The sequence below is a fragment of the Enhydra lutris genome, unplaced genomic scaffold (genome assembly GCF_002288905.1).
Source record: "Enhydra lutris kenyoni isolate GAN:26980312 unplaced genomic scaffold, ASM228890v2 scaffoldscaffold31, whole genome shotgun sequence".
Classification (NCBI taxonomy): Eukaryota; Metazoa; Chordata; class Mammalia; order Carnivora; family Mustelidae; genus Enhydra; species Enhydra lutris.
Window position 1 is genome coordinate 3,396,164 of NW_019154115.1, and position 71,457 is coordinate 3,467,620.

Below are 71,457 nucleotides of genomic sequence, written 5' to 3' on the forward strand. Positions count from 1 at the left end.
CTCCTCCCTCTGTGGTCGGGCCAGGGAAAGGCGTGCAAGGGGTGGGTTCTGCTCCTCACCCTCACCCCCCCACCCCCGTGGACAGGGCGTCCAGGGTGGGGGCGCAGGTCTGGGTTGGGCAGCTCCCTCTGTTCGGGTCTTGTGGAGTAGCAGCAGCAGCCACAACAGCAGCGGCAGGAGCACGTGATGTCCCTGTGCAGAGAGGCTGAGATAAGAAGGGGGATTGATCTTTCTGCTGCTTCAAAGAGAATTCAACCCTCCCTGTCATGGCCGTTGATCAAAGGCTCTGCAGAGAATGTTTTATGTGCCCCGCCCTGCCCCCACTCTGGGCCAGGGAGGGAGGAATCCCACTCTGCATCATGCTGAAACCTTCCTCCAAAGCCTCGCTGCAAACCAGAGAGACCCCCCCTTTCCTTCCAACTAGGGTCCCACAGCAACTCCCAGGAGCCCATGTTCAAACTCCTGGCCAGCCTTTTCTCCAGGCAGCTCAGCCCAAAGCCAGGTCTGTGGGAACTGATAACTCTCCTCATTGCACAGATGAGAAATCGACGCACCGAGAGGTTAAGTAACTTGTCCACAGCAACGAGCCAGTGTCTTGGGAAACCCCCATTCTTATGGCATTATGTCCTCAGAAAATTCCCCATCTGATGGCTAAAGTAGGTTTCTCCCTCTGGAGCTGCCCATTCACCCAGCACGTGTAGATCCCAGAAAGACTGAAAATATTCTCTGTGAGATAGGGAGGCTGGGCCTTGCTTCTAAAATGTCTCATTTCAGACATCTGGAAAAATCCAAATTCTTTCATTTCACTTTGCCTCTTTGGTGGGACAGAATGCAGATTTTTTCCTGCCCCCCCTGCCCCCCCCCCGCCACACTACCCAACTCCATTTATTTGTAACGAAGGTGTTCTGCCTTATGTATGAAACTCCTTAAATGTTGATTTATTAAATACAGCACAAATTCTAAATTCCTTAACGTGGCATTCAAGGCTCTAAGAAACTTTGAGGGGCCACATGGGCTAGTGGTTAAGAGTGTGGGCTCCTGGACCAGACTTCCCAAGCTAGCACCCCAACTCTTCCACCTCCTAGATTTTGGCCCATGGATTGTTTAGAAGTGTGTTGCTTAATTTCCAGTAATTAGAGAGTTTTCCAGATATCTTTCTGCTATTCATTTCTAGTTTAATTCCATTATAGTCAGAGAGCACATTTTGTATGTCTTCAATTTTTAATGACTTACTGAGGTTTGTTGTATGACCCAGGATATGATCTATAGGGGATGATCCACGAGCAACTTGAAAAGGAGGTACTTTCTGCTATTGTTGGCGGAGTGTTCTTTAAATGTCAATGAGTTCGAGTTGGCTGGTAGTGTTGCTCACATCTTCCAAATCTTTGCTGATTTTCTTTCTATTTTCTATCAGTTACTGAGCAATGAGTCTTAACGTCTCCAAAAAAAAAAGTATGATTAGATTTGTCTATATCTCCTTTTAGTTCTATTGTGTTTTTTTGCCTTGTGTATTTTGAAGGTCTGCTATTTGATGCATACACATTTTGATAGCTACATCTTCCAAATAAATTGATCTTTTTATCATTCTGGAGTATTCCTCTTTATCCCTAAGTTTTCTTCTTCAAGATTTTGCTTTGCCTGATTATAAGATAGCCATTTCAGCTTTTAAAAATTTATTTATTTATTTATTTATTTGACAAAGAGAGAAATCACAAGTAGACAGAGAGGCAGGCAGAGAGAGAGCCTGAAGTGGGGCTGGACCCTGAGATCATGACCTGAGCCAAAGGCAGAGGCTTAACCCACTGAGCCACCCAGGTGCCCCATTTCAAGCTTTTTTAAAAAAAAAATAATGTTCCATGATATATTTCTTTCATCCTTTTACTTTTAGCCTATCTATGTCATTATACTTAAAGTAAGTTTCTTATAGACAGCATAGAGTTAGGTCTTGCTTTTTATAAATCTAATCTGATGATCTCTGTCTTTTAATTGGTATGTTCAAACAATTTAATGTGATATGTTTGTGGAGAAGGTTGGATTTAGATGTACTGTTTTATTGCTTGGTTTTTGGCTTATCCCCTCTGTTTTTCATTCATTGGTTCCCCCTTTTCTGCCTTTTGAATTATTTGAATATTGTTTTGGTGTTCCATTTTTATTTTTCTGTTGGCTCCTTGATTATCTTTTTGTGTATGTTTTTTAAGTGGTGGTCTTAGGGATTGTGGTACACATACCTAATTCGTCATCATGACCTACTTAGAGTTAATATCTTACCACTTCGAGTGAAGTATATGACCCTTCTAGCCATGCAGGCTGCCCTCCTCCCCATACATTGCAGCTGCTGTACACAGGATGTCCGTATACACTGAAAACTCCACCAGACAATGTCACTGTATTTGCTTTCAGTAGTCATACCCATTTTATTTATTTATTTTATTTTATTTTTAAAAAGATTTTATTTATTTATGACAAAGAGAGGGAGTGAGAGAGGGAACACAAGCAGGGAGAACACCAGGCAGAGGGAGAAGCAGGGTTCCTGCTGAGCAGGGAGCCCCGTGTGGGACTCAATCCCAGGACCCTGGGATCACCATCCAAGCTGAAGGCAGATGCTTAACAACTGAGCCACCCAGGTGCCCAGTCATACCCATTTTAAAGTACTTAAGAGGGGGAACAGTCTATCATATTTACCCAACTATTCTCAGTTTTATTTCTCTTCTCTATCCCTAAAATCCCAACTTTTTTTCTGGTATTACTTCCCTTTTTCTTAAAGAATTCCTTCCAATGTTCTTTTAGAGCAAGCATGCTATCAATGAATTCCCTTAGTTTTCCTTTCTCTGGAAATATCTTTTTTGGTGGGGCAGTTGGGGAGGGGTGCTTAGAAATGGTATTTTCACTGGGTATAGAATTCTGGGTTGACAGTTCTTGCTTTTCAGTACTTTAGAGATATTGTTCCACTGTCTCCTGGTCTCCATGGTTTCTGTTGAGAAATCTGTAGTCATCTTAATTGTTGTTCCTCTGTAGGTAATGTATTACTTTCCTCTGGCTTTTATAAAAAATTTTTTCTTTATCCTTGACTTTCATTGGTTTGATTAAGATATGTTTGGGTCAGGTTTTCTTTGAATTTATCCTTTTGGGGGGGGCTTACTAAGCATCTTGAATCTATAAACTCATGTCTTTTCACCAAATTTGGAAGGTTTTCAGCCATGATTTCTCCTTCTTCTTCTTCTTCTTCTTCTTCTTCTTCTTCTTCTCCTTCTCCTTCTCCTCCTCCTCCTCCTCCTCCTCCTCCTCCTCCCCCTCCTCCTCCTTCTTCTTCTTTCCTGCATCAAACTTTTTCTCCTCTCTGCCTGGGACCCCAATGACATGAATGTTAGACTTTTTAATAATGTCCCACAAATCCCTCAAATTCTATTCATTATTTTTCCAATCCTTTTTTAACCTCTGCTGTTTAGATTAGATAATTTCTATGACTCTGTTTTCAAGTTCACTGACTCTTTCTTCTGTCATCTTCATTTTGCTATTGAGTCTACAAAGTGAGTTTTTTTTAATTTCAGTCGTTGAATTTTTATATTATAAAATTTAATTATGTAAAGTAAGTTGTAAGATTTCCCTTTGGTTCTTTTTGATAGTTTTTATTTTGTTCCTGACAGTTTCAATCTTTCTATTCATTTCACAACCATCCCTCCTTACCTCATGGACTATAGTTATAATAGCTGTTTTAAAGTCTATGCATGACAATGTCAATATCTGGTCATCTGGAGGCCAGTATCTATGTTTTCCTTTGAGAGTAGTTGAAATTTTACTGTTTTTTCATTTGTAATTTGGGGCATTTTGTAATCAACCTTGTTTGTTTCAGATCACAAGTCTTTCCCTGCCTTTTGCATTGAGTCAATTCTACACATTCACAGCTCAAGGGTGGGTGACTTCATACACAGATTTAAAGGAATCTGTTCTCCAGCTCTCCATGACTGTCTCACACTCTTGGCTCCCATCTCCGGGTCTGTGGGCTAGAACCTGGGGTTTTAGCCTTTCCATATTGTCACACATTTCCTTTGGCCACAGTGGGATAAAAAAGAGAAAAAAAAATCAACAGAACTCCCCCACATTTTCCATAGGGGTCCCTTTTCTCAGTTTCTCCAGCCAGAGAGAATGATTTGCACTCAGAATTTTAGGTCCTGCACCACCAACAGTGCAAGAATATGGCTTCATGATTGGGGTTTCCTCGTGGTGCACCCTAGAAAGGAAAAGAGAAATGATTGAGATTATTTCTCTGCCCCACTCTCTATCTTGCAGGTCCCTGTCCCCAGTCTTCTGGCCAGAAAGAGAAGGGTTCTCTTCAAGTTTTTTCTGTCAGGCTTTCTAGAGTCCAAGCTGGGAGGTATGGGAAGGAAGAAACCCAGGAATCACATAGCCATATTGGTTGATCGTTACTGTTTATTGCTTTCTCCAATCCACCTGCTTTTATTTATTTTCCAGGGTTCTTGCTTTCAGTCACTGGGAGGGAGAGGGTAAAGTATGGTTAGTCCATCTTAGCAGTAACCAGAGGCCTGTAGACAAGTAACTTTAAGGGATAATTTGACTAATTTTGTTAGCAGTATCCCAATATTTAAAATAATTTTGAAGTCAGTATATTTATAAATTTAATTTATTAAATTTACAACAGTTTTTCAAGGATGTGATGCAAAGGTTAGGCTTGTTCAATTAGACATTTAAGTTACTTAAGAAAATTAAATATATGAAATGTTCAAATGTAGTTGAAATTGTTTAAACAAACTTAATTAAATTGTAAATGGCATTGGCTGTTTAAGGGAGTTTAATGTTTCAACTTGAGTTAATCAAACTTTAATTGAAGAAAAATGAAGGACTTGTTCTTATTTTATTACATTTATAAATAGAACAATAAGATTGTTAAGTGGAACTTAACCCTTAAAAGAAAGCTCTGTTTTTAAAGGTGTATCTTTAATAAATTGAATATTAATTTTCAAAAAGTAACTAAAATGGTGTTTTTGTGTGCTCCCCATCCCCCCACATGCAAACCCAAAACGCTTTATTGACAGGGGCTCCCCTGCTCCAGAGACAGCTGTGTCAATCCCAGGCAATTCCCACTGTTGGAAAGATGTCTGTCTTTCTACCTGAAATCCCTGGGTAGTGTAGGCAATACAAACTGTTGAAGACAGACTGGTGAGTTACTTTTATTTCTCTGAGACTCAGTTTCCTTATCGCAAAATGAGAATGAAAAAATGACCTACCTCAAGGGTTTGTTTTGGAGATAAAACAAGATGATGAAGGTAAAGTGCAGGTGTACCTGCTTCTGCGTGTGAAGTACTTCCCATAGAAAGTTCCAGAAGTCATAGCAGAAGCAGTAGCAGTAATAGTAACAAATGCTGCTGCTGTTGGTGATGTTATTCTCAAAACCATTTCCCAGGGGTGCCAGGCCTGGCACAATGGGAGGCCATGAGAAAGCCAAACTGATGTGGGGGACTGGGTGTAGGACCGTCACCCCTGTCCCCCGTGCATGGCTGCTCCTTCCCTGGCCCAACCATTTCTGATGATGCAGACAGTTGTCTGGTGGTGCCGGGGGGTCACTGAAAGATGCAGAGCTTTGGCCTCAGAAAAGCCTGTGTTCAGACCCCAACACTGCCTTTCCTCCTGGGTGGTTTGAAAAAGCTGCGCAAACTCCCCAACCCTCTGTTCCTTCACCCCTCCATGTCATGGAGCTGAGGATCACTAACTCATAGGGTGGATTTAGGTCTTAAATGGGTTCCTGTTCAGTGTCCAGCATGACACCTTGCATGTGGCCGGGGTTAGCTCACATTTCCACTGTGCACATTTTACTCCAAAGTGAATTCTTTCGCTGCAGGCAACCCAGTTGTCTACACTGACCCAGGGTATCTGGTTAACTTGTCTACATTGACTCCACTGAGGAACAGGAGGTCCATCTTCTAGTCCTGGGCCTTGACACTTAGGTCAAGCCCTTCTCCTCCCTCGGACTCAGTTTTCTCATCTCTAGATTGGTTATGACAGTCTCCATTCTGCCCCCACTGGGTCTATACATCTCAGATGGCCTGTGGGTGTAGAGGGCTTAGTTCTGAGGGGTAATTTGTCCTGACAGACTCAGATCATCTATGGACAGAGCAGGATTCTTGACTTCCTCTTAGCCTGACTGGAAGTTGGATGCCTTGTGCTCTAAGGGCTGATAAGTGGCCTTCATTCCAGGCAAGCTGGAGGGTGGAAGCAGGCAGCCATTTGCAAGCTTGAACCCTGGGCCCCTTCCTTTGGAGCAGAAGTTGCTGTGGCCAGATGAGAAGGGGAACTCCTGGAGGGTATCAGTGCCACTGTGGCTCTGCTCAGACTCCCCGCAGCCACCACTGGCTTCCTTGCTGCTGCATTTCTATGCATGGGGTCTCTGCTCCTTAAATCTGGACTGGGCAGTGAGAACCTCCCCTGGAGTTTGGTTCTCCTGTCTCTGGGCATTGTGACCTGAGTTGGCCAGGCCAGTGTTCCTTGCAGCAGCATCTGGATCCTTTAAGTTCCCATGAAGCTCTCCCCTTCCTTCAGGAAACCCTCCCCAATCCTCTTCCTTCCCAGAGGGTCTAAGCCAGCTCCTGCTCATACTCTGTCCTGCCCTGGACTCTTGCTGTTCTTTGAGTGGCCCTGTCACTTAGTAATATCCCAGGTGGAGAGCTTCCGAAGGAAAGGCCCAGAACACCTCCTTCCCTAGCTCGCTGATAGCCCTGTCCTGGGCTGGCCCGGAGGACCTCTGAGACTGCTGGCTGCATGGGGACACATGACAGGGGGCAGAGGGGCAGGGGCAGAGACCAGGTCCTGGCTGTGCTCCTCAGAACACAGGTGGCAGAGAGGCTGCAAGGGAGAGGCGTGCCCCACAATGAGGCCCAAGGCACATGGGGACCAGTCTTTGGTCCCAGTGAAGCCAATATCTAATGTGTGTAGAGGACCTCCTGGATTCAGAAGGTTCTCCCATCCCTGCAGCCACTGGGCAGAATGGGCTTGATCACTTCTTGCCTGCAGAAGAGACATCCAGGCATTCAGAGGTTCCGAAAGAGGAGGTGGAATTCCCAAAGACACGGAGGTACTGAGGACAAACACCCCAACTAGAAGCTCTAGTTTCAGCTTCCAGCTTCTTAATCTCTTTCTCTTTCATGAAGGTGGGGAGTGAGATGGTGCAGGAATAGAGCAGTGAGTGAACGCCCACCCACAGCCTCTCCGTGCTTACTTCAAGCCTTCTCTGCGGGAGAGAGTGACAGACGAGAAAGGAGGCAGAGCAGACAAGCAAAGCCGGAGACTCCATCGGGTTGGCCTGTCATCTCCTGGGCTGGATGGTACCTGGAAACCCTGGGGGGCTGGGCGGATGTGAGTGCGGACTTTCTACCCTGCAGGCGCAGGCCCAACCCCAGCCACAGACTCTCTGTGAATTTTGATCTCATGTTCTTTCCTGGTGTCCCAGGGAGACCATGATCTGAGCATCTCCGGAGCTTCCCCAGCTCCAAGAAAGAGCCTAGAAGTAAGGTTGGAGCAAAGAGTGACATTGGCTGAGCCTTCCTACACTGGATCCCAGAAAGCTTTGCTCTCTGGGCATGGATTGGGCTGGCTCTCTGACTTCTGAAACCTGTCATCCTTGTTTTTGGTAAGCTGGAGTGTAAAGGTCTTCCCCTCTCTGGATAATTTTGCACTGGACCATTTTCCTCCTGTCTCTTCTCACCTGATTCTAGCTGGGGAAATACAGGCAATCAGCATTCCTTCCTACTGGCCCAGAAGAAACCTCTGGGAGAGGAGCCTGGATGAGATGTGTGTGTGTGTGTGTGTGTGTGTGTGTGTGTGTGTGTTTGGCAGAGAGAGAGAAGAGTTGAAAGAGAGAGAATTTCCTATAGACAGGCCTCGCCATCAGGCAGGCAGGGACCAGCCTTGCCCAGCAGATCTTTTAGGAGACAGGACTCCCAACATCAAGGCTTCATCAGTTCCACTGGCAGGTTCAGAAAGTGGAGGAAGCCTCAGTCAAAGGAAGCCAGGCCAGCTCATTAGCCATGACCATCCCGAGGCTCGACCAGAGTTGTCAGCAGGCAGGAAGCTCAAGGCCAGCGAGGAGTGGGAGGAACCAGGCCAGAGCAGACGGCCAGAGGCCTGGACACAGAGGTAAACATCACTGGGACGCATTGGCAGCAAGCAGGGTGCTGAGTCAGCACAATCCCTTATTATGCAGATGGGGAAACTGAGGCTCAGAGAGGGACAGGGTCCTGCCAAATGTTGCAAAGCAAGACAGGGGACTGAAAATAGGTGTTCGGATTTCAATTTAGGTTTTTGGTTGTTGTTGTTTTTTTTATTTTTTATTTTTTTTAATTTATTTTATTTATTTTTTTTTTTTAAGATTTTATTTATTTATTTGACAGAGAGATCACAAGCAGGCAGAGAGGCAGGCAGAGAGAGAGGAGGAAGCAGGCTCCCCTAGAGAGCAGAGAGCCCGATGCGGGGCTCGATCCCAGGACCCTGAGATCATGACCTGAGCCGAAGGCAGCGGCTTAACCCACTGAGCCACCCAGGCGCCCTGTTGTTGTTTTTTTTTTAAACACAAAGTATCTGGTCATGTTGTTCCAAAATCAATAGCTAGAAAATGTATTCATCTCTATGCCTTGCCCACTCCCCAGATGTTTCTGGGGGAGTGGGTCATGCTCTGAGGCTCTGAGAGATCTAGGATTGCATGGCTCTGCTCCCTCAGTGGCCAGGCAGGGCCTACTTACTGTTCAGAAGATATCTCAGTAAAGCCACAGGCAGAACACTGTGGGATACAGGGAGGGAGGGACAGACAAATGGAGGATTTTCCTTACTTTTACCTCACCTCATTCCCAGAGGTTTATGGGGGCTATGTGTCTGTGAGCCCCCAGTGGTTTCCAGGGTATGGACCTGACTTTGAAGGGTGAACAGGATCCAAAGAGGGCAAGGTGGGGACCAGCATTCCAGAAGGAGGGGGCAGGTTTTGCACAGATCTGGGACAGGTGTGAAGCCTGGCAAAGCCCCAGGGGGCTGGAATGGAGGGGCGGTGGGTGACCGCAGAGGGAAGGTGGACTCTGTTAAGACTCCTTATTTGCCTGCCAGCCCACCGAGGGCACTGTTGTGGATAAGCCTACCCCTCCAGAGGCTGATCTCTTTGGCCCTAGTCACTGTGTTGTCAAAATGATGCTGTGAACCAGCTTCTCAGAACTTGGTGACTTGAAATAATTAAACATTGAATTAAGCATTGAGTTACCATTCTATGGGTCACCAATTTGAGCTCTGCTGGGAGGTTCTTCAGGTCTCGATGTGGCTTGCTCACAGCCCTGAAGGTGGACTGGCTATGTGCTGACCTAGGTTGGCCTGGGCTGGGCGCACTAAGGTGACTTGACTTTGCTCCAAAAGTCTTTTATTCTCCTGCAGTCCAGCTGGGGCCTGTCTCATAGGGATGGTGGAGCACAAGAAGGCAGGCTCCAGTGTGAAACCCCATTTTATTTTTTAAAAGATTTTATTTTTAAGTAACCTTGACGCCCAGCGCAGGCTGGAACTTACAATCCCCAGATCAAGAGTCCAACACTCCACTAACGGAGCCAACTAGGCTCCTGGGACAGCCCATTTTAAGCCCTCTGCTTGGAACCTGTCTGCTAGCATCCCATTGGCCAAGTCATGTCATGTGACTGGGTCCAGCGCTGAGGGCCCCGCCAGGTGGGAAAGGGCAATACCAACCGTAAAGGGCGTAGACCCATGGATGGGACCCCCTGCAGTCATTTCGCCTGGGCTTGGCCGGAGCACCCGCACCCACCACCCTGGAGAGACCAGGCACATGAGCCTCCAGGACCTGGTCCAGATCCCGCCTCCTCAGAGGAGCCCTCCTGGTTGTCCTGGCCCTCAGACTAGCTCAACCGTGGGGGCTCAGGTGACTATGTGTGTGTTTGTCGATGTGTGCATGTGTGCAGAACGGGGTGTATGGCGCAAGCATCTGTTCGCGTACATCTGTGTGTGTATATGGGACTGCGTGTTGGTGTGCCTGCATGGTGCGTATAACTGAATGTGTGCACGCACGTGTGGGTGAGTGTGTGTGTGTGTGTTGCTGCCACAGCCAGATGGTGGGAGGTGGTGAGGGGCTGCCTCTTTTTCACTTGTCCCAGTTGAGCAGGGCTGGGGAGCGAGGGAGGGGAATCAGACAGGTCTCTGCGCTTCCAGGAGACGTGGTTTTCTGCGGAAGATGCTCCTCCCAGCGGTGACAAGCCAGCGTGGCAAAGACCAGGACACAAGAGCCCAGGGCACATAAAGAGAGCCCAGGGCAGCACCTGGGCCTGCCAGCCAGGAAAGGCTTTCTGAAGGAGGTGAAGCTTGAGCGGTGTCTAGAAGCTGAGCAGAGGCATGGGAACAGAGCAGGGCACTTAGGGAGGGGCGGGAGGCTGTCCCCTGCAGAGTCACTAGGGTGGCCCAGGCCTAGTGGTGAGAACAGGGGGACGTGTTTGAGGGATGGCGGTAGCTATGTGTGCTTGGGTCCCAGGGCCTTGTTGGGGAGAGTGGGGACAAGCCTGGAGAGGCGGGCAGGGGTGTGTCCCCATGGCTGGGGATGAGGGATACAGGGAAGCTGAGTAGGAGAGGAGGCTCTGGAGTGGCTAGGGCAGACCAGAAGCCGGAAGATGGCGTGTGACGGTGCAGGGAGGAGATGAGGAAGGCCTGGATCAGGCAGAGGGGGTGGAACTAGGAGAAGGGATTTCAAATCTACAGGACTTAATGACCTGTGAAATGTGGCCCACAGGGCGAAGATGTTCTAGACCCAGGGTTCAGGGGCTGCTAGAGCTGAAGGCATGGGGATCCCCTGAAGTCTAAGGGGGTGAGAGGTCTGGCCCTGGGAGACTGTCTTGTGGTTCGAAGCCAGCAAGACAGGGGTTAGGCCAGCGTGGGAGCTCAGGACGCCAGAGGTCCATGTTCTGGACTCCTGGGCTGGGCTTGGGCTGGGGATAGGCTTTGGGGCCCTGACTCTGCATAGCACCTGCCTGAGGCTACCCCTGCCGCCCCCATGGCAGGGCAGCACAGCTCTTCCCTTGAAGGCAGCCTGGCGCAGCCTGCGCAGCCCGCCTCCTTCTTCATCTGGCACATCCTGACCATGACAGGACTGCTGGCAGAGAGCAGAGGGATCTGAACGAGCCACCGAGGAAAGGAGGCATCAAAGTACTCTCCTAGAACTGAGCTCTCCCCGCAGCTCCAAAGGCTGCTTCAGACACCTCCCACCTCACGTCATAGGCTTGGGGCACCGAGTGATCATCAGGGAGGCCCCACGTTGCCTGTCCCCCACCCCCCCCCCGGGGAGCTTCCAAGATGGAGGTCTCTGTCCCACCTGTCACCTGGGAACCTTTGCTGCCCTCTCCCCTGAGCCTCTGGCTGACATCCCTTATTCCCCCCAAAAGGTGTTCTCTTGACCCCGGGCTTTCTTTCAGAACTTGTTACCAGCTGTGCCCACCCTGGGCCAGAACAAGGGCTTCTCTGCTCTGCCAAGGGTGCGGGTCCTTGTCAAGTTTGAGTCCTGTTCAGTGGGCCAGTGGCCAAGACTCCCTTTCCTGAAGAGTTGTGTCTGCCTCTCAGGCAGCTGCTAAAAGTCAGGGAGGCCCCTGGATCTGGACTTAAGCATTCCCTGGGAGAAGAACCAAGCTCTGTAGGTCTTTTCTTTCCATCTTTGATTTACAGGCAGGAGCTGGGTTTCAGAACAAGCCCTGGCTATATAATCAGGAAACTTGGATTCCTATAACTTGGCATTGGGAAACCTTGTTGAACTTCAACTCTAGAATGGGGTCCAAAGCCTCAAAAGGCTAGTCTATGAATTGAATAAGATAATGCATCTGAAAATGTTTAATAGTACCTAGCACAACACTAGGTGCCAATTAAAAAAATTTTAATTTAAAAGTGGAATAATGTACATAAGAAGTTACCATTACCCCTATTCCTAGTACACAGGGAAACCTCAGAAGGGAAGATGCTCAGGGGGAAGGGCCTCAGAGAGTTCGCCTCAGGTGGGTTCTATTAAATATCGCTCTTCCATACCCTGTACCAAAGAACACAGGCCAAGTTAAATTCGACCAGCAGGTGCCAGGGTGGGAAGACTCAGTGCCAAGGACACAGGACAGGTGGCCAGGGCTGCAGGAGCTGGAGCAGGAGATGGTGATGTGAGCAGGTGATTAGGAAGGAGGAAAGTGAGCAGGGCCCAGTAGGTGTAAGGTTTGGAAGGCTGAGAGGCTGGTTGGGTAGGCATCACCATAGCCCCAGCAGGATGCTGGCCGTGCGCCCTCCAGGGAAGCCTTTCCTCTGGTAGAAGAGGCTTTGGTCTATGAGTACTGAATCTCTTGATAGACCAAACAGTCCTACACTGCAGGACCTGGCCCAGATCTCCCTGGGCCCAGGATGGAGGAACAGCATAGCCAGGGGTCTCTTGGGCCCCTTGGGCATCTTGGAGCCCTTGCTGCCACAGACCCATCCAGGAAATTCCAGTCCTTTTACTGCTGGAATCGGGAGCCTGGGGGAAGAGGGGAAAATTCCCTAATCTCTAATGGCAGGCTGAGAATGTAGAAACCTGAGGGGAAACTGAGGACATAGAAAATGCATATGGACCCCGGGGTGGGGAGGGCAGGAGTGTGTGAATTCTCTCCTTCGGCTGCAGAAGCCACCCCTGGAGTTGCTGGGGAGGGGGAGCAGCGCTGGTCAAGATGCAGGGAGGGGTGGGGAGAACCACTGAAAAGCATACCAGACCCCGGGCTCCTGGGGGCAGGGCCCTGCACATCACTTCCTTCCCAGAGCACAGCCTGAGCCCAGCCCAGTGGCAATGAATGTTGGTCACATTGGTTGATAGGAGAGATCTAGAATGAGGTACAGTCACAGAGACAGGGTGATAGAGAAACAGAGAAGCCAAGAGATGAAAGGACATGCATACTCAGGGAGAAAACCCTAGAGATAATGGACAGAGAGAAGGGAGAGAGGGGAGAAAAATAAAACAGAGCCGAGACAGAGAAGGGGAGAGAGAAGATAGTGTCTTCACCAAATCCCAAAATAGCAGCTGCTGGTGCCGGCAGCCTGCCCTGAGATGGCCCCTTAATTGGGGCTGAATTCAGCATTCTCTGAGCCCAGCGCGGGTGTCACAGGACGGTGTGTGCTGGGCCAAGGTTGTCAGAAAAGACCCAGCTGGAGCTGGAATGTGTGCCGAGTGTGTGGCTTCCTGCCCTGGGCTCCCCATACCCCCCTCCATCTCCCACACTGCATCCCCCGCCCAGCCCATGGATGCTGCTTGGAGGGGAGCCAGCAGCTCCTTGGGAGGTCAGGGCCTCTCCTGCTCCCCTGGGGAGTGAGGAGGGGAAAGGGGCTCAGGGAGTGGGGAGACAGTGGAGGGGAGCGGATGATCATTGCATCTGAGGAAGAGAACGTGTTTGGACAGTTGGATATTTAGTGGTGTTATTTTAGGGCCGAGTTACAGTTAACGGGCTGATTTGTCTGCCCACGTCCTCTCTTCCAGATGCCAGCACCCAGTTATGTGGCCCAAGGAGCCATAATTTAAGGTACCACTTCCTCTTCAATCCATTCCCCTATTTTTTGGAAGAAGGGCAGGTCCTGTGTCTTAAGGGGAACACAGCCTCTGCTCCAGCCCATTATCAAAGGAGGTCTGGTTGGGCTCCAGTTCCCCCTAGGATAAAATAAAAACACCTGTTATTCGTCATGCCATGAGGAATTTTTGTTAGATGTCAAGAATTTTCCAATAGCATGAGAACCAAGACTAGCATACAAGGAAAGCTCAGGACCCTACCTCCCTGCTTCATCTCATGGGAGATTCAAAACTTTTTCTACAGACTAATACCTATCACATCTGTGCTTGTGATGCTCGATACTGGGTTAATTTAAAAACAGGAATTGACAATTCGTTGGAAAGGGCCCCCAGACCCAAAAGAAGACGGGATTAATATTTACATGCCAGGCATTGTGCTGAACAGTTTCCCTTATGTCATGTCACTTAATCCTCATAACAGGCCTGTGGTGTTTTTATTATCATTTCTGCTTCTAGATATGGAAACAGTATCTGGAGGAAATCAGATAATTGGCCCAAGTTACTTATCTGGTTAGTGGAAGAGCTGGGGCCCCGACCCTGATCTACTTGCTTTCAAAGCCCATTTTATTACGCCAGGTGAGCCAAGGAGATCAAGGAAGGCCTGTTTCTAGAAGCGAGGCTGAGAATTGCCATAGAGAGTGGACTGAGTACTATTCTAGGAGACTTGGGGGAAATTGATATGAGGGTAGCTCTATTCTTGACTGGCCCTCCTCCATGGAGTCAGATGGTGGGGAGAAATGTCAGCAGGAAGCCTAATCCCAAGGTGCCAAGGTTTAGTGCTATTGTAGGTTGGGTTCACCTGGAAGCAGACTGTGACATGATTAGTATACAGGAAACTTATTTAGGGAGTGGTCTCAGGACCGATGCTTGTTGGGAGAGTAGTGGGAGAATGTGGGCTGCAGGACAGCCTCAGTGAAGACTTCTGCTGATTCCACAGGACCTGGGAAGCTGGGATGATCCTTCAGAGCTTTCTTGAGTTGGGGTGAGGAAGCTGGACCATTACTCTCTGTCATTGACCAGTCACTGTGTGGTCACCACCCTGGGGAGTGGGCGTGACCTTGGACAAGGACACTTTCTTCAGTAGAGGCAATTCCCGAAGACAGCGGACAGATGAGAGCTATCAAACAACCACCTCCTAGCAGCTGGGCGAATAACCTGCACGGGCCATTTGGGTGGTACAGCGCAGCCTCCCTGACAGGGTTTCCCAGTGATAACAGTAAGAGAGGTGGCTGGGGAAGGCCAACTTAGATAGACAGAAACATCAGATAGACAGAAACATCAGACATAATATAGACCAGGGATGAGGATTACCTAGGGGCCAGGGCCTTACAGATTATGAGAGAAAGGGAATGAAGCTACACTGAGGAGTTCTGGAAAACAACCTATAGTTTGCCTCTGTCTCCTGCACCAACAACGACAGACAGAAAATGTACCCAGGAAATCAAAGTTGAGGACAGAGTCTCTCCCTGGCTAACATGTCCTCCAGAAAGACCCTGAGTACCTAATCCTGTGTGGAGCTACAGTGCATGGGAGGGAAAAAAAGAACGGAAGGACAAGTAAAGGACAAGTTGGTCCTTTCCCAAGGCATTCACATTCTGGCTGGGGGTACAGCTTCATATGTGGGAGCAGGCAGGAGTAGCACACGGTGTGCTCCCAGGCTGTCTTGGATGGTTCTGCCAGCTCTTAGGGTAAATTAATTCAGAGAAGAAAGCCAGCAAGGTGGGAAAGTCAAAGAGAGATCCTCAGAACAGAAGAGACTTAGGATGAGCCTTGAATAATGGAGAGGAGTCAAACAGGGATCTGCACTCCTGAAATGTCCTCTCGTTTCCCTGCTCTGCGACCGTGAGGGAAGGGAGTCATTACTCATCCAAGATTAGTTTATCTCCAGATTAAGAGGTGACCCAGAGTAGCACCCAGTCTTTACTCTTGCCTTTATAAACCCTGTCACTTCAGGCGCCCTGGATCTGTCCATGGTTCTGAATTTCAGAGCACTTGTCCAAGCCTCACCTTGGGAGGACCAAGTCTGCAGAATGTTTCTCCTGCAAGAAAGTGGCAAGATGAGCCTCTTTATGTAGGGTTTGTGTATGGGGGCTGCAGCCAATGCCAGGAGGTCTGTCCCTCAACACCTAGGCCCCAACTTACTTTCACTGAGTAGGGCAGGATGGGATAAGCAGATTCCATGCCCCACCCCAGCAAATTTTCTGATTGTGAACAGTGCACCGGGGCTGCCACGTGCTTAGTGTTTACGAGCAGAGCATAAGGTGGGCAGCTTAAAGGTGTGCCCTCAAGGGAGCTCACTTTTGGTGATGGGACCATTCTGTGTCTTGATCACAGTGGTGATAATACAGATTATACATGTGATAAACTTACAGAACCATACATATACACATACAAAAGTGAGTGCATGCAAAACTGGGAAAAGTTGAGGAAGCTCTGTAGTCCAGTTAATTGTATTGTGCTGATATTAAGGTCCTAGGTTTTTTTTTTTAAGATTTTATTTATTTATTTGACAGAGACACAGGGAGAGAGGGAACACAAGCAGGGGGAGTGGGAGAGGGAGAAGCAGGCTTCCCACTGAGCAGGAAGTCAATGCAGGTCTCAATCCCAGGATTCTGAGATCATGACCCAAGCTGAAGGCAGATGCTTAATGACTGAACCACCCAGGCACCCCAGGGTTCTGGTTTCAAAATCGCTATGGTTAGGGCGCCTGGGTGGCTCAGTGGGTTAAGCCGCTGCCTTCGGCTCAGGTCATGATCTCAGGGTCCTGGGATTGAGTCCCACATTGGGCTCTCTGCTCAGTGGGGAGCCTGCTTCCTCCTCTCTCTCTGCCAGCCTCTCTGCCTACTTGTGATCTCTGTCTGTCAAATAAATAAATAAAATCTTTAAAAATTTTTAAAAAATTGCTATGGTTATCCCCACATTCCCTCATACCACTGGGGGAAGCTGGGTGATGAGTACTTGGGACCTTTTTGTATTATTTTTTCAACTTCTTGGAATCCATAGTTATTTCAAAATTTTAAACTTAAAAAAAATCCATTCTATCTAGTGGCAGATCCTGCTTAAGGGCCTCATTTACATTGTGGACACATAGCCAGGCCCCTGTCCTATGTGGTTTTGTATATCATTTTTGCTTCCCCAATGATACTGAGAGTTCTCTGACAGTGGGGATTGTATCTTCTGGTTCTTCTGTCTCTTTCTCAGATCTTAAGCATAAACAACCAGTGCTCAACTATTGCTTGATGCCAGACTGATAAATATTTGCTTCCCTCAGGACCCAGGTTTTTTCAAGCCTTGAATTGGCTCCTACCTTCCTGAGTGCCCATGAGGTCCAGCTCTGTTGCAGCCTGTCTCTACAGCCATGTGAGGAAGTGGGAGAACATTGGACTTGGAACATGAGAGCCACTTCACCATGAACCACATATAGAATATCCACATCATCACAGAACTTAACATGTCTTATATCTAATCTTCACAACCACCCTGCAAAGAGGGAGCTGCACCCCATTTTGTGCATGAGAACAGACCCACAGTATTAAGGGGTAAGTAACAGAATTGCAAACCTAGTTCTGTTTTCCAGCTTTGCCACATATAAATCAGGTAAACTTGGGCCAGTTGCTTAACCGCTTTGACCTTCAATTTCCTTATCTATAAAATGGGAAGAATAATACCTTATTCACAGGAATTTTGTGAGGGGTAATGAAATAACTTATGGCATTTGCTATTCTGTGGCTCCTCAAAGGCAGGGCCAGGAATGGCTGTTTGTTGAAGTAATTGATGAATGAATTAATGATTGAAAGAATAAACAAATGCTCGCAAAGTGCCCTCTCAGTTCTAAGCACAGGGTGGAACTCTATAAATGTTAGTTCCTCTCTGCTTTCCTCTTCATTCCAACCCAGGCTTTCCTGGCATGAATTACCATCCAAACAATGCCAGGACAGTGGAGAAGCTGCCAGTCCCTTCTGGTTCCAAAGAAAGGAAATGCACCCCTTGCAATTTGAGGAGTTTGGGCATGGAAGGAGGCGTGGGAATCCTTCTGTCCCTGAATTCATTCTCAGGCCTATGGCCAGGCAAGGCCAGACGAAGACGGGTGCAAACCAGCAGCCTGGGTGGGGGCCACTCAGGGACTCTTTTCCAGGGCGTCTAAAAAGTGGAGTCTAAGGGCTGGGCCCACAGCCCCGGTGTTCTCCTGCAGAGTAACCTTGAACGAAGGTGTCAGGAGATCCAGGGAGGGCTGCAGGACACCCACCTTGGGAGAAAAGGCATAGGGCTTTACAGCCCCTGTATGCCTGTACTGAATGCAGAATCCTGGAATCCAAGCTTGTCAGGGATATGAAGAATCCTGACTGCCATTAATGCAGCTTCAGAAGGCTGATTCCTCTCCAGATAAGGGGACTGGTCCAAGTCTTGAATCCCCCCCACCCAACCCCGGGTACAGGAGACTTACTACTTCCCTGGCATGATTATTCACTACTTGCCCTGGTGGGAAGGGCAAGCTGTTCAGGCCATTCCTGTGTTTCTGGGACCCAAGTTTACCTGAGTGAAGTTGAAAGAGCAGTGGGGTGGTAACTTCATAACTGAAGGTTTCATGGCTAGTTGTTTTCACTGTGATGTCTGGGATAGAGCCTTACATTTTGGAGAGTTCAGGCCGATAGGTAAAACCCTTGGGGAGGGGTAAATCAACCACAGAATTCATACTATGGTGTAAATGATTGACAAGCTAAGTTCCTCCCTGTCTGAACAATGCCTGGCCTGCTGGTTCCAAATACGGACCTCTGAGAGGTCATTCCATGCAGTTCTTGCCTCCAGAGCTGTTTGATCAGGTGGATAGGCAGCACAGCCCTAAGGCTCTCTGTCCCCTAGGCTCCAACCTCCCACCCCATTTCTGGCCCCAGAAATCTACTTTAGGATAGGCTTTTGGGTTTAATCTATCTCTCCCTGGTTTGACAAATTACCCCCTCATTCTGGCCTAGCAGGGATGGGAAACTTGACCAGTTATGCAGGCTCCACCCCCTTTGCTTATGCCTAATTTGGGGGCTGAAAAGAATGCCTGACACTTCTAAGGCCCTTCCCATAAGTCCTCCTCTGTGGTTTAACATGTATGGATTAATAGTCTCATTTTAAAGATAAGGAAATGAAGCCTCTGCAGGTGATGGTAAAGGGACTTGTCAAAGTTCACACAGGGAGACAGTTGGCAGGACTGAGTGTAACTCCCAGGGCTCCTAATTTCTGTTCCTGCCCCTGCCCACCCTCCGCAGTCTGCTGGCAAACACCAGCTGCAGGGGTTTCCTCAGTTCTCTCTACTGCCTCCAGTTCTTCCAGCTTGGACACAGGTGTCTGTTTTCAGGAAGAAACTTTGTCCTCAGGAAGCTCAGGTTAGGGTGGGCAGACATGAGTGTGATGCAGGAAGCAAGGAAAGACCTCAGGCAGGGCTGAGGAGCTGGGAGCATGGAGACGAGGGAGAACAGAGGGAGCCCTTGGCAAGGCAGGCAGCCCACTGTGGGATCGGCACAGCAGTGAGCTGATTGGCTCCTTGCAGATGGGGCCTGTGAGAGCCAGTGAAAGTTCCATGTCAGTCTGCCCCTCTGGCAGACATTTTGCTCTTTCCATTGTACAACCCCCCACTCAACAGAGTCCTCCAGACACCCAGTGCCCCTAGTCAAGCTCGGTGCTTCTATCACCAGAGGCCAAATGCTCTCCCCAGGTCCACAAGCTGCCCCCACATCCATGTCTAAAGACAGGTCTCCAGAGAGAGCCTGGATCCCATCCTCACTTCTGCCCTCCTCCCCAGCACCACAGCCCAGACCCTGCCTGAGCACTGGAGCACATTCTTACAGCAGCAGCCTTCCAAGAACTCCCAGAGTCCCCATGGGCCTTGATAAGACATGACAAGCTAGACTACAGGAGCAGAGCTAGTTTGTGTCTGCCACACTCTAAGCTTCCTCCTAGGGTCAACATTTTTTCTAAAATATTTATGGGATGAAGGCTCAGGCTGGTCCTAAAATGAAGTCCAATCTCTGGACAGAGTCAGGGCTTAGTGACAGGAGTTAGGGGTCAGAAGGTGTCCCAAACAGTGACAGAAGTCTGGTCTCTTTGGTTTGGGAAAGCAGGGAAGGACATATGGACCTATCCACTTAACTTTACAGTGAGTACTTCTCTTTCTCCCTTGGGACCTAGTCCCCAGCCAGAGACAGTGGAGGGTAGAGGAGACAAAGATCCATCTTTAAGGGGCTCCAGGCTCAGAGTACAAGATCAACCTCTCACAGGGAACACTTCCCAAGCACATTCGTTTCTTATGGGTGCTGTAACAAATTACCACAAATTCGGTGGCTTAAAACAACACATATTTATTTTCTTATACCTTTGGAGGTCAGAAGTCTCATATGGCTAAAATGAAAGTGTTGGCAGGGCTATATTCCCTTCTGGAGGCTTTAGGGGAGAATTTGTTTCCTTGCCCTCTCCAGCTTCTAGGGGTGGCCTGCATTCCTTGGCTTATGGCCCCTCTTCCATTTCCAAAGCTAGTAATGCTGGTCATGTGTTCCTCATATATTAGTCTGATATTGACTCAGCTGACTCCCACTCCACTTTTAAGGACCATTGTGATTACATTGTGACAGCCTGGATATCCAGGATAATCTCTCTATTTTAAGATCAGCTGATTAGCAACCTTAATTCCATCTGCAAATTTAATTCCCCTTTGCAATATTAACATAATATATTCCCATGTTCCAGTGATTAAGACATGGACATCTTGGGGAGGTGGCAGGGGGCGGGGGGATAGCTGATGGGATTATTCTGCCCCGACACACCAATTTAAAGAGAGCATCTCCTGGTGGGACCTGGAGACCTGGGTTCTCATTCTGCTTGCCCACCGACTCGTGTGTGGCCTTGGGTGGGTTCCTTCCCTCTTGGGCCTCAGCACCCCTTCTATATTCAAGGAGGATGAGCTAGATGATGGCTGTACTAATTCTGTAAAGCTGGGCTCTGAAACATAGACACCTGCCAATACTTTAGTGGCTCTAAGAAAGACAGCAGGTAAAGCAATCCAAGATGTGCATCTCAGGTGTATGGAGGCTCTGCTCCATGTGGTCATTTAGGGATTGAGATTCTTTCCCTGTCCTGCCTTGGTGCTTTGCTCTTCAAAGTGTGTTTCTCAAACTAACAGGCATCAGCATCACTTTGGAGCTCTTTGAACATGCCAACTCTTGGGCGCCTGGGTGGCTCAGTCAGTTTAGCGTCCGACTCTTGATTTTGGCTCAGGTCACGGTCTCAGTGTTGGGAGATTGAGTCCCACATCCGGCTCCATACTGAGGGTGGAGCCTGCTTAGGATTCTTTCTTTGCTTCTCTCCCACTGCTTGCACACATGTGCCCTCTCTCTTAGTAAATAAATAAACATTTGATTAAAAGATGCAAACTCTTGGTTCCCATCCCCAGAGTTAGGGAATCAGAAACTCCTGCTGGTGGGTGGTGGGTGTTGGGCAGCAATCCATGATCTAATGACACCCGTAGGTGATTCTGATGCACACTGAAGATTAAGAACCACTGTTCCAGGGCATTGTACTTATCTGCTTGGGTGCAGCTGGGTCCCAGGCATGTCTGAGTTTGAGTTCATGGGAAGGGAGCATGGGGGAGCACCCCCTATGGTTCTGTGGGCTGGGCTTAAAGAAACACATACCACATCCACTATTGGTGAGAATTTGGTCCCGTGACCACACTTCATTGCAAGGGAGGGGGTGGGAAAGGTCGCCCTAGCTGAATAACCATGTGACTAACTATAATTCTAGCTCTTTGGAAGAGAAAGAGGGTGGATATTGATATATAACTAGGAATCCCATTATAATTGTTTAACTGTCTTCTATTTCATAGGAATGATAATTTCTTGCCTCTGTCCTGAATCACAAGTCTCATCTGATAAGTTGAATGCACCCCAGAGTGGTGTCCTCATCTAGGTCAACCCAACTCTCGCCTTAATGACCACAGTTTCCTGGGCATCCTGATGGCGACCATAATACCAAAGTCACTCTCCAATTTGGAATGAGAATGAGCCAAGGGGAGAGCGTAGAGAATGGCTTTACAAAGTCGTGGCTTACCTAAGTCTGAGTAGGTAAAGATTGGGGTGGAGAGACTATGTTTAGGATATCAGACATAGTCACTTTGATCTGCCCCGTAAATCGTTGGCGGTTTTCAAGGTATCCTAGGGACAGCAGGCTGGGGAGCACACTTGTTGCTGCCCCTCCCCCTCCAGCTATATCATCAGTGATATTAGTTGAATATTAGCTGATTCACCATTCACAACTCCACTCCCTGAGTTGTATGCTTAATGACACCAACTGCTGGATTCAGGAAATACTCAGAGCTTTAGGTGAGAAAAATGGGGAAACAGCTGTCCATTCTCCACCCCCTCCCTGCATATTGTTCTAGGAGCTTCTTAGGATTAGGGGAGAGGTCTCCTTCTTCATCCGGGGCATGGCGTCCCCTGGGGTCCAGACGCCAAGTGGGTGTGTGTTTTTATTCTCTCTCCTTAGTCACATTGAGCCCCTCCATTCGGATTCAGACGGCCTGAGTTGGCTGAGCTTCCTGCAGAAATGCTGTCCTGGGCCGGGCTTGGCGCCGGGCCTCGACTTCGGCAGAGGAATGGTGAAGAACGTGCCTTCTGCCTTTTCTGTGGCTGTTGGGGAAGATGCTGCCTGTGTGCAGCTCAATGTACCTTAAGTAATGGCTCCCGTGATAAATTCCGCTTAGAATTTAATGCCAGAGACATGTTTATGTCTCCTGAAAAACTGGCCTTTTATTCTGGCAGGGAGAACACTATATCCTTTTGGTTCCACTTTGGTCTGAGCTACCAGGAACCTCAGAGCTAAATTTAATGATTAATTGCAACATCTCAATATTTTCGGTGTAAGACATAGTTCTTGCTTCCTTACGTGTTCACTGGAGTTTCTCAGAGAGACTTCTGCACTACTCTGCGCTGCCTACAGCATCAACTGGCTTGCAGTCCAATATCAGCCCCACGGGACCAGAGTCCTGGCAGGTGCGGTGGGGGCTGGGAGGGAGGTCTCGTGCAGCCCAAGTCAGTTCTTAGAGGAACTGAAGATGGAGACCCACTGCTATGAATCCGATATATTTTAAAAGATTTTATTTATTTATTTGAGAGAGAGAGTATATGAGCAGGGGTAGAATGCCCACCCTTTGCCAGGCTCAGGGGAGGGGTAGAGGGAGAAGGAGAAGCAGACTCCTTGCTGAGCAGGGAGCCCAATGCGAGGCTTGATCCCAGGACCTTGCGATCGTGACCTGAGCTGAAGGCAGATGCCCCTGGATCCTAGTGATCTTTACCTCAAACACCCTTTACTGAAGATATGCTGTCTCAGAAACCACCTCAAAAATGGGCTTGGATATAGGGGGATTTTGACTAATAAAGCCTGCAGAGGAGTCCTCTGCAGCTGTGAAATGAATGAGGAAACTTCCTCAGGAGGAAAAGCTATTTCATCAGGTGAAGAAGGAAAGGAACAGAATAGAGTACTAACTTTTGTGAACAATAGGAAGAAATGTGAATGCATATTTGGTGTTGCTTATATAGACGTAAGGGGCTCTGGAAGGCTTTGTAAGAAATTAGTAACAGTCGCAGGGAGCAGGTGGTGGCAACTGGGGTCTTAGATGGGAATGAAAGGAGACTTTTCACATATAGAAAACTCTCACTATATAGCTCCAACATTTTTTTCGTTTTTGAACCATGTGAAGATATTTAGATTCAAAATAATTAAAAATATATGTCTGCTTGAAAGGCACTGCCCTGTCACTGCCTGTTTCATGAAGACAGGCATTTGGAGCCCGAATTTCCTCTGTGAATGCTTTCCTCATACAACCCCATCCCAGGTCAGCCTCTCCTGAAAGGGCTGCTGCGGCTCACGGCTTTGGACTGACTACAACCTTAGAAGAGTGGGCTGAGGGGAGGAGAGTGAAAATGCTTCTCCATATCTAAGAACATCTGATGGTCAGTGCCCAGGTTCTGGAATGTTCTGCCGTCATGGTTGGCTGTCAAGGGCATCTCCTACTGAGACAGGCTCTGATACCATTAAGTGTCATAAGACCAATCAGAGTTCAGACATTGAGGCTTTGAATTCCAGCCTTGCCTTGGGTGTGGATCGACACTTGGGACTCTCACTGATCTGGCAAAATGTGGGTTGAAAGAAGTAGGTTGTAGGAAGTAGGATGGCAAAGTTCAAGACATACATAAATCAGATGAGAAGGGAAGAGGAGAGAGAGGGAGAATGCATGAGCAGAGGACAAGATGGGCAGAGACTGGCAGTGAGTCCCCAGCACCATGTCCCCGAAAGAAAGGTCCCTTTGGGATCCCCCGTGTGAAGGATTGCTGAGAATTTTCTTCATGGCCCTAGGCTTGGTCCTTGGCTCCAAATTCTCTCTGGGACACTGGAATACCCACCCTTTGCCAGGCTCTGCCTTAAATAAGCTGAGGCCTCTGAGACTGTGCTCACCTTGTTTTGGAGTGGGGAGAAGCATAGAGCTCATCCAGTCTGGCCCCTTCATTTTACGGGGAAGGTCAAAGTCCCCAGCATGGAAAGTGACTTATTCAAGGCTACACACCTGGGACCTAAAATTACCATCAGGGATGAGGGACTGGGGCTCCCCCAGAAAGTTCACATCCCCAAGGGATCCAGCCAGCAACTCAGGAAAGGGGCCTTTCTCTTCCTCATCGAAGCAGTTTATACTCTGGGGGCGGGGGTTGTCTTTATTCCCAGGTCGCAGGCAGTGGCTGCCCCAAAGTGAGAGGCTGACCCATGGGATAGGGGAGATAAAGGGGAAAACAGTCTCAGAAAAGACTGCAGGTGGACAGACACACTTGTCTGGGGCCATTGGGATGGGAAGTCAGGGAGATAGAGATGTTTCAGGAAGACTGTCCCTAAAAGGGAAGAAGAATAGCATAAATGATGACTTAAGACCCCGGTAAATCCTGACCTGATATGTCAGCATTCTCGCTGCCAGTGTAAATGCCAGGCCTGTGATGGAGGGATAGATGGTGTGCTTGGAATGATGGAGTGCTCCCATGTCTCTCCAATCTCTTCCGTGATGCCGGCCCTGTTTCATGCTCAGTATCAATAACAAGGATGTGTCCTGGAATGAAAGATGGTCCAGGGATGGCAGGATCAACCTGTCTCCATTACATCTTCTCTGACAACAGAAAGTTCGCCTTGGAGCCAGGCTCCCGGTGGACAGAGAGAGCTCAGGGTGCAGGCCTCCTCTCCCACCCCACTGAGCGCACCCAGGAGGCACCACTTCTTCTTATCTTCCAAGCCATTCCTTCTCGGCCTATAAAGGTCAGGTTCAGGGTCTGCCTCATCTAAGAAGCCTGCACGGACTACTCTGGCCTGTAACAAATTCTTCCTTCCCTTAACCTCCTGTACACTTGGATGTGAACCACCTATCACCTTGAGTTAATACCTGAATATTTCACTTATATCTGATTGCTTCCTATGTTTCAAGTCCCAGTAAAATCATACACTTTCTTAATTTCGCAGTGGGTCCTTAGCCCATCCATGCCTAGCACAGAATAAATGCGCAATAAATGGGAACTCAATGATGATCTTGAATTGGAGTATATGAGTCTCTTCTCTCCCACCAGTCTAGAAGCTCATCAGGCATAAAGTCACCTTCTCTGCCTGCCCTGTTGCCCGGCACAGAGTACCAGCACAGGATGTAGAGAGAATGGAGACCAATAATGTTGGCCAGTTCAGCCCCTCCAGGGGAAGGTGGGCTCCACCAGCAGCGGTTAACAGAGCAAGCCTGCCCCAGATGCTGGCACTGAGCCCCTCATTCTTGCGTGAATCTCCCCCACAGATCCCAGGGATCCCACCTTCCACGAAAGCTCAAGACAGGCTCTCCCCATAGGGTCCCCGGACTTCTCCCAATCAAGGCATCTAGAGAGCTGAGGACCAGGTGGCCTGCTGCTTCCTCTGTAGGCTCAAGGAGTGGCCACCATGCCCACTCTGCTCCTTGTTTGACCATGTCAGGTTCAAGCACTGTGACATGAACCTCCGTGGAGGCTAGCTGGCTCCTGCTCTCCCAGCTCTGGCCTGCAGGAAACCCTGAGCCCCCTAACCTTTGTCCTCTTCCCAAATGCCATCCACCTTCTCCTGCATAGACTTCTCATGTGATAATGGAGCCATTCTTCTTCCTATAGATCTTGGAGAGGTCGGTGTGTCCAAGGCCTTCCAGGAGGCATACATATGTCCTTGGGCCAAGGAGATGATGTCACACATAGGCCAATCTTTAAGCACCCTCATCTCCAGGAAGTTCATCCTTGTACCTGACCCAAATCTCATTCAGGGCAGCCGAAGCCCAGTTCGCTCACTGTCCTCCATAGAGCTTGGCTTCTCTCCTCGAGCTCATTCCCTCACTTCCTCTTTGCCGGCTGTGTGCAGCCAGGATGGGGTCATCCCGTGACCTCGCTTGAAATCTCAGAGCCTGGGGAACGGCTTTTATCATCCCTGCCGGTGGTTCCATCTGTCTTAATTACATTTTCGATTTTGTCACTTACCGTCACTTTGTATTTCCTTCCATGGCTGAGCGTGCCCACAAGGACCTGGGTGGCGGGGAGCGGGGGGTGGGGGGTAGGGGGAGGACCCTGCCTTCCCAGTCGCTCAGCGTTTCCCGGCTCCGTCACTCAGGACTGGCAAATTGCTGGCACCTGCCCCGGGGCTCGCCGCAGAGCAGGCAGAATAAAATCGCCGCTCTCACCCTCCACCCCAACTAAACAGCCTTGGCTGTGGCCCAAGGCTCTGATCCAGGACGTCCCCGCTGCCAACTCCTCCAGCCAGCTGCCTGCCCGCCCGCCTGCCGCCTGCCCGTGGGTTTCAGGGTGACCTGGGGCTTGTCTCCAAAACACTGCAGGAAACTCAGAGTCCCCCCGGCTGCCCGAGGCTGGGCACCTGCTCAGCTGGCCTCTTGCCTGCCTCCATCTCTTTCTGAACTTGCTGTGAGAATCAAGGCAGCTCATTTGACTCCCGTGCCCGTACACCCTCGTTCCCTGGAGGGGATACAGTCTATGCCACAAGTTTGGAGGAAGGGTAAATAGAGGGCCCAGAAGTAAAATGGTTTTGAAGGCTAAGTATGATATAATGAGGAAATGACACATATTTTGATGACCTTTCATTATGGTTTAGTATCTAGGGAACCAATGAAATCAAGCTCACACACAGGGGTTTAGTTAGCTCAGCACTCTTTCTTTCCCCCATCAGAAACTGAGTCCAGACTCCAGTCCCAGACTGAGCCCTACCACTGGTCTAAGGCTGTGTGGTCTTTGTCATAGACTAATTTGTGACCCTGGCCCCATGCTGAGCCTAACCCTGGTCACAGGGTGGCCCCTGTCCCAGTCTAATTTCTCATCCCGGTCCATCCTTCACCTTGAATTGTCCTGGTCTGGTCCCTAAATAGGCCTTGACCCCGGCCAATGCAGCCTGTGCCCACACCCCAGGAAGGGAAGGAGAGAATGGTTGCTTGGCCCAACCCCGGTGCTCAGTGCCCGAGTTCATGTTCATGTGACTGTCTTTGTGCCCCAGGCTGCAGGCTTTCTGGGGGAGAAGCTGTAGTGGCACAGGGCAGGCCAGAACCAGATGCCACTTTGTGACCTTGAGGTTGTGTCTTGAGTGTGTCCATCCCCGTCCTTGTCTTCAGAGTCTTAGAGACACAGGTCCCTCCCTTTGGAAGAAGGTCTCGCCCCTTTCCCTTCACCCTGCCTGTGACCTTGTTCCTGATGTTCACCCTTTCCCAGGGTGAAAGGTCTCCTGGCAGGGGTGGCATCCCGCTTCTCTCCTCTTGCCCTTGAGCTTGGAGGGTGTCTCCAGGTTGGTGCAGCCGTGGGGAAGGGAGAGAAAAGTGGTTTCCCCTGGAAAGACCTTCTCTTCCTCTCCATCTCCAGCTCTGCCTCCTCCAAGAAGTCTTCCCCAACACCTCCTCCCTCTCTCCAGCTTCCCCTAGACTCAGTGGCCTGCATTGGGCACCAGCCGCCACAGCCCCAAGTTCTACTTTGCGTGTGGATGGAGTAGGTCTCCCCAAACTCCTGACAGCCGGGCTGACTCGACACCCCAGGAATATGAACACTACCCATTCTGGGAGTGATACCAGTAAGGCCACATTTGACCCTTGATGGGGATGGTTCAGGACATGGACTCTGCCACTGGCACAGTGACTGAAAGGAGTTTCTTTCTGGCCCAAGCCCAGGTCCCATCTCTTACAGTCTTTGTGAGGCCTCTGGGGTGGTGGGGGGCAGATTATCTGTGGTGCTGGGAAGTCACCTGCACCGAGACACCCTTCTCCTCACTGGCAGTAAGGGTGAGGTGACATTCAGCATGCCCTCCCCAGCCCTGCTGTGCTCTCACAGAGCCTGGAAGCCTTGGCACTGCGTTGCTCAGACCTGATGACTTTGGAAGCCCCTTGTCCTTTATGAAGTCCCATTTGGCTTGGAACTCTGGGGGAGTTTCTGTTTCCTATACTGCGCCCTGACAGAGTTTCAGATGGTGTCCACCATACCCTACTGGCCAGGCCACATCCAGGGAAACTGGGAAGTGTTGGTTTTGTCCTGAGAGGCCATGTCCCCAGCTATAATGACCTATTAGCAAAGGAAGAGGGAGAGATCAGGCAGGAAGTCAGGTTAGCACTCTGATTTGATGCTACGATAAGCCCAAAGAAGCTGGAACAGGCCTCATAAGTTCTGCTACCCCCGTGCTGTTAACTTTAAAGCATCCCAAACCTTGAGCACCTGGGTGGCTCAGTGGGTTAAGCCTCTGCCTTCGGCTCAGGTCATGATCTCAGGGTCCTAGGATCGAGTCCCGCATCGGGCTCTCTGCTTGGCAGGGAGCCTGCTTCCTCCTCTCTCTCTCTGCCTGCCTCTCTACCTACTTGTGATCTCTGTCTGTCAAATAAATAAATAAAATCTTAAAAAAAAATAAAAGCATCCCAAACCCACATAGAGCTGCTACAGACTTCAGAGCCCTACCCAACCCCAGTCTATTGATAGAATCAGTTTCTCTGCCCCTGATGTTTGGACCAAGGTGTGGAGATGCAGTGAATGAACCAAGGCCTGGGATCACGGCTCTGGGCTACTGTGTCAGCTGGGTCTCCTGCTGGGCCTGCCTTTCTGCCCTGCACTAATGATTTCATTCATTTAACAAGCCCTACGCCTTCCCTGGGCTCCCACCATTCCAGCGCTTACCTCTAACTCGCTACTGGCCACACTGGGTTGTGCCGGTCTCTCTATGGCTCTGCCTCTTCCTTCTCCACTGGGGTTGTGAGACCTGGCAAGTAAAAATACAGGGCACCCAGTTAAATTTGAACTTCAGATGAATGATGAATAATTGTTTTAGGACAAGGATGTCCCATGCAATATTGGGGCCACAGTTACACACAGAGTGATTCTTTGCTTATCTGAAATTCAAACTCAGTCGGGGGTCCTGCATTTTATCTGCAACCCTATCCCCGCCCCTCTCACCCCCTGACCTGCCCACGATACTCAAGTCCATGTTTGCCAAGTGAAGGCTTAAAGGACAAGAGCATGTGAGCCTCGTCCATAAACTGGAGAAGCTTGCCTACTCACTTTTCAGTGTTGCTGCTAAAATAAAACCAGTAAAAGTGCTTTAGAAATGAGAAAGCTGTGTCCAAATGTGTTTTGATATTATCGTCTTCATTGCCATTGCCGTCATCCAAATGGCCCCAAATATGTGGAAGCTAGACTTTGCGAGCATTTGTGTATGTCAGTAATTCTTTTCTATTGCTCAGATCAATCTGGATGTAACACATTAGGGCAAACGACATTATATTATAATCATGTTATTACTATTATTATTGTCGCTATTGATATTGTTACAGAATGCTACTTTATGGATCACTGTGATTATTTTTCCTGTAGAGAATTTCATGTTCTTTTCAGTGACTTCATTATAAATACTGATACCCAAAACCTTCCCCAAGGCTCTGAATGGCGGGTGCCTGAAATCCCTGCCTCTCCCTCAGTAACCACGCCATCAATGGATACCAAAGTGAGTGCTCTGGCATCGAATCCTTTTGGGGAAAACAAATAGAAGGTTACCTTCTGAGTCAAAATCGAGGTCAGTGGTTCAGAGAGTGTGAGCCTCGGAGCGGAAGCATGGTCATCATCTGGTAGATTGCTGGAAACGCACGTTCTCGAGCCCCACTCCACACTCCTGAATCAGAAAGTTTGAACTTGGGGCCCAGATCTTATGGGCAATTAAATGCACCCTAAATATGAGAATCATGGATCTAGGTGGATGTGAGAGGACTCGGAACTCTCAGGGCCCTTCCATCCCTGTACTATAATTATACCCTAATTCTAATCCCCACACTATAATTCCACCATAATTCTAATCCCCATACTATAATTGTATCATTGTTCTAATCCCTGTACTGTAATGTTACCATGATTCTAATCTCTGTGCTATAATGCCACCATAATTTTAATCCTTATACTGAAACTGTACCATAATTCTAATTCCCATACTACAATTCTACCATAATTCTTTTTTTTTTCTCCCTGGGGGGATATACCCTGGCCTCTCTCTTCTCTCTTTCTCCAATTTCCTTCCTGCACCAGGGTATTTAATTTTGTTTATCTCATTTATTTTAATTCCAGCATAATTAACATACAGTGTTATATTAGTTGCAGGTGTACAATATAGTGATTCAACAACTCCTTACATTACTCAGTGCTCATTGTGATAAATGTACTCTCACTCCCCCTCACCTATTTCATGCCGCTGGTAGCCATCCTGTTTGTTCTCTGTAGTGCAGAGTCTGTTTTTGGCTTTGTCTCTTTTTTCTTTGTTTATTTTGTTTCTTAAATTCCACATACGAGTGAAATCATATGGTATTTGTCTTTCTCTGGATGATTTATTTCACTTAGCCTGATACCCTCTAGATCCAACTGTGTTGTTGCAAATGGCAAGATTTCATCCTTTTCGTGGCTGAGTAACATTCCATCATATACATGCTACATCTTCTCTATCTGTTCATCTATCAGTGGACACTTGGGGTGCTTCCCTAATTCGTCTATTGTAAATAATGCTACCACAAACACAGGGGGCATGTATCTTTTCAAATTAGTGTTTTCATATTCTTTGGGTAAATACCCAGTCATGTGATTACTGGATCAAACAGTAATTCTATTTTTAATTTTTGAATGGAAGAGTAGTTCCATCCTGTTTTCCGTAGTGGCTGCACCAGCTTGCCTTCCCACCAACAGCTCATGAGGCTTGCATTTTCTCCACATTCTTGTCATCACTTGTTGTTTCTCGTGTTTTTTTTTTATTTTAGTCATTCTGACAGGTATGAGGTGGTCTCTCATAGTGGATTTGATTTGCAGTTCCCTGATGATGAATGATGTGGAGCATCTTCTCATGTGTCTGTTGGCCATTTGGATGTCTTCTTTGGAGAAATGTCTGTTCATATCATCTTCCCATTTTTGAATTAGATTATTTGTGTATTTGGTGTTGAGTTGTGTAGGTTATTTATATTTTGGATACTAATTCTTTATAGGATATGTCATTTGCAAATATCTTCTCCCATTCAGTAGGTTGCCTTTTACTTTTGTTGATTGTTTCCTTTGCTGTGCAGGAGATTTTTACTTTGATATAGTCCCAGAAGTTTATTTTTGCTTTTGTTTCCCTTGCTGCAGGAGACATATCTTAAAAATGTCACTATGGCTGATGTCAGAGACTTTATTGCCCGTGTTCTCCTTTAGGATTTTCATGGTTTCATGTCTCACATTTAGGTCTTTAACCCAATTTGAGTTCATTTTTGCATATGATGTGAGAAAGTGGGTCCAGTCTCATTCTTCTGCATGTTGCTGTCCAGTTTTCCCAGCACCATTTATTGAAGAAATTGTCTTTTTCCCATTGCATATTCTTCTCTCCTTAGTTGAAGATTAATTGACCATATAATTGCAGGTTTATTTCTGGGCTCTCTATCCTGTTCTATTAATCTATGTCTATTTTTGTCCAGGTATCATACTGTTTTGATTATTACTGCTTTGTAGTATACCTTGATATCTGGGATTATGGTACCTCCAGGTTTGTTCTTCTTTTTCAAGATTGTTTTGGCTATTTGGGGTCTTGTGTGGTTCTAGTCAAATGAGGAATATTTGTTCTAGTTCTGTGAGAATGCTATTGGTATTTTGATAGGGATCACATTTAATCTGTAGCTTGCATTGGATAACATCAACATTTAAACAATATTTGTTCTTCCAATCCATAAACATGGAATATCTTTCCATTTGTTTGTGTCATATTTAGTTTCTTTCATCAGAGTTTTGGAGTTGTCAAAGTATAGTTCTTTCACTTCCTTGGTTAAGTTTATCCCTAGGTATTTTATTATTTTTGGTGTAATCATAAATAGGATTGCTTTCTTAATTTCTCTTTCTGCTACTTAATTATTAGTGTGTAGAAATGCAACAGATTGTGTTCTGCAACCTTATTGAGTTCATTTATCAGTTCTAGTAGTTTTTGGTGGGGTCCTTAAGGTTTTCTATGTAGAGTATCATGTCCTCTGCACATAGTGAAAGTTTACTTCTTCCTTACCAATATGGTTGTGTTTTATTTCTTTTTCTTGTCTGATTGCTGTGGCTAGGACTTACAGTACCATATTAAATAAAAGTTGTAAGAGTGGACATTCTCCTCTTGTTCTTGATCCTAAGTGAAATCTCTTGGTTTTTCATCATCCAATATGATGTCAGCTATGGGATTTTCATAGCTTGACTTTATTATGTTGAGTTATGTTCCTTCTAATCCTACTTTGTTGAGGGTTTTTATCATGAATGGATGTTGTACTTTGTCTAATTCTTTTTCTGCATCTATCAAAATGATCATATGATTTTTATCATTCCTCTCACTGATGTGATGTATCATGTTGGTCAATTTAAGAATGTTGAACCATCCTTGCATCCCAGGAGTAAATTCCACTTGATTGTGGCAAATGATTTTCTTAATGTATTGTTGGATTCAGTTTGCTGATTTTTTAAAAAAGATTTATTTATTTGACAGACAGAGATCGCAAGTAGGCAGAGAGGCAGACAGAGAGAGAGGGGGAAGCAGGCTCCCTGCTGAGCAGCAAGCCCAATGTGGGGCTTGATCGCAGGACCCTGAGATCATGATCTGAGCTGAAGGCAGAGGCTTAACCCACTGAGCCATCCAGGTGCCCCAGTTTGCTGATCCTTTGTTGCAAATTTTTGCATCTATGTTCATCAGAATTATTGGCCTATAGTTCCCTTTTTTGTGGTGTCTTTATCTGGTTTTGGTATCAGGGTAATGCTGACTTCATAGAATGAGTTTGGAAGATTTCCTTCCTCTTCTATATTTTGGATAGTTTAAGGAGAATAGCTATTAACTCTTCTTTACGCACTTGATAGAATTCACTTGTGAAGCTATGTGGTCTTGGACTTTTGTTTGTTGGGAGCTTTTTATTATTATCATTATTACTGATTCCATTTCATTGCAGATACTAGTCTGTTCAAATTGTCTATTTCTTCCTAATTCAGTTTTGGGAGGCTTTATATTTCTAGGGATTTATCCATTTCTTCTAGGCTGTCCAATTTGTTAGCCTGTAATTTTTTCATAATATTCTCTTATGCTCCTTTGTATTTGTGTGGTGTTGGTTATAGTTCTACCATATTTTGCATCCCTACACTATAATTCTATCATAATTCTAATCCCAGTACTGTAATTCTATCATATTTCTAATTCCTATACTGTAATTCTACCATAATTCCAATCCCATAGTATAATTCTAATTATTATAATTCTACAATAATTCTAATGCCTCTACTATAATTCTACCGTAATTCTAATCCTCATATTGTAATTCTACAATAATTCTAATTTCCATAGAGTATAATTCTACTATAATTCCAATCCCTATACTATAATTCTACTATAATTCAAATCATCATACTACAATTTTACCATAATTCTAATCCCTGTCCTATAATTCTAATCCCCATATTATAATTCTACTGCATTCACCAGGATCTAGGAAGACAGGGACTAGGGGAGTGAGGAAGAGAGCATGGGCACCAAGGGAGGTGATAATATTGGCTGACTTGCTATCTGGTGCCCATGGCCAGGGTCCTCCCTGTACTCATAGCCTTCCTACAGGTGGGATGCGGGAGGGTAGAGCGCTCAAAGCAGAGGAAATGTCACATGCAAAAGCCCTGAGGCTTGGCAGCAAGTTTGAGAGAATGGGTTTCCAGATTTGACCGGAATCTGTGGTATCAGTTAAGATGGTTTACAGCCAGAGAACAGCTGTCCTTGGATGCCACAGGACTCATTCAGATCTTATCCATTTGTTTTTTGAAGGGCTTTGAAGGTTTTTGGCAGGAGAGGCATGTGGTCAGAGCTGTTCTTCTGTAGGATGGAGATGGGGAGAAAAGAGATTGTAAGCACAGAACAAAGCGTCCATCAGGGCTGATGTTAACAGCCACAAGGATAGGCATAATCTCCAGGTTGTGCAGCATGCTACTTTGGGGACCTGGCTCCAAGAGTAGAGTTGGTGTCCTCCACAAAGGTGTCTTTTTTTACCCACAGCATTAGAAATGTGAGAAAACAGCCCTGGCTGGTTAGACTTTGCAGCTCTTGCCAGCTGGGGATTTTGGGATCTGTGACAGCATTAGCTATGACAGCTCCAGCACTCTCCAACAGGCTTTGGGTCTGAGTGTCCCAGCACTGGCTTTGATCTGGCAGCAGCTATTACCATGGATATTTGGGGGGGGGGTCAGATTTTGGGGGGTATAGAGACTGGGAATCACAGAGGGCATGATGTTAGATGGGACCTTGCTCTGCCCCTTCCTTGCCTCCCGGGTCTGTGGGGAGGAGGCTGCCCTAGGATATAGTCTTGCTAAGGTCTGGAGAAGGAGTCTGGGGTGAGGGTGGTTTTTGTGGGGGTAGGGGAGAAGGAAAGAATAAATATTTATACCACTCCTGTTCACCCTCCCTCACCACCCTCACCTTGTTCCAGTCCTGCCTCAGGTGACCAAGGGGATCACTCCTCTTCTTTTGAGGAACATTGAAAATAACATCATGCTCCATGTCCCCCTTTGGATTGGCAGCTTTGGGAGTATAGTGGATGTGGCTTTCTCATAAAAGGCATTGGCCATGGAGACAGTAGTGGGGTCCCCTTCTGTGGCTCCATAGGCAGTAGGAATTGCTGAGAGGGTCTCTGGCAGGAGAGCAAGGTCATGGTTCCTTTTTATAGGAGAAAATACTTACCTCCAAATACAATGGAGACCCCCTATGGAGATTTCAAATATAACTGCGTGTGTGTTAGGGGGAGGGTTCTTTACGTAATACTGGTCCTTTGATGGTAAGTTGAGCAAGGGTCAATGATTTGACAGCAATTTCTGGGAAGGTACCTCCGTTGTGCTCCTATGTAGGGCAGACATAAATTACATGTACATAGTCCCTGGCATAATGGAGGCACTCAATAAATGCTTATCGGCAAGTGGTTTCATAAATGGGCATTGAGAGGTCACTGTGACTCAGGTCCTTTTGTGGCCTTGTGGACCTCTCCCCATAATCCCCTGGGGGCAGAACCATTAACATTTGCAGATCATGGAATGTATCTCCTTTGCTTTCCATAGACATCTGGTTTCACCCTCTAATGGACGATTCCCAAGGGAGTGCCATGTTTCTACTTCCTAAAGTCTAAATGTTAGAGCTGTGGCTCATCAAGACTTTTAACTAACTCTCACCCACATAGTAGAGATGGAGAAATGGACCCACTGATGAGAAATTACTCATCACAAGTTATGAAAGGAGTCAGGGACACAGTCAGCACTAGAATCTGGGTTGCCTGATTTCACACTAGCACTTCCTTCACTGAGTCATACTATCATTCTTCAGTACCATCCCTGGGGGGGGCAGGAAGAGAGTTTCCCTAAGAGTGTCCTGACATCATGGGGTCAAAGCTCCAGGGTTTCAGATCTCTCTGTTCCTTAACCCCCTGACAAAGGACTTCAGAAAAAGCCATCTATCCCTCATCCCTCTGAATGGTCATGCTCTTGAATTATATTATCCACGACTTCAGAGCAATTGCTGGGGTTAATGGTTACATCTTGGGCAGCATAATAGCTAAGGTCACAGAGTCTAAAACCAGACTGACTGAGTTCAAGTTCCTGTTCTGCACTTACTACCTATAGTGGTCGTGGGCAAGTCTCTCAACCTCTCTGTCTCAGTTTTCTTCTCTCAGTATAAGGACGGCACCAATACCTACCTCATAGGTTCCTATGAGGATGAAATGAACTTCTTTTGTAAAGGACTTAGAGCAATGTCTGACACACTGTAAGAGCTAGACAAAAGTTTAAGATAAAAAGCACTGTTGCAGTCTGGGTTCCCTAGAAACCAAGCCCAAACCAGTGATTCAGATGCATGGGATTTATTGAAAGATCCTTAAAAGAGAAAGGAAGAGAGAAAGGGAAGGAAGGGAGAACATGAGAACAACTTAACTAAGGCTGTGGTCTCACCTGGGGTCTGGCTGTCCTGCTTGGGAACACCAACTGCGCCACAGAGGCAGTCTCATCCTGAGGCGAGAGGCAGGAGTTAGCCTTTCACCCGTACCACTCAGTCCTTGTCTACAGGACGCCTTGAGCAGCAGAAGAGTGGACCATCCCAGAAGAGGTGAATTCCATTTGCCAAGGGCAATTCTAGTGAAGACAGGGGCTGTGGGCTATTACAGTTGATACCTGCTACAGTTACAAAATGGGGATCAGTTACACAGTTACAGTTACACAGCAAAGGGGATCTGGGTTGGGCACCAGTGGTACCAGCACAGAGCACTAAGACCTCTCAAATCCTCCTTTGCTTGACAGAAGGGAGAGTATTGTCCTTGATCATGACTCTTCCCTTCTACTTCCAGCAGGGCTGGGTTTTCTCTCTTAACCTATTCCCTGCAATAAATCAAAACTCTTATCAAGAGCTAGAGAAATTCAAGGACATCCCCAACCCCTGCACCACATTATCAGTTGTCACCGGCCCCTCCTAGCAGAAGGATCTCCTAAGGACCCCTCAACTCAGAAGGCTCCCACTCCTGGCACTCAGGCAGGGTCCAGCCCTTCTGGTGACAGCTTGACCTCATCCCCAGGTCCCTGTGGTGGGAACTTAACCATGCAGGAATTTCTATCACACCATGAACACCTCGGAGGAAAATCGGCAAAATTAATTGGAAATTAAAGTCACCAAATGAGCACTGAATTAAGAAACCGTTAACTCCAAATGAGTGCTGGAAGGGAGCAGAAGTTAATTACAAAGGCTGCCTGGTTATTTTGCGTGTTTTCTGCATCACAGTTATCATCTTAGATCCTGATGTCTGAGTCTGATTAGAATTTTATGGCTACCAGAGTTTTTTGTAGTGAGATATGCGGCCCACCCCAGGTATCCATGGACCAACTCAGGCATCGAGGAGGCCTTCTTTTCCTGACACAGGGCCTCCCCACAAACTCCCTGCCTGAGGTACAGCAGCATCCTCCCACAGATGCCCCCTGCCTCAGTGCCCTGTAAGGGAAGCCATTGCCTGCGGCGTCCCAGGGAGTCCTTGTCCACACACTCTCATTGCATAATGGGCACCACCATCCACCTCATTAGGCTCTGCTGGGGATCAGGATTAAATGGGATAAAATGGAAGAAGCACATGGCTTATTAGCCAAGGGGTCTCTGGGAGAGAGGTGTGTGTGGTGGGGGGAAGCTGACTGCTTGCCAAGAGAACCTCCCAGATGTACTGCCCTGAAAGGCAACTCTGGACCAGCTTTCTTCTCTCCCTGGGAGCAACCTAACACAATGGTTGACTAACTAGCAGGGTGCAAGCTCCAGAAAGGCAGGGGCTCTTGTTTTGATCACAGTTCTATACTCTGTACCTAGATCTGTGTTTAGAACAATATATATTTGTTGAGTGAATAAGTGAATTAGATCCCCCAAGAACCCTTCCCTTGCCCATGTGCGGAGGGTAAGGGCCAGTCAACTGCTGGGAGCCAGGTTATCTCAACAGAAGGACATGGTTGAAGCCATCACGACCTTTCACTGGTGCTACAGCAAGAGCTCTTCGCAGGTTCCCCCCTCCTCCTTATTCCTTCTTGTATCTCCATCTCCTCCCCCCATTGTCTATATTATGTCCCTGGTAATTTTTCTAAAATTCATATCTAATCATACCCTTCCCCAGCTCCATATTCTATGCTGCCTACAAAATAAACTATAAAAGTCTATAAGGTCCTAGCCTGGCATTGGAGACCCTCAGAGATCTCTAGTCCCCAGAGCTTCCCTTCTAGAATTTTTCTCCTCCATAAAGCCCTTCCCAACCACCTGAGCTCACTGTGAACCTGAGTTCTCTATTCTGTGTGTTCTGTGTCTGTGAATTTAGCACATACCCAGGCATGATCCAATGTTTTGATTCTTTATTTAGTGACCTATGAGTGTTTTTCCCCCCTCTCCTTATCATCGATTATAATATCCTTGAGCAAATGGATTAGGATTTTTTTGGAGCTCCCACAGAAAACCCAGGAAAGAGCTGAGAACACAGAGATCTCATGATGAAAGACACTGATTGCTCAATCAATTAATTCAGTGGCTTCCCCCCCTTGTGCTCCTCTACCACATTGTCTTATCACAGCTCTCAGTGTGCCTCTGCTCTGTAATTCACACCCTGTCTTGTAAGCATTGATTTTCCCATATGGCCTCAGCCCCTGGGCTGTGGGATCACTAAGCACAGGGTAAAAATGTCCCTTCTCCCTGAAGCCCCAGCAATTGGCACAGTGCCTGGCACCCTCAGTAAACTAGAGTTGATGACATAATGCCCCCCTGGCTCTCTTTTTTGACCCCAGAGCCAGGCAGAGCCTTCCCTCCACCTTCCATTGCATTTATTCCTTCTCTTACACATTTATTCATTGCTTTGTTCAGCAACTGTTATTAAACATTGATTATGTGTGAGGCACAAGGCTAGGTATTGGAAGGAGAGCAACGAAAAGACAAGCAGCTTCTATGTCTTCATTTCTGACGATACACAGTGATTTTTCTGAGGTTGAGAACGTGCCTGAACCACTTTGATGGTTCCAATGCATTGGGCTTGACACATAAAGTGTCCGCTAAGTGTAGACTGCATTCATTAGTAATGTGTCTAATTGGCTTCATCCCCCTTTAAGACTGTGGTCCCTCATTAATCCTATGGGATTTTACAGGGACTGGCATTGCCGCAAGGCTGGTGTTGGAGAGACTACCCAAAGGCCAGTTCACTGAAAAGATGCTTTCATGAAACAAACATTTCCTGAAAATGTCCCTGACCTCAGGGACCCTACAGTCTAAAAGAGTAGACAAAGATAAACAGAGAGAGACAAATCTGGTGGGTAAGTGCCACCTGGAAGGTCAGCAGGACATGGGTGCGGGGCAGTGATGGTGCACACAGTTAAGGGAATGCTTTTTTACATCCTGGAACTTGGGGGTGCTTCTCAGAAGAGGGGATTCTTGATCTGGGCAGTGAATCAGAAGCGTGCCATACAGACGAAATGAGAAAGGCAGAGGGAGTGGAATGTGCAGAGATTTCAGAGAAGACTTGAGACATTTGGGAAATTGCTGGTGGAAGCCTGACACGGCAGAGTTTAAGAGATAAAGGAGAGGGTCGGAGGCAAGGCTGGAGGGGCAGGCAAGAGCGAGGGTGTATTATAAGCCTGAGAAGCACAGGCTTAGTCATGTAAGCTGGGAGAGACTTGAGCACTGTTACATGGAGAAGACAGTCGAGAAGGAGAAAATGAAACTCCCTGTGGGAGCAGTAACACAAACCCTGCAGGTGGGGCGAGAGGTTTATCCACAGTCCTTGCTTTGGCCAGCATCTCTTCCTCCATCAGGCAGGAGCATTTTCCTCTGGCCCCCTTTCACTCGGAACCTGCCTATCTAGAAGGTTACCTGCACACCCACCATTTCCACCACCTCACCTAGCCCTGGCCTAGCCCAGGCCTGGCCAATCCCAGCATTCCCCTCCCCCGGCCAGTGATTGGCTCAGCGGTGATCACGTGATCCCACCAAGCCACTGAGACTCGGTCCTGGGCTCTTTTGTTAGAAGGAAGGCAGTGTCTCTTCTGCTGGGGCTGTTGAGAAGCTTTGAGACCTGGATCTGTTTGCAGTCCTTTGCCCATGGTGTGGTACAGACCTGCCTGAATGAAGCGGGTCTGGAGGACACAGAGCCAAGAGGTGCCATGCTGCTGAGTTTTGATGGCATCACCTGAGTGCTGGGAGGAGTAAGATCAGCTTTTGGGCTTTCTAGCAGAATCTTTCTTTAAGCTAATTTGGATCGGATTTCTGTTATTTGCAACTGAAATGTCCTAACACACTATAAAGGTAATAAAGAAGTTTGAGACTCCTAGTGGTTGATTAATCAGTTAGTTGCTGACCTGGTCTAGACAAGAGGCTTGGCTCAAGGAGGATGAGCAGAAGGCTGTGTGCCTGAAATGGATGAGTTTGGGACACTTCTTCAAGAAGGGGTGAGAGAACACCACTGAGTTAGTATTTGAGGAGCGTGGTTTGAATTTGAAGAGAGGAGATGGGCCTGGGACGCACACAGGTAGGGAACTCTGTTTATCCAGAAGCAGAGGAAACTAGGGAAGGCCCCATCCTGAGTTACAGCAAAAAGGTAGGGATAAAGGGGATTATCAATAATACAGAACTGTGACTCTTAATCATAGGAAACAAACTGAGGGTTGCTGGAGGCGAGGTGGGTGGGGGGAAGGGATAATTGGGTAATGGGTATTAAGGAGGACACTTGATGTAATGAGTACTGGATGTTATATGCAACTGATGAGACACTGAACTCTACCTCAGAAACTAATAATATACTGTATGTTGATTTATTGAATTTAAATAAAATAAAACTTAAAAAGTACTCAAAGCGATTGTACTCAAAACAAAAGTCTTGTGCCCCAAAGGAAGCAAACTAGAGAGGCCCAGTTAGTAATTATTGAAGCTTTGGAGGTCAGACAGTCTCTGCCTCAGTTACTTAACTCTGTTGTTGTAGAGTAAAAGCAGTCATAGATAATAAGTAATACAGTAATATTCCTATAAAACTATTAAAACAGGTGGCAGGCCAGATTTGGCTGTGAGTTGAAGTTTGCTGACCTTGAACTAGAGTGTAGGGTAGGATAGAATCACATGGGAGCATGTGTCTGGAACTTGCAAATCATTCTTCAGTTAATACCTAATTTGCCTGCCATAGAGGAATTGTTGATGGGGTAACAAGGGTTGCTCAGGTGGACTGAAATAACCACCCCCCCTCCGAAATAATCCCATAATCCCTCTAGATCTTGGTTTAAGAATCCAGCCTTGAAGGGGTGCCTGGGTGGCTCCATCGGTTAAGCATCTGACTCTTAATTTAGGGTCAGGTCATGATCTCAGGGTTGCGAGATTGGGCCCTGTGTCAGGCTTCACGCTGGGCATGGAGCTTGCTTGGCATTCTCTCTCTCCCTTCCCCCCTTAAAAAAAAAAAAGAATCCAGCCTTTGAAGCTGAAAAGAGGCTTCAAAAGCAGCAAGTGCTGGGAAGCAGAAGACAGTACCAAGGACAGTGCCATTCCTTGGAGGGCAAGGATAGTTTGGGAAGCATCCTGTTTCTATATTAATAGAAAAGGCTTGTGATCAGGACCGGGAAGGACATCTTTGCATCTTTATGAGGTGGAAGAGGGAGAAAAAAAAAAAGCCCTGGATATCCTGAGAAGTGTCCTGAGAACCTAGATGCTTGCCTGCAGAGGCTGACCTCTGGGATCATGTAACCAGTGAGAATGAATCTTTTTCCTAAAAGATCTAAAAATAAGCCACAATTTCATGTAAGTATATCTAGGTGGCATGAATGAAAGCAGTGCCTCAAAGAGATCCCGGGATGTCACTTTAGGTCTTGGTGTCTCTTCTTCCTCACCTGTCAAAGGGAGATAAAAATCATATCCCTGCCTTGCTCACAGTGTCATTATGGTTATCAAATGAGACAGTGGATAGGAAAGTGCTGTGAGCAGCAGAAAGTATGGATGGGAGGAACTCTGTCCAATAGTCCAGTTCAGCCTGTGACCTGCCATGACTCTCTCGCATCCTTTTCGTTTTTTAGTATTAAAAAAAGAAAAAAAAGAGAAAGAAAGCCTTTTCTTTCCAAGTGATGCAGGGAACATGTCAAAACTAGTTTCTGCCTGACTTCCTGGAGCAGGCATTGTTGGTCACGTACCCAATATCCATCTCACCACCAGCCGTTTCTCCCCTAAGAGCACCTAGGCTGTGTTCAGGGTTGATCTGCTCTCGGACGTGTGGGTTTCATGAAGGCAGTCTTAGTGGTCCCAGTTCCCTTGCCAGTTGTTTCAGTAATGGATATCTGGTCAGTGAGATGTGAGAGAAAGATGGCTGAGAGGTATGGATCGTATGCTCACATTGATTTTAAAACTTTTAAAAGAGCACACAGGAAAAACTGATCTCTCTCAGAATAGCTGAATAGAGGCTCGAAGCCCATAGTGGAAAAGCAGAGCCAGAGCTGCTCCTGGAGACCCTAGAGCCCACCCCAACTTTGGGCTTCCTGTTTTGCAAGACACCAGGGTTACTTGTGGTTTGAGCTAGTTGGGCCAGAACTTTCTCTTACTTAGAGCTAAAAGCATCCTCACAGGTGATCACTGTTCATGAGGAGCTGACCAGGCACTGGGGTGCAGTGTAGGCAGCCACTGCTCCTCTACACAGACTTCCCCCTCACCTTCGTCTCAGGGCTTCCCCTGAAGACAAACCTGACAAGTCATATGCTCCCCAGGCCTGCACTTGTCTTTCGTTAATCCTTGGGGGTGAAGTGCTGCGGCGGGGGTCCTGGCTGTGAGAATAGGGCCCCGTCTCCCTTGCCCTCACACCTAAAGAAGCTCTCTGCCACTCACATGCCTCTTGAACTTAATGTTCAAGGATAGAACATTTTGAGGGGGGAACATTTACTCTATTTTAACCAAGAATGAGAGAAGGAATTTTGTGGCTCCTGGGGTATGGGCTTGGGAACAGCTGAGAGTTAAGGCTCATATTCTTGGGAGCACAGAGCTCTAGAGCTGTCCCCAGCCTGAGCTGCATTCCAAGCAGGCATGTCCTAAAGCTGGGGAGGTCATCCTCCCAAGCCTGCGTTGGTGACATCACCATGGTCACAGATGATAATTGTCTAATGTGAACATTCTAGTGTTTTTTGGGCACAGGGCTCAGCATGCCTGGTTCACATGTGCAAAGCCAGACCAGGCTTTATGGACTATGAAAATCTCACATTGCACAAACCCATTAAAGTTCTGGAAACCTGTAGAAAGTACCAGAAAGATCAGCCTCAATCCTCTGATGCATCTCATGAACACACCACGTTGTGCTGTCCCAGGGCCACGCGGGATCTTGGATCGGGGATGTAGAGGCTCCCAGACTAGAAGCACACTCCTTGAGTGAGGTCTGCATTAACTCACCAACACTTTATGTGTCCTCTTCACCAGGAAGGGGTGCAAAATGAGATTGTATCCTTTTACTAATGAAATTAAGTGATACGCTCTTTCTACTCTGTCTTTTCTCCCTTCCCAGGGCCTCCTGCCGACAATAAAACCAGGAACACCAGGGGTGCATATGCAGACAATATATGGGTCAATCCTGGTGCCATTGCTTCAAGGAGAGGAAAGCAGAGGGCCCGCGGGGTTTACACCCTGAGCTGCAGCTGGACATCAGTGTCCTTGCGGGGCAGACATCAGTGTCCTTGTGGGCAGGCAGAGTCCCTGTCAGTGGCCAGCGCTGTGCTGGCTTTGACAGTCCAGCAGCATTTTCTCCAGGTATGTGGGGGTGAGGAGCGTACGCGGACGTATGGTCGTGTCACATCTCTCTTGGCCTGAGTTCCCAGTGCTGTTTTCTCAGCTCATGTGCACACTCCCCCCTGCACACATCTATGCATCCCTGCACCCTCCTTTAGGGCCACGTCCATCCATTTCTACCCAGGACTAGCAGACCGTACATTGCTTTGTACCCATGTCCCCCAGTCACAAAAGGAGACCAATGTGGAAGGTTCCTGGGATTTCCTCCTCCTAGCTTTGCACCCTCAGTGCCTTTCTCTGCGCACATCAGGATGGCCCAGGTGAGAACCCCAATCCCACTAGGCTCCCAAAAGGTATGTACTCACACCTGGGCAAAAGTGAGAAAGGTATAGTTTGCTAAAGACAGGTAAGGGAAAGTCTACATTGCAAACCCTAGAAACACCCTTCGGATTTGTCTGTAGCACTCTTGCTGGGCTGCCCCCATCTGGGGAGTCCTCTCTTGGGACCTCCCCATTCAGCCCTAGCCTCAGTGGCTCCCTTCTCAGGATCAAACTACCCCTACTCCAATTCCCTCTGCAGTCCTCTGGACTCCGACTCCCACGCCTACACAGACAAACCCAGCAAAATGCCTGGAGGACAGGAGGGCTTCCCAGTTTTGGTTACTGATACCCCGAAAAACAGGTTTTGATGCAGAAATTATTTGGTTCGGCCTGATTCTCCTGTTGTGTCCTTGCACCCACCCCCACTTGCCGTGTTGCCTTAGCACATCCTCTGGGTTATTTCCTGGCTCTTTCCAGCTACCATTCTGTCTCTGGTCACAGCAATGCCTCCGCCAACAGACTAGGCAAAGCCTCCCCCTCTACAGCTGGGGAGGAGGACAGCACGGAGTTGGAGATTTTGGCAATGAAAGAAGAAGAATCATTTGGGGATTTCTCTAGTAGTTTAACTCAGGTCAGGGGCCTATCAACTTGGGTGGCAACCTTGAGTTTGGACCCAAGGGGATGGCTAAGAGCTGTTTCTGAGCAAAGCACACATGGAGCTAACTGGTACGGACAGCTGGAGCTGAGGGAGAGCCTGAGAAAAAGGAATGAAGGGGAAAAAAAGAAGGTGAGATTGACAGCAGGTTAACAGGGATTTCACAGGTCCAAGAAGGAGAGAAAAAAGAAGCAAGCAGATATCAAGAGAGGTAGAGGAAAATGGAGGGAGACGCGGCGGCAGAGAATTGCTGAGAAGTCAAGATGGCGACCACAAGGCCCTGCCCCAGGACAGCGCCGGCTATAGACCAGCTGTACGCACCCATCCCTCGATGCCAGAGCCCCAGGAGGAGTGTGCATGCTGCTGGGTGTGAGAGGAGAGGCCTGAGGCATTGGAGGGGGCCCAGTTTACTCAGGGACAACGTGGCAAATGTAGGGGTTGAGTGGGGCCAGCCGCCAGCCCTGGAACCTGTCTCTCCACCCCTGCCCTGTGCGGCCTGCCTCTGAGCCCCCTTTCTGGGAAGCTCTTGCTTGGGTTCACCGACCCCATCCAAAGGCACTGGAGCCTGAGCCCGGCAGTGCAGTCCTCACTGGAGGGAGGAGAGACCGCAGGCCCAGGAAGGGAGCCAGGCAGGCAGCCTAGGAGAGAGAAGCGGGGAGCCGGCGTGCAGGGAACTCCAGCTATAGCAGGCCCCAGGGTGATCCCTTTCCTTTCCTGAAGATAAAGCATTTGTTCTTAGCCTGTCTCTCAGGGCCCTCCTGCACAGACAGGCTGCCTCTCCCTTTCTGCTACCCTGGGCTGGGGATTCTTTCTGCTTCCTCCCCTAGAATAAAGGCCTCCACACACACCAGTGAGTCCCACCTCCTTGCTCATCCACTAGCAATGGTGCTGGGATGGGACAGCTTTGGGTTGTTTGGCACGCAGTTGAGAGCGGGACTTCCCACATTGTCCCCAATGTGTGGGGACAGCCCTGGGTGCTCTACAGCTTAGATCACTGCCTCCGTGGCTGATGGCGGAGCCTACAGAAGCAGGCCTGGACCTGGGGGCACCGGCTGAGATTTGGAGAGCGCCCTGCTGCTGCTAGGAGGGGGCGCTGGGGGAGGAGCTGGTACTGTGGCCTCTCAGCGACTTTGCTGAGACTCAGGTCCCTTTGGAGCATCTGTTCCTGAGCAGCTCCTGTGCTGGCCTTGGGAGGTTTCTGCAGCTAACAGTGGCCCCCACGTGTCCCCACGCCCAAGAAAGAATGTGGGTCGGGGTAGCGGGGGACCACATCCCAGCTCCAGCCCACCACTGTCCTATTTCAGGGGTGCTAGCAAGTCCTGCCCATTCCTGCCTCTGTTTACCTGCTTCGTATCTACCCCTCTACTAAGAAGGGCACAACCAGGGCCAGCTCGGTGCCCCACTCCAGACCTTTGCCCCAGCAGTGGGGTGAGTGGTGGAAGGCCTTCACGGCAGTGGAGCAGGGAGGAGGCGTGGCTAGTGGAAGAAATCCTTGCCTGACCTCTAGCAGTCGGGAGCAAGAATGGACAGTCCAAATGGCCGGAAAACATAACACGTATTAAAATTGCCCAGTCTGGCCAATGACACATACCCCAACCCATTATCAAACCCAAGATACAGAAGGAGACATCCTATAGCCTCTAGGATGAGCGCAGGAATGAGCTGGCCACGGACCCCTTGGCTCCCAGCCCCTGTCACACACCTCTCCCCTCCTCAGACAGTGAAGGTTCCGCCTCCCACAGCCCCCTGCTTCCCCGTGGAGCCCCCACTTCTGCCGTGAGAGCCACACCTTCTTCTGGCCATGAGGACAGAAGAACTGAGTGTGGGACCCCTCTGAGGGGCTTGCGTGGTGAAGTAGGTCAGCCCCCAGGGGAGGTGTGAGGGGCTCTGTGAAAGGCTCGTAGCCTAGAGGGACACCTCAAATGACACCAGCAGCTTCCCCAGGTGGGGATAAGGTGACCCTCGGTTCTCAGGGCAGCCCTCATGCCTCTTTCCTCTTCTAGATACCCCTGCTTCCATCAACAACTTGGCTTCCTCCTCTAGGACCCGCAGTGACTCAGAAATAGGTCCAGGTCAAAGATGTTTCCTTTTTGGGGCACCTGGCTGGCTCGGTCAGTGGAAAGCATGCGACTCTTGATCTGGGGGCTGAGTTTGAGCCCACGTTGGGTATAGAGCTTACTTTAGAAAGAAAAAGAAAGAAAGAAAGAAAGAAAGAAAGAAAGAAAGAAAGAAAGAAAGAAAGAAAGAAAGACATGTTTCCTTTCCATTTCACAGAGAAGCAAAACAAAACAAAAAGGGAAGAGAGTGGGAAGGGAGTGTTTAAGACGTCCTCAGCTAGAAAGGACGGCTATGCTTCAATGTAAGGAGTCTGGGTGGGCTCACAGGGCCTCCTGAGAGCTGTTCCTGGAGGGCTGGCTCAGCAAGGAGGAGCCTCGCTGGGTCTTGAGCTCGGGTGCGAGCTGGCCCCGGGGAGACCTGCCAAGAGCCCTAGGCCCAGCGTTCCCTTCCCTGACCTCTTAGGCCCACAGCCCCGGGCTCCCCATTTTGACTCCTATTCTCGTTACCCAGGGCCCAGGGAGGAACCGTCTGCTGAGGTGGGGAGACCGACCCAACCACAGTCTGCGGAGAGGCTGTCGGCAAACCACTCCCCTCCTGAGCTCAGGCTGCCTTCCTGGCAGAGGGGGTATGGGAACATACTGGTTGCCAGGGGCCTCGGGTCAGTCACTGGCCCCTGTTTTCTCTCCTTGTCTGCTCTGTGCACATCTGGACCCACTTCACAGTGCCTGCCTGCTCTCAACTCCTTCTGAGGAAGACTCCCCTGCCATAGCCCCTGAGCAGAGGGCACCATGTTATCCCACCAGGGACCCCTCTTTACTGGGCACAGTCTCACTGTTTTTCACAACGACCCTTAGGGTATTATCCCGGCCTAGGTCAGAGAGGTGAGCTTGCTTGTCAGAGCAAACTCAGCTGGCCAACGACAGAGCCAGGATGTGAGCCCAAATGTGTCTGACCTCAAACTCCCCCTCCTTCCCTTGCTGGTTGCTCCTAGAGGTTATGAGTCCGCAGGCAGGGGGTGAGGGCAAGGTGGGGATCCACGTGATCCATGCGCTAGGTTCCTCACTGGCACCGACAGGCCCTGGGGTTCTCTAGGCTCATCTGGAATGCTTGGGAGGTGGTCATCTTCCCATGGGGACAGGGGGCAGTGGGCATGAACTGGGCAGGACCCAGAGGGCTGGGCTGCCCCGTTCCTGGGCTGCCTGGGAGCACCGAGGTTGGGGTATAGAGTCCCGGGTGGTCAGAAGGCCTGAGACCCTGACCTCTCTGGTCACTTCACCAGCCTGGCCCAAGCTGTAGGCTCCAAGGAGCCGGTGGCCTGTGGGGCCTGCAGTGGGGTTCCTCAGCTAAGTCAAAGACCCTCACAGATCTAGGCCGTACTCTGTCCGTAGGGGCTCCTCAGGGCTCCGTGCCTAAGATCAGCTTTGGCTAGTGGAAATGCATCGCACTCCTTGCTTGTGCTTGGCTCAGGTTGAAATGAAATTACCCATGTTTCCTGCAGCACATAGGAGTTAGAATTGCGGGGATTGGCCTGGGCGGGGGAGGAACCCCTGCAAGGTCATTTTGCTCACTATTTCTCAACCCTTTTAAACTCCTGCCTCCCTTTGATAAACATGAGGACCTTCCGTGATAGTGACGTTTCTAAGTGGAGTCCATGCCGTGGTTGGGGAAGGCCGAGCAGTAGCCCCCTCAGAACACCAGCCAGTGTTATTTTATTTGGGAAAAGGGTCTTTGTAGATATGACTAAGTTAAGTTAGCAGGGAGATAACCTGGATTGTCTGGGTGGACGCGAAATGCCATCCCATGTATCCTTAGAAGAGGGAGATGTGACACACCCGGTGGGAGGGTGGTGTGACCATAGAGGAAGAGATGGGGGTGACATGGCCACAAGCCATGGAACGTGGCCGCCACTAGAATTTGGCAGAGGCAAGGAGTGGATTCTCTCCTAGAGCCTCTGGAGGGAGTGCGGCTCTGCCAAAATCCTTGATTTCAGCCCTGTATTTCTTATTCCTGATGCCTGGCTTTCAGAACTCTGACAGAATAAACGTCTTTGGTTTTAAGCCACCCAGTTCTTGCGAACTTGTTATGGCAAGTAACTCATATGATGATTTCAAACAAGTGAAAGCCACAGTGAACTAGACAAACTGTTTGTAAACTTCCTGAGCCATCCTTTGAGGTTTTGATGGCCCCTCAGGCTGAGAGTTTGATATTATCTAATGCACCCAATTCACAGAGAAGAAAACCGAGGGCCAGAGAAGGGCAAGGGCTGACTCAATGTCATGAAAATACTTAGTGGCAGAGACAGGACCAGAGCTGAAGAAACTCAACTCTCAGTCCTCCTGGGGCCCCAGGCTGCTGTCTTCTATCCTTTATTCCTCGATCTGGAGGGAGACGGGTCTAGAAAGGTCTGGTGAATCAGGAAAGTGAGATTGGGGCCAGGCTGAGAAAAGCCTCGAACAGCACACCCCAGTGTTAGAAGCTTGTCCAAGAGGTAAGGTGCAGCTGTTCTAATATTTTTCTTACTAAAGAGTATCTTCCAGAGACAGTGAGAGGCATCAAGTCTGGTTTATAAGGCCTTAAGGACAAGGCTGCACTTGTACATAGTATTCTTTATAACCTGTGATGGAAATCACAGTTTGGTACCGGTCAGTCAAGAGAGGTGTCTGGTGGAGAAATAGTGCATAAGGGAAAGGCAGTGGGGTGGGCCCAGCGAAACGAGTTGGGGGGCCAGCCCCAGAATCCTCCCTCTTCTCAGCCATGCTGAAGACCAGCCCTTGCCATGAGCAGATGTGGGCAAATATAACCAAGACTTATCATGTAACCATGCTGTGTGCACACATGTGCTCAGAAGTACACGCGGGACTCAGGCAGGCACACACATAACACATGCGCGTGCACACACGCACACACACGTGCGAGCAAGGGCTGAAGCCAAGCCTGGGCAGCCAGGGAGAGATCTTCATAATTCGTCAGTCGCCCTTCGGGTTATACTTTAAGTCCAAAAGCCAAATGGAGCGTGTTGCCACGATTTGTTCTGCTGGCATAACCGCTCTTGAACGAGCCTCAATCCGCAGCATGAGACGCAGTGTGGCGGAGTCGCACAGCTTCCTCTGTCTGCTGCTGAGCCTACCGAGGACATCCCCGCTCCCGGGGCCTGACCCCCTCTCCCCTGCCGTATGTCACTCCGCTTGAGCCCCAGACTGAACACAACAGGCCCAAATCCCCACCAAGGCTCAATTGCTCCAGGATTTAGGAAACGATTATTTTTCTGACTATTTTTAAGGGGAGGGAGAAATTTTGAGTGTAGAGGGATGAGAGAGGGCCTGGGGTCGCATCGGACCTGGGAAACGGAGCTGCTCAGGTCTGGGCCTCCTGTCATGCTGTCTCAGTCTCTGTCTCAGAAAGACCACTGTCCAGGGAGCAAGAGGTGTACACCCAGGGACACCAGCCGGACAACCTGGCCCAGAACGGTACACAGCAGAAGGGGAGGACATACCCAGACAACTGGCTAACAAGGCAACCTAGCCATCTGGGATACGGGGACTGGAGGGCAGCTTGTCAGACACATAAGGAACCCCAGGAAACTTCTAGAACCCTGGGAGGAAGGACTAGCTCCAGGGAAAGGAGTGATGGTTACAATGATTTTGTGTTGAGGATTTGTTGTGCTGTTGCTACCTCCCAAGAACCTAAGTAGTCTGGAGGCAGGCCCTGCTGGTGGGCTGGTGGCCAGGGCTGGTGGTCAACACCAGGGGAAGACGGGGAAGCAGTGTCTGTTAGCACATCCACTCAGAGACAGACCAGGCTCTCTCCCAGGTACAGACTTGGTGAAAGGCAGCCAGGCCAGGAGGATGCTGGGCCTCTGGGACTAGTCTTTCTCTCCTCCTTTAAAGTGTGTATAGAGACAGCTTGGGGTCAGAGCGTAGGGCTTGGCTCTGGCTCCTGTTTTGGGGGGTGATACCTCCACACAGTCCAGTCTCTATTCTGCTGTGTTGACTCTGACCCCTACATTGCCCAGGCCAGACCTGGACATAGAGCATACCAGTGAGCCCCCATCTTGGGAGAAGTAAGGGGATGCCCATCAGGGGTCCCCGAGTTCTACATGGAGACTTCACTAGAAACTCCCAAAGGTCTCTTCCCCTCCACAGTCTGGGAAGTACTACCCTTTGAGGCCCTCCTGGTGACAAATGATGGAAACCCAACTTGAGCCAATTAGGCATAAAGGGGTATTACCGAATCGCGAAATCAAACATTGGGGAAGGCCAGTGGAGCAGCAAGCCTCAGGAAGACTAGATGTGAGACCCCCTATGCCGCAAGGCCTCCCTCACAGTCTCTTCTCCTGCTGGCCAACGCTGTCAACCTCCTATTTTCACGCCCGCCTTCTTGATAGACTGGAACCTTGCACGTGGGCTCCAGCATTCCCTCTGCCAAGAGCTCTCTGCAGAGAAGAAAGGGCCCTCTTTCTGGGGTTCTAAGTGTTCAAATCCCAGGGAAAGATGCTGGTTGGTCAGGCTTGAGTCATGGATCTGTCGTTGTGGGTAGGGACTAGAAAGACAGGGTAAAGGCCTTCTGCAATTGGCAGGTCCCTGGGGGAGCAGGGAGAGGGTTGGGCAGCAAAGGGATGGGGATCTTAGGTCAATGAGAGCATTCCCTCCTCCTCTGAGCAGGCAGGAGCAGAGGGTGGGGGAGGGGTATAGCAACATACAGGGGCTGTCCCTCTTCCTACTGCCCTGCCACAGATTGGCTGTCAGGGCCTCTCTTTGACATTTAAGTCCTTTTACAGCTCTTCCCCCACATCCTTACCACTCCAGTTCCTCCGGCCCCAAACCCTCCTTCTGCCCTCATGCAAAGACAAGCAAAGTGGCTACAGGTATGGTCTCTGGAGCTGGACTGTCTGAGTTCAAGTCCCAGCCTTGCTACATACTAGCTGTGTGACCTTGGGCAAGTTATTTGACTTCTCTGTGGCTCAGTTATTATAAGGCTGAAATAAGTTAAGCCATGCAAAATCACCTCGAACAACGCCCTCAGGAAAATGCTAGCTCTTATCCTGGTTTCTAAGGCTTGGTTTACACCGACCCCCACCAAGGATGCCCCAAATCCTTGTCATCTTAAAGGTCCTCTGACCATTGTGCCGCCACAGACAAGCCTCATTTCGGAATCCGTGTGGCATTCAGGGTTGGGCACCTTTGGGAATGACTCATCTTCTGGACTGGTCCAGGCTCCCTTCTTTTGGTGTCTTCTGTCCCTGGGGCACCGTGGCAGGTCTAGGCACACAGGGGTGTCAGGAACTGCGTGAGCGTACCCCACAGCCCTCATAGGACTGGTGGGCACTGGAGAGAGGTGCTAAGAGTCACCCCAGAGCCCAGCACTGATGAAGCCATTAGAACAACATACACATGGCCCCTTCTGCCAGCTGCCACCCCGCCAGGAGCCAGGAAGGCCCCGTACCTGTGACATCACACCCTCACCCACAAAAATAACCGGCACATCTTAGCAGCCGGGAGTGGCCTGCTTTGTGACAGATGATGCGTGCAAGTCGCAACTGCTGGAAGGGTGATACCCCTCCTCTTTGACCTGGGAGCAGGGGAGAGGCTCACCTGCTCGCAGAGATGTCTGAGACTAGGAGAGACAGGGAGACAGCCATAGTCAGAGTCCAGATTTTCCAGATTTAATTCTGGAAACTAGAGCCTTTCAGGGTCCGTGGGTCCAATGTGGCGTCTTGCTCTGGCTCTGGCATTGGGTCTCCACCCCTGCTCCTGCCTTCATTCCTCCTTTTCCTGAGTCTTTCTGGGCTGAGGGGGTGCCCAGGGCTGGGGGTGGTGTGACGGGGGTTTAAGGAAGATAAACCTACATTAGTCAAGGACTGTCAGATCCGATTACCTCTCCACAGGGCCTGGCAGCAACATTGTTCAAGTCTCTGGGCCTCTTCAGACCAGACACAGTAGACTCCACTGTGTACCATTGGATGTCCCCAGGGCTCTGGTCACAGAAGGTATGTGGCTGTCCCACCCAGCTCTCTGAGTGATCCCAGGATCACGGTGGTGTCCGCCAGTCCCTCTGGGCTCAGAGAATTGCCCAGGATGCTTGGGGGCTTCCGCGTGCCCTTCCCGCCGTGGGGTGATACAGAGTAATGACCAGCAGCCTGCAGTCCCCCCGGCTTCCCATCCCCCAGCATCTAGGAGTTTAGCAGAGGCAGCAGCGGCCTGGAGGAATACCCCGAGCGGGCCCACACATGCATGTGTACGCCAAAGCTTTGCGCGTGACCACGGTTTGGGAACCTACCTTTGTTCAGAGGTATGTGTGTGATTGAGCCCAGAGGGGTGCTCAGAGGCAAACGTAGAATCACCAGTGATAGTACATGGTGGGAGGGTGTCTATGTGTGTGCTGAGGAGGATGAAAGCTGGGGGGGGCTTCCTGGAGGCAGACACCAAGAAGAAGACTCCCCGTACACTTACCTGGGCTAATCCCCTTCATCCTCCTATCATTCCTGGCAAAGAGTGGGACCAGAGAATTTCAAACACCCAATCTATTTAACTTGGGGCCTCATTATGGAATTATTTTTTTCCATCAGAAAATTTGCTGAAGCAAAATGGTGTTTGGCTTCAGCAAACATTAAGCAGTTTGCTTTCCCAGAGCTCACACTGGCAGGAGGGCGGTAAGGAGCCTGGGGCCGTGGGAAACCGAGTGGGGACCCTTAATTGGCCGGGAGAACCCTCTGGTGGCTGCCCAGTGAGCAGCCTCACGTCCAGAAGCGTCTCACAGCTCTCTCTGCCTCAGCCTGAGCCTGGAGAGTTCTTCCTTCACTCCATGCACCTGATGCCCAGCTGTTCTGCCTTCAGGGGTTAGTGCAGTTGCCAGAAGCCCACTGAAGCCCCTTGTCTTGCCCCCATACCCACGTCTTGCGCTGAGTTGTCCTGATTCCTCTGAAACGTGCGTCTGTACCTCTCCCCCACCAACCTGGGGTCTCTTTGCAACAAGGGTTTTGTTCGTTCTCTAAGCCCAAGGTCTAAGGCACAGGAGCGACTTTTTAAAAAAAGTTAATGCATATTGGCCACCTACTATGTGCCAGGCACCTTATAAGAAGTGTCTTCTTATTCTGCAAATGACCTAGGAGCTCGGTTCCCCATTTAGCATTCTCCTTTTATAAAGGCATTTGAAACTCATCCTGTCCAGGAAAGGCGGCAGGCATCGAAGCATGTCTTTCTGACATCAGAGCCCAAGGTCTTCACTGCAATGTTATGCCGCCTCCCACAGAGGCAGAAGCTCAGGTTCCTGGGGCTTGAGGTCCCTGCTGGCTGTGTCACCTAGCTCTTTGAGGTCTCAGCTTCTCCATCCATAAAATGCAAAGGCAGGTGCTTCTAGCTTTAAAGGTCAATGACAGTAGCAGGAAAGGCAATAAATGTGCCTTTGAGTCGACATCTTGTTTTCAAGATTATTCTCTCTGCTTTGTTGGTTTAATTATGGCCTTCTGCCCATGGCCTCTGGAAGCCTGGCGAAGCAAGGCAGGCACATTTTCTCCTGGCAGTCTGGAGAGGAGACAGTGCCCGAAGCTGGGGTCTCAGACCCTGGGGTTCAGTTGCCACTCTGCCCAGGCAGTCCTGTGTGGTCTGCACTCTCAGCCCCTGGTCTGGTGTCGGAGGCCAACAGGAGCCAGCTGAGCTGGATCGGAGCTGGCCTCCAGGACTACGGGCCAGGAGGCATGGACTGCAGAGAGGCCCCCTTCTCCCCTCTCGGAGGAACCTGTCATTCTGGGGGTCCCTAAAGCTCAGGCTGAATCCTGCACAGATCTTCCCCAACCCCTCCAGGAGAGCCAGAATCCCAAGTTCCCGGCTGGTCAGCAGGACTGTGGGAGGTAGTGCCCAGGGCACTGGCTGCTGGAACACCCAGCTGTGCCCACATCGCCCCTGGGCGCTGCCAGGCATGCTCGCCCATGCCCCCCGGGGCCCTGGACAAAGGAGCCCTAGGAGAAGGAAATCAATGGACCCCATTGTGAATGCTTCCCACAGGGTGCACATCTCTCTGCTCCCCTGCCCTCCCTCTCCTGGCTCCCTCTCCGCCCCCCCAACTCACCTTCTCTTTTCCTTTCCTCTCTCTCCCACACAGCTGCCTCTAAGAACTCCAGACGAGACTTCACAGCCCTGAAGCAGAGGAAGGCCCCATGGTCACAGGGTGCCGTTTGTTCTCAGTTAGAGAAAATCCTCACTGGAGACAATCAGCCCTTTTCAGGGTACCTCCACCCAGATCTGCAAGGACCTTGACCTGCTCACTGGCCTCTAACCTCTGATTAAATTCTCAAACAGGGGCGCCTGGGTGGCTCAGTGGATTGGGCCTCTGCCTTCGGCCTAGGTCGTGGTCTCAGGGTCCTGGGATCGAGCCCCACATTGGGCTCTCTGCTCTCGGCTAGGTGGGGAGACTGCTTCCCCCTCTCTCTGCCTGCCTCTCTGCCTACCTGTGATCTCTCTGTCAAATAAATAAATAAAATCTTAAAAAAAAAAAAAGTCTCAAACATAGCTGGGAGTGTTTTGAGTTGTTAAGTCACTCAGTACACACACACACACACACACACGCACATGCATGTGCAAGCTCTCACACACGTGCACGCCCCACACCCTGCCTGATTAGCCCAGAGACCAAGTGGAGGGCTGGTTGGATGTTCCTGAGATCAAAAGGTGGGTGCCACCATAGGTGGACGAAGGAGGCTGGCTTGTGCAAAGGAAGGGACGATGGATGGCAGGCTGGGGAGGCAGGGGGAAGGGTGAACCGTTGGCGAAGAGAAAGAAGAAAGCTAGTGCTGGGGGCCAGGCGGAGAAAGTCCCCACGCGGTGTGATGGCGTGCCAAGGTGCGTGTAGGAACCAAGAGATCGCCTGAAAGTTTGTCACTGGTCCCCTTGGGCAGCTTCTGTGATCCAGATGATCTCTGAAATCTTCATCAATAGGGCTGGAGGGGGCAAGGAAAGAGAGAAAGGGCATAGGAGAGCGAGGATGGGCCGAGGACAGCGGCGTGTGGGGTCAGATCAGAGATAGGCCTTGCAGGTGCACCATCTCTTTTGTAACCTCCCAGCTCTGTGCTTCTGACACAGACAGGGGCCCAGATAACAGGAAGAGACTGATGGGCTATGTGCCATTACAACTTTAGTCGGGGTGCTGAAATTTGAATTTCATGTCATTTTCACATGTCACAAAATATTCTTCTTTTGTTTCTGTCTCAATCTTTTAGAAATGTAAAAACCATTCTCAGCTCACAGGCTGTACCCAAACCCTCAGGGGGCTGGTTTTAGGCCCACGGGCCATAGTTTGCCCTCTCTGGGGTAGAGGGGGCTTGACAGATCAGATTCCCGGGTTGGGGAGGTGCAAGCTCCCCCGCCCCGCCCCACCTCTCTAATTCAGATTCACTGAGGGGTCTTCTGATGATGACCTTCTCTTTTCACCTGCTTTTAAGGGGAGAAGACAGACTGGGGGTATGCAAGTACCCAGACCCCGCAGAAGTTCTGTATCTCATGGCGAATTACTAACCCAGCATTTCTGATGATAATTTGACTTCCCGTGTAGCTTGCCTACTGGGAGAGACTCCATTCTGCCAAGGCAAACATCCGCTCCACTGAGTACTATTTCTTATTATAAATTAATACATTGGCATCAGGATGTGTCTATGAATATCAGTCCCTGTGAGCTTGGTAAATGTGAGTCTGTCACAGATTGATGAATCCCCTTGTACCCAGATTACCAAAGCACATTCCTGCTTTGGCCCCCAGGCTGGCGGCTGGGTTTTTCATACCTTCCCAAGGTAATGCCACCAGCCGGCCAGACAGGATGCCGGCGAGGACCCTCAGTGCTGTGCTCCACCATCCGCCTTTCTGTTACAGGGTAGCTGGCTGCGTGGGTGGCTGGGTGCGGGAGGAGGGGTGGACGGATGGTGGTGAAGTGTCGGGGTAGATGGGTAATTGGTGGAGTGAAGAGGCGAACGGTGGTTGGGACACTCGGGGGTGGGAGGATGGGTGGCTGGGTGGATGCAATCCAGATTTGCACCCACCAGAATGAGCGGCCCTGGTGGACACAGGGTGGGACAAGACAGCCATGTATATCATATCAGGTAAAGGGAGAGCCAAGTACTAAGCTGTGTGGGGCACCTACCCCCCGCAGCACTGAGCACAGGGCTGGTTCCCTTTCCCCTTCCCCCTCTGCCTCTTCTCTGCACTTTCAGGACCTGGTATGCCTGACCTTGCCCTTGCCCTTCCTGTTTTCCTTGCTGATTAAGACACGATCAATTCCTTTCTGTTGCAGCTGATTTCTGGAGTTAGGGTATCTTCCCACACCCTCTCCTCAGCTCCAGCCCTGGTTTCTTTGCCATAGATACAAATGTTGTTGTTTTTTGTTTGTTTGTTTGTTTGTTTTCTTCAAATTTTACTTGCCAGGGTGGAGTCTGTCTCAAGAGAGATTATGGAACAATTTAGGCTTCCAAAATCGGTCCCCAGTGCACTCACTGGCCTTCTCTACTGTTCACAGCAGCCCTGCATCCATTTCTACATTTGGCCTATTATGGGTCAGATTCAGACTCTCCCCCACCCTCCGCATTCTGATATCCAAAGAGCCTTTCCTCCAGGAAGTCCTCCCAGATTGCTCCCAAGTGAGGCCAATCTCCTCCAGGGTGTTTCAGCTCTGCACCTCAACTTCATTCCACACCAAGAGATGGAGCAGGCTATGGTTTCCGTGTGCCTGTGGGTGTGTGCGTTGGGAGGCAAGCTCTCAGGCTTCCCCAGCTCCTCTCCCCTTGGAGCGGAGCTGGGATGAGCCCCCATAGGTGCTGAGCAGCAACCAGCACAGACTAATTGCTCCATCTTAAATAAGGAGCCGTTTAATTTTCCCAGCGAAGCTTCCCTCAGTGGACGTGCAAAGGGAGCATGGTGGGCCCACAGAGGAGGGAGCCGCCAGAAAATAAACACTGAGCCTAGCTATTATTACTTTTTGTTGTTGTTAATTTGTCCCCTGCTTGGCTTCTGATAGGCTCCAAGATGACGAAATCAACCCAGGAATTGACTCCCCGCTCCCCAAAACTTGATCTGCAGCAAGGGAGAGCTCAGGCTATGGCATAAATTAGCAGAAGCTGGAGTGTAAAAATATGATTCTGTGAACAAACAAAAGCATCCAGTCATGAGACCAGCAGCGGCTGAGCTGTTCCCACTGCCGTCAGCTCTGTTTCCAAGCAATTAAAAAGCAGAGGGGAAGAGACAGCAGGGGGGCAGCAGGGAGGCAGGCAGCCGGCCAGCCCCCTTCCACAGTCCTGCTACAACCCTTGAGAACCCCCGGAGCTGGTATCTGGCTGACCCCGTGGGCCCGAGTACTGGTCTGTCTCACCCCAGGCTGTGTGGGACCTCGTGGTGTGTTTTTTGTCTCTTGGCCTCTGTGACTTCACCTTTAAAATGAGCATCATAGCTCCTGATGGCTTTCTTACAAATCTGTCACGAGGACCAGATAAACTACAAGGTGAAAAAGGGTCTAAGGAAAGGTAGAGGTACCCCCAAAGGGCTGCCGGGAGGGTATGTCTGGCGTAAGACCTCTCTTCCTAGTCACGATCTCCAACCCACATCCATTCTACAGATGTCGAAAGCGAGGCCCAGTGGGGTTGGGTCTGGGCCATGGTCACCTTCCAGAAATCACGCTATGTCTGCCCTGGGCAGAGCATAAAGCAACCACTCTCTGGTGGCTTGCAGGAAGATTCTGGCCACTTCAGATCCCAAGAAGGTCCATTATGAACAAGGGCACTGAGGACCCTGGGATGGCAAGACGTGGTCTCTGTCCCCAAAGGGGTCCCAGACTCATGGGCAACCCTCATGATAGGATGATCCATGGTGGTAAGTGCGATGGAGAAAAATACAGCAGGACAGTCGGTGGGGGGTGGGGGGGTGCGTTGGTTTTAAATCAGGTGATCTCATTTAATCCTTAAAATACTCCTCATTTGGCAACTGAAGAAACTGAGACTCTGAAAGGTTAAGGCACTTGCCCAAGGTCAGACAGTGAAGAAGGGAGGAGTTAGGATCTCAACCAGAATGTTTTGATGGGGGAGCTCTGTTCCAAACTACCAGGCAACCATGACGCCAAATGACCCCACAGCACACAGAAAGCCATACGGACAGAGGTTCCAGCAAGGAAACTAAGTGATCAAAGGTTTCTGTTTATTCTGCGCAATCGGGAAGGCTTCATGTAGGAGGTGGCAGCAGTTTCTGTGTCTGGCTGACAGGGGAGAGGTCCCTGTGGCCCCCATCAGAGGCTGCACTGGGACTGGTGGAGGCTGCCTCTGTTTCCCTGCTGGCCAACCTTCCCTCTGCCTGGAGGACTGCCACATTCTGTCAGCCAACCCCTGCCTTCTGGAGCCAACTTGGCTTGGGAGGCGAGCAGAGAGGAGAGGTTCCTTCCTGTGCCAGTCTTCCGCCCGGCCCACAGCCAGCTTCAGGCTGCGGCTCCTCCTGGTTGCTGTACGCAGCCGGGGGACCTCCAGTCCTGAGCTCCGGGCATCAGCTTGCTGGCCCAGCCAAAAGCCTGCCAGGCGGAAGTTTGGCCGAAAAAAATGTAGAGCAAGAAAATTGATTTTTTTTTTTTTTTTCCAGCTACAGAGTCGTAAACACAAACTAGAAGATACATATCTTCTTTCGTGGGAGACAATCAAAAATCCAGTACAAGTTTATGGAGGGAATGTGTCTTTCTTACATGGGATATTTTCCCCCAAACACTTGACAGGTGAAACCACTCCATTCCAGAGATAAGTGGTCAAGTGGAAGCGGGAGGGCAAACCCTGGGTTTTATGAGTCAGAAGCCCTAGTCAGTTAGGAAGGGGAGGCTCTGCCTTCATTTCTCGCTCTCCTGAAGGCCCAGCGCCCTCCGAGATGAGCCCGGGCCGCAGCCCAGAGCAGATGCTGTGACACCGGCACTCTGGGCAGAGTCTCGGGGCCAGACCCTGTGTGGAAACCGAGGACAGGCAGATCAGACGTGGTCCTCGGCCTCGAGAAGCCAGCCAGCCCGGAGGACCGGAGAACCTTTAGGCAACTCCAGCTGACCACAGCCAAGTGAATCAGGCCTACGTAGATGTCTTCTCTTCCCTCCTGCTGTCTTTTCTTCTCTCTCCATGCACTCCGGGCAGCCTCCTAGGCATCTGCCAGGAGCTGTGCGATAAAGCTTGCCCTCAGGCCACTGAGCAGGGCTTTGTGCGGTGCCCAGAACAGAACGCAGGTAAGCCCCTCTGGCAGAAGCCTCTTCTGGCTCAGCCGCTCTTTACGGGGAAGGTTCTAGACAAACTTAACATCCACCTTGAGCACCTGCTGCCAGTCTTCTCGCTTTTTTTCTGATGCCACCAGTGCCCATATGGCTTTTGATCCAGGAGAGCAGAGGGGTGAACACCCTGCCAGGACGGCCCCGACCAAGTTGGGATTGGAGCCAGTGGGTAACTGTTCCAGCCTTCCATCCTACAGGCCAATGGTTCCAGAGGACCTGGGAAAATAGCGCCCACCCACCCCCCAACTTGGCTTCTCTGCTGCTGCTCTTTCATACCACTCCCTCACCCACCCCACTCCCTCCTTCTTGCTTCTAGACGCATCCCAAATCCACTGCCATCACCCAAGTCCTGGTCTCCTGTTTCGTTTTCAAGGGAACCCAAACTAAGAAAGTCTCTCCAGTTCCTGGTTGGCCACAGAGAGTGGGGGTTGGGGCCCGATGGACTTGGGGTCAGGCTCAGCTTCACCAGCACCACCACGGGACCTTGGACAAGCACATCCCCTCTGAGAGCCGTGCTCTCCCGGCTGCAAAGTGAGGAGAACACCGCCTCGCTGAAGCAGGGGAAAGCTAAATGAGGGCTCGTGTGGAAGCAGAAGCACGATCCAGGCTGAAAACGTGAACCACTGTTTGTATGAATCTCGTCTCCCTAAACAGACTGCTGATTCCTTGAAGATGAGGGCCTTCTTTCTTTTTTCCCCATCTCCCCACAACACCAGCGTGGAGCTCCCATTGGAAATTCCCTGGGCCACATGGGGCTGGGTCCGGGGCCCTGGGCTCCTCTCAGGCCAGCAGTGCTGAGGGGCTGGATGAGGGGGAGCTGACCCTGATCATGCTCTGGACTGCCCGGGGCCAGCCTGACCCCCTGCCCGGTGCCAGCACAAGGACAAGTGGCCTTCCCCAGCCAGGAGTGGAGGGTGGGTGGGCAGGAACCCCGAAGAAGGGGTGCTAACGGAGGGCAGCCTACCCCACCCTCCCCAAAATTCGGGATGACACTGTTGGGGGCTTTCATCAGCCCTGAGCTCTCTTTGAGTAAAGGGAAAAAATTGGCTTCCACTCTGAGCCCAACTGCATCCGACATCTGGCAGCTCAAAGTGAAGTGACTCATGCAATCCTTAGATACAAGGAAGTGGGGGGAGGAGAGGGAGGAGGAGGAGAAGAAAATCCGTGCAAGGGAGGGAGGGCAGACGGGCGGGCGGGCAGGCAGGCGAAGCCACCCCAGACAAAAGAGCCAGCAGTGAGAGTGGAGAAAAGAGGCCGGTCCCAGGCCCAGGTGGCTGACGACGTGTTGCCCAGCCTTTGTGCTGCTCACCCAGCTTCGGGTGCGATGTGAGGACTTCTGGCACCAGGCACTGCTGACCACAAAAAAAAAAAAAAAAAGACAAATTCTGATCAGGGCAGGCAGGATATAAAGTGATGCTACAGGGAGTAAGCTGCCTGTCACTGAAGGCATGCAAGAGATGCTGGATGAGCCCCGGGAGGAGTGTGTCAGAGGCTCATATGACCCCGAGATGATCCCCTAAGGGCTTGGGAGAGGACTGGCCTTGAGGTGGGTTGGGGATGGGGGAATGAAGTCATGGGGACAAAGAGGCACATAATTTCATACCTAAAGCCTGGTCATCTGACTTCAGGGGCAGAAGCCGTCTCTCTGTCCATACAGGTGACAAGGGCAGGCAGGTTGGGGGCGGAGGGGCCCTCCTGAGGCTTTCCCTATAGACCAGGCCTTGGTGGCCTTCTCTTTTGTAGGCTGATTGCTCTGGAATTGGACCCATTCCCTTGAGGAGATCAGAGCATGGCAGGGGGACGCGCAGCGGGCCCTTGGAAGGATGGAGGGAGAAACCCCGCTTTCACACAATGCCATTAATTTCATCAGAATGGACAGGCCAAGAGCTTCTTGAGAAAGCAAGAGGTCAGCAGGTGCAGCGGACCTCTAGAGAATTCTTGGAGGAAGTAGAGCCCGGACTTAGTCCCTCCCAGATGCTTGGAAACCTCAGACAGGTTTCCTGCCCTGCCACTCCCCTGGGCGGGCCAGATACCGGCAGAGGAAGGTGAAGAGGCCAGGAGCTGCCCTCCCATCCCTGGACCTGCCATCTCCCACCTGCACAGGGCAGACTGGGCCACCCGCTCTGTGAAGGCCATTCTAGCCCAACTATTCCCAGACTCTCAGGCTCATGGGCCACTGTCAGTCCAAAGCAGAGGTCACCTTTTGGCCAATTTAGTGGCTTAAGAGCCAGCATCTCCCCTTTGCCTCAATTGGACCAGCTCGAGGAGACAGTCCACCGGCTGTAGGTCCTCAGCACCCCTCCCCCTCCAGGTCAGGAACTCTGTTCCCTCTCAGCGAAGGCCCCGCCCTTAGTCCTCACTTCCAGGCCTTCAATCGCGCTGCTCCGTTTCCTGACCACGCCCTTGCCCTTCATTTCTGAGCAAAGCACAAGGTCCTCCCCACACTCTGCCTTCACTTGGCCTTCTGCAGAAGCGGAGGCCGTGCTCATGACCTGGCCCTGCTCTGCCCTGCTTGCCGCTCAGAAGGGCTCACCGGGGGCCTTGGGAGCATGGGTTCAGCAGTGAGACCCTGGGTTTATGTGCAAGCTTCCCACCCATAGTTGGATGATCGTGGGCAAGTTAAGGAAGCTCCCCACACTTCAGTGTTCCCATCTATAAAATGAAAATATGATAGTATCTACTCCCTAGCGTTCTTATGAACAGTCAATGAGTAATCTGTATAAAATGCTAACCATAGCACTCCACATATCATAGGGGTTCCATGTAACTTGGGTTTAATGTTCAGATGGTCCTGTTGTGAGAAACCGGGCCCCTCTCTCCCCTTCTCCCCAGGCTCCTCAACGACGAGGCCTTTGGAGGCAACTGAAGGTACAGAAAGTGTATTGAGGTCACATCATGAATGTACATTCACTTGTGTCAAGAATCTCTTGAGCCCATGGCCTCCCAGGGACAGCATGCAGGGAATGGACAAGGACAGGTAATGGTATGGTGTGTGGAGCCCAAGGCATCCCGGAGAGTTTCCTGGGGGGGAACCTGGGGGCTGGCGCTAGACCTGAGCCCCTTTGGCCATACCGGGACTTGTTCAGTGCCAAGGAGATCTGAAGGAATGACATTAAGGGCAGGCAGACCCTGTCTTTCTCCTCAGGCTCCAAAGTTCCTGGGTCCCTTGGCTGGGTCAGGCCCTCAGGCCACTGCCTCAGCCTTGCTGTGGACCTAAACTAGAGAAGGAGAAGTTGGGGGCGCTCTAGGGAGGGGGCCTGGCCGGGGGGCGGGGATCTGGGAACCATGCTACAGGGGAGAATTTTACTTGGAGAAGCTCTGAGGACAGGTGTTCTGGCTTTGATCTGTTTCTTTCCTCAGATGCCCACTCTCCCACAGACAAGAACAGGACCTGTAGGCCCTGGCTGCTCAGGAGGCGTCTGTTGAATGAATGAGGGAGTGAATGGGAGCCAGAGTTGGGTTACCAGGCAGAACGTGCCCAAATTTGCCCTCCCCCAAATTCCCAGAAACACCCATATTCTCAGAATCCTCCCACCCGTCAAACCCCTGCCCCACTGCAGCCAGCGTCTGCCCCACAGCCCCGCCCAGCCTCCTCTGGCGGGCTTGCCTGTCAGCCCAGGAAGGGAAGCCGACTGGCTGACTGGCCAGCTCTCTGCTGTCATTAGCTCTCAGGTGTCAGGTAGTGGCTCCCATGGAGAGCCAGCTGCCTTCCCTGAAGAGCTTGCAAATGCAGCCCAGGAGGGACGGGGGGACACCTCCTTGCTCTGTGGCCCCCACAACAGGCGTGCGGATCTCCCCCATGTTCTGAGGTCTCCTGCACGACGGGCTGCCAGAGCCTCCGTCCAGGCCTGGCCCCTCCCAGTCACCACTCCTGGGCAAAGAGGAGGGCAAATGGGGAAACTGAGACTCAAAATAGGCCTTCTACCAGGCCTTCTACCTTATACCAGGCCGAATATCCAACTGCCTGATATATGGGTGGTGTGTGTTTGGCCAGGCAGAAGGCACGAGTGTCTAGCTAAGGATGTGAGTGGCACCAACAGACCCTGTAGGTCACAGGGTGGGCCCCTAAAGGTCAAGGAGCTGGAGGTGGGAGGAGAGGGAGCCCCTCCCTCCTGTAGTTAGGTGGTCTCACCACCCAGCGGGAGCCTGGAGTTAGCTATTCACTCTCTGAAGCTACTTGTGTCAAAGGAGCTAATTGCTTCCACGCAGTGTGACTAACTCCCCCCAACCGACCCCACTGGCAGGAGACTGTCCCTGTTTTAGCACCAAAAGTCCCATGTACCAGGAAACCCGTGGGTCTCAGACAAACCAGGAGAGCGGGTCATCCCACTTCCAACTTGCCCTGCCTTCAACCCCCCAAGTGAGGACGGCCTGGGCTCTGATCTCAAGGGCTTGGCGGTACTGGGGGTTCCCTGGGAACCCCCCGAAGTCTGCCACCACAGGAAGCTGCTTCTGTTTCTGGGCTCCGCTCCAGTAGAAGCCTCTCACAGGCCAAGCAGAGCCTGCCACACTATCCTGTCAGGACCCTCTGTGGCCATAACGAGACACTGACAAATGTCAGGTAGCCCTCCCCAGAGGGCTAAAGTGCAGGCCTCAGCGGGTAGCCCCAAGGCCTGAGGTGTAACCACCTTGCCCTAGCCTTCTGGGGTGACTAGCCAGAGTGTCCCACCCAGCTCAGGCTGCCCCATGGCCCCCTCCTGTGCTGGCTCTGTGCCCTGCCCAGCAGGGGCCGGTGTCTCTAACTGGGTCACCCCCACCTTTACTGTCACCCTTCTGCCCGCAAGAGCATTCCAGCTGCAATTAAGAATTTCAAGTTGCAATTAAAAATTAATTGGAAACCGTGGGTTGTTTATGTCTCTCTGACCCCTGTCACCCAGGGGTTGGAGGGGTGGGGGCACTGAGGAGGGAAGGCGGAGGAGGGGAGGAGGGCTTTGCAGAGCAGTTAGCCCCAGGAGGAGGGGCCCTCTGAGCTGGTCTAAGTTGTACAGAAGCAGGTTTCTCCCGGAGGCCAAAAAGAAGGAAGCAACAGTTGGCCTTGAATGCCAGAGTCCCTGGATTCTGGATTCTCGGAGAGCCCCGGGGCAGGGGGCTCTGGGGGTGGAAGACATGTGTGTAAAGGCCCCGGTGGCAGAGCCAGGCCTGGAGGTGAAGGTCAGGGGGCCCGGATCATGGTTGCTTCCTCAGGTCCCCGGCTACCCCTTCCCAGAGGCACTGACAGCCAGCGGCGTGGGCGAAGAATGGGACGGGGTCAGTCCATTTTCTTAGAGTCCGTAGAGAGGCCCTGGGTACAGGGTGGGAAGTAGGGAGACTTTCAGTATCCACCCTCTGGAATGGCCCACATGCTCTCCAGCCCCAGGTCCCACCAGCCAGGCCCAAGGGCAGAGATTCTCCCCGATGCTCAGAGGCAGAGAGATTGTGAACTCACACTCCTCAGTCTCCTTCCAGCACCTGGTCTGACCTTGACCTCTGTACTTTCAGGTGAGGACCTTCCTCCAGCTCAGTTCCCTGTAGTCCTAGAGGTCAAAGTCCCCTTGGCACTAAGTGTTACTTAGCATCTGCCTTTGAGGGGCCTCTCTCCCCCTTTGTATTTCTTCTTCTCAAGGCTTGCTGTCCATTTGGCCTCTCTAGCTCCAGGGTTTCCTCTTCCTCCAAGAAACAACCTCTAATTCATAGAGGCCACCACCTTCTCTGAGATCCAGAGCATCTCTGGGCGATGGCCTTCCGGGGACCCAGATTTTCTCCTGTCTGTATTGGTAATAAGCCATCCTGTGTAAGTCTAATTTCCTCTAGGACTTGGTGAGGGTGGGTCCTAGGTTCTCTTCTCAGTGATGCAGAAATTTGATCTAACAGCACTAGAAGCAAAAAGGCTGTCAATAATGCAAATTCTAGATGCCAGACCATGAGTTTGCACCCAAAGGCCCCAGAAACAGTGAACCACAATAAAGTCTGAGGTGGTGGTGTGTGCAAAATAGTGCACAACCACACAGAATATCCATGCCTACTTGCAGGTATATATGCCTGTAGAAGGGGGTACCACTTTTGTCACATTCTCAAAGGGGTCAGTGCATTAGTTAGGATTTGCATCCAGCCGCCGGTAACAGAAACAATGGCTTCACCAATTTAGACATTAATCTCTCTCAAAAAAAGTTGGATTTAAGTAGATCAAGTGAGTGTGGCAGCTTCACAATTACCAGGGATCTGGGTTCCTTCTATATTTTGACCCACCATCCATAGCATACAGCATTGCTCCTCAAGGGGCCAAAATGGCTGCTTGCCCTCCAACCATCACATCTGTATTCCAGGCAAGAAGCAGAATCAGGGAAACAGGGTAAAAGGGCTATGTGTCCTCTGTCTATCTTCCTCTTAAGGAATATTCTTGAAAGTCCACCCTACAATTTCTGTTCATATATCACTGGTGACCTCTAGCTGCAAGAGAGGCTGGAAAGTCTTTTAACTGGGTATCTCACTACCTGGAATAAAACCGAGGTTACTGAGGGGGAAATGGGGGAGAACGGCTACAGGAATGCAAGAAGTGAGCCATGTCACAGCCGACAACTCTAACAAGACGAATGAGCCCCAGACCTTGAGTTTGGCTGGTCTCGGCCAAGAGGTTATCTCTTCCAGGAAGAACAGAGGCTCCCCATGGTCCCAGGCCCACCCCTGAGCCACCACCTCCCTGCCCACAGAGGGTCGGAGGCCAGAAGTCACTGGAGCAGGCACTGGCTGAGCTGTCTCTTAGCCGGAGTTTATGGCTATGCTGGAGGGAGCTGGCAGGGGAAGGAGTGGCCAGGTGAGATGGGGCCTGAGCTGAGGAGACAGATCAGGGACCCTGTTATTTCATTCTTCCATCACTGTTCCATCGTGTGTCTAAATTGCTGGCCTCCAAATAAATCCTCCAGGAGATGATGGGCACCATGACCATCCCCCTTCCCCAGCTCTTTTCTAATGAAACACCTTTGCCTGCCTCTAGCTCCTGCCAGGAGAAGAACAGGATACTGCCCAGAGCCTACAATCCACCCTGCTGTTTTAATTAGGAAAGAGGCATCTTCTGAGGTTGTCCACAGTGAGGCTGATAATTAGAAGCAAACTAACTGCCTGCTCTTTCAAAACGGATTTGGATACCTTGGAAGAGGCTGTCTTGGCCAGTGCTGTTTGGAGCCTCATTAACAAACTTGTTTGGAGCACTTGGGATGTATCAGGCGGGGGCTAGGTGATGGGGAGGAGAGGCACCCACTCACTGGGCACACACAAGTAATTATCAGTGTGATAGGGGTTGCGAAAGAGAACGCAGGATGGAAGGGAGCCAACCATTAACTTGATGAGTTGACCAGTGGGGGAGATGGAGGAGGAGCCCTTAGCCCCTCTCCTGGGGGTCTAGGCTGGGGAGAGACAGGGCTCAGCCTCACAGGACAGTCATAAGAGATACATTCATTCAGCTAATGTTTACTGGGCCCCCGCCATGTGTTAGGCTCAGTTCTAAATCTGCAGGTGCCTCGGTGAACAAAGCAAAGTCCTACTCTTCCAGAGCTTATGATCTCGCTGGCAGAGATGGACAGTTAATGATGGAGCAATTAAGTACCAGTGCTATGGAAACATAAAGCAATCTAAGCAAATAGGGAGTCGTGGGGGATAGGGAGGTGGCCGCTTTCTCCTGGCCGGTGAGGAAAGGTAGCATTCAAGATGAGACCTGAAAGCAGTCATGGATCGAGCCTGCAGCATCGTCCAGGCCCAAGGGCTGTAACAAGCAGGAGGAACAGCAAGTTCAAAGGCACAGAGGTGGGGGTGTGCCCAGCATTTGTCGAGAAGCGGCAAGGAGGCCGGCGTGGCTGGGATGGAATGAGGGGAAAGGAGAGAGCCAGGAAGGGTGGTAGGTTGGTGAGGAGAGAGAGGTCTCCGAGGGCCGTAGAGGCCACAGTGAGGACAGTAGCGAGCAGGCTAGGGCAGGCAGGGGTGGAATCAGGGAGGGCAGCTGGGAGAATGTTACAATGATCACAGGTGGCAGTGAATATTTTGGTCAAAACTGTCGGGTACATTTGATTTAAAAAACAAAAACAGGGGTGCCTGGGTGGCTCAGTCGGTGAAGCATCCTCCTTCAGCTCAGGTCATGATCCCAAGGTCCTGGGATCAAGCCCTGCATCGGGCTCCCTGCTTAGCATGGGGCCTGCTTCTCTCTCTCCCTTTGCCCCTCCATCCCCACTTGTGTGCTCTCTCTCTTTCTCTCAAATAAATAAATGAATAAATAAGTAAAATCATATAAAAATAAATAAAATAAAAAGAAAATGAAAAACTTACAAAGTTCTAAGCATGGAAAAAAGAATTTACCAGCTCACATAAAGGAATACGTTTCAGGGATAGTTGAATCAGGGGCTCACCTGAGGTCATCGGGAGTCCATCTGCTTTTCTCTGTGCCATCTCCCTTGTAGTGGCAAGTCGTCCTCCACCGTCCCCGGTTTACATTCCATTAGCTTAGCAATTGCAGTGGACAACCCCTCTATTTCAATGAATGTTCCAGCAAACGTCCCAGGGCAGGATCTCATTGGCCTGAGATGGATCACATGACCACCACTGGGACTCTGATTGGCTAGGCTCTGGTGACGTGTCCATTCTTAGAACCATGGGAGCGAGGTCAACCCCACCCAGACTCATACACTGAAAGAAGGGAAGTTTCAGAAGAGGAAAGGATTGTGTGGTTTCCAGAGGAAGGGGCAGCAAAAACAAGTGAGCTTTGCCTGGCATACACGGAACAGATTCAGGCTGGACGCACGGCCGTTATCTGATGGCAGAAACAGAGGAAAAGAGGAAAGGAGGGAGACAGAGTCAAACCTAAGAGGACTTGTTCTGAGGGGAGATTTAAGAGGAAAAAGACCAGGAGGGAGGGCTTCCTGGGAGAGCGGGCCTGTTCAGGGGCAGAAGAGGACAGGTGCCCTTGGGCAGGGAAGGGGCACACTGAGCCATTGTCCTGGACAGGCACAGAACCTGGTGGGTTTGCTGCAGCAGGAAGACACTGAGTAAGTAGCAAGGGTGAGTCTGCACGTGCCTACCCAGTGCCCTTGGACTACATCCGACCAACTGCCTCCCTGGCCACCTTTGTCTTTGTGAAGCAGTCATCAGGCCCCATGTTAGACACAGCTGCTGTTCCAAATGGATTATTGCAAATGATTTAATCACCCACATTAGCACTCTCTGGCTCCCACGTGGCGCCCCGGAGCTTCTCCTCTCATGTCGGCCTGGTACCAGCTTCTCTGAAGGGGCTGCTGCCCAGATCAGTACAATTTACGCAGGCTCCTAGTGCATGAAGTGGTCTCCAAAGTACAGTGCCTGTCCCCTGTGGGGCGCAAAAGAAGCCATTGGCATGTGAGAAGAAAGTATTAGAGCTTCAACTTACATTTGGCTTTCTAACAGATCCTCTTAAAATTACGGTTTTGTATGTTTTATAATATACAGAGTATATTAGCACAGAAACATATGCATGTAATTTACAAGTGAATTAATATAACTATATATTAGAGGGGTCCTTACATTTTTTTTACTGATAAGAGTGAGCTGTCAAAAATGTTTAGGGCTGGGGCGCCTGGGTGGTTCAGTTGGTGAAGCAACTGCCTTTGTCTCAGGTCATGATCTTGGGGTCCTAGGATCGAGCCCCCAAGTCTCAGGCTCTGGGCTCAGCGGGGAGCCTGCTTCTTCCTCTCCCTCTGCCCACCCCCTCCATCTCATGTGTGGGCTCTCTCTCTCTCTTTCTCAAATAAAGAAATAAAATCTTCTTAAAAATTTGTCTAGGGTCTACTAGTGTGGATAGTAATAGCTTACAATAATGCAGAATCTGCCATCTTCTACGTCCTGCACCCAGCGCTCATTTATTCCTGACAACAGCCCACTTTATAGATCAGGCAACTAGAGCACAGGGAGGTTAAGTAACTTGCTGAAGGCCACTCAGCCTGGAAGGTAGAGCACCAGCTAAAATTGCTCCCCAGGAGTCTGGATTGGAATCCATGATGCCTCCCTGATAAGAGAGGGGTCCTGGGGCAGAAAGTGGGGGGATCCAATGTTCCTGAGTTTATCCTTTGTTTCTGGCAGGATGGCTCCTTTCTGACCACGGTCCCAAAGGAATGCCCCAGCCCCAGCCCATTCCTGCCTCTCACAGCCCTCCGTTGCCATCTGTCTCATCCTTACCACCCCCATTGCCATTCGGCACACTTGTCTCCTTTTCCCGTCTTGGAAAATGGAGAACAGATAATCAGCTTTGTTGGACAGGGCAGGGAAGGCTGGCTGGTGATTGGAATTTTGTCCTCTTCGAAGACATCCAAATGGAGGAGAGGGGAGGAAAGAGGAAGCCAAAGGGAATGAAAGACTCCTGGAGCGTTGTACAGAGGGGCTGGGAAGTGGGGCACGGAGCTTCAGTGAGAGAGAAGGAAGGAGGCAGAATAGGACAGGTGGGAGCAAGCTCAGCAAACCGCCATCTGGAGGACTGGGATCCTCCCTTCAACGCTGGGACTGAAGGGCCAGGACGGCAGGGTTGATCTGTCCTGTAGAGAGCACAGGCAGCAGCCACGTAGAGTGTCAGAGACCTCTGAGAAAAGTCGCGGGTTGTCAAAGGGCTTAGACTCCTGTCCCCAAACCTTTTCTACCCCACGCCCTCCTACCTCCTGCTAAATCCCCGGGACCCAGGGGCTCTCTTGGCCATGAAGGAGCAGAGAAGCTGGTCCCTTTGTCCCTCTGAGCCTCCTCTGAATCAGGAGGGCATTGCTGGGGCCAGCTATAAAGCGGCGAGCCCCAGAGCCTGCAGAAACCTGAGGACGCACAGGTGCAGGCGTGTGTGTAACAGAGGCTAATGTCTCCTGACACTCATCGTGTGTCAGCCTCAGAGCCCGCCGCTTGTCATCTCATTCAGCCTTCCCAGCCCACGAGGCACAGACGTCAAACTCGCTGAAAGAGTCAGTGCAGATTTAGGGGTTCAGGACATTCCCCAGGGTGAGAGTTGGCAGGTGGGGAGCGGGATCTGCATCCAGCACAGGACTGGGCTGTTCTCAGGATCTGGACTCTGCAGGCCCTTCTTAAGGATGACCTTCCACTGCTCCCAGCAGGCTGTCCCCGAGTCCCTGGAACCTTGCTTCAAGGAAGGTTCCTGGACACATGCACTTCTGACAGCAGCCCCAGGCTGAACTCTGAACACGGCCATGCAATGAGCCCTGACCCTGGTCACAGACTCACCGCAGACCGAGTTGTGCACGAGGGCCCAGATGGAGGTGTCATTCACTGCCATTTGTCAAGCAGATCGTCGACGCTGGACTCCTGGGAGCTGTGCTCAGATCACGGCCTCCTCAGTAAGGATCTGGGACCCGTAGGTCATGGGGGATGCTGATGAGGGGATGTTGGGGGTTTGGTTGGAGGCTTGGGATCCAGAAGAGGCTCTTCCAATGGTCAAGTGGACCTTGGAAGACAGGCCCCAGCGGGCACACCATGCAGACATCCAGCCAGTAGCATGGCTGGGTTGGGTCAGAGCTGCCCAAAGTCTGAGGTTTCAGTGAGGGCAGTGGCAGGTCCCCCAATGCCTCAGATCCCCTTAGAGCTCTCTGGCCTCCGTTCATTGGCATCAAGGACCCAGAGCTTCTTCAAAACGCCTTCCCTATCCCTCACCACGGGTCTGGCCTCCATTCCCCTCCCCTTCATTGTAGATAGAGATCAGGCTCCATCCCCAGGTGGAGGGGATGGGGTTGTGTGACCTTGAGCAAGTGGCTTGCCTGTCTGTG